This window comes from Centroberyx affinis, unplaced genomic scaffold (genome assembly GCF_046629955.1).
Source record: "Centroberyx affinis isolate AG114_WGS23_722 - 3 ecotype Tasmania unplaced genomic scaffold, CSIRO-AGI_Caff_v1 ptg002955l_1, whole genome shotgun sequence".
NCBI lineage: Eukaryota > Metazoa > Chordata > Actinopteri > Beryciformes > Berycidae > Centroberyx > Centroberyx affinis.
Genome location: NW_027281070.1, coordinates 277,920 through 344,467, shown reverse-complemented (window position 1 = coordinate 344,467; position 66,548 = coordinate 277,920). Strand labels below are relative to the sequence as shown.

The 66,548-nt window shown below is 43.9% G+C and overlaps 4 protein-coding genes across 6 annotated transcripts; all 4 read right to left on the bottom strand.

Moving 5' to 3' along the window:
* Positions 1–10,692: 10,692 nt before the first annotated feature.
* On the bottom strand, positions 10,693–16,296 carry neff1 (neuronal intermediate filament family member 1). The gene is made up of 4 exons (XM_071536882.1): positions 15,553–16,296; positions 12,376–12,693; positions 11,926–12,050; positions 10,693–11,065 (listed from the first exon to the last, which is right to left on the bottom strand). The coding sequence occupies exons 1-4, from the start codon at positions 16,294–16,296 to the stop codon at positions 10,693–10,695; spliced, it is 1,560 nt and encodes a 519-aa protein (XP_071392983.1).
* An 11,629-nt stretch (positions 16,297–27,925) lies between these two features.
* mxd1 (MAX dimerization protein 1) lies at positions 27,926–40,769 on the bottom strand. 3 transcript variants are annotated; one of them, XM_071536896.1, is made up of 6 exons: positions 39,917–40,769; positions 39,113–39,212; positions 33,918–33,947; positions 29,870–29,984; positions 29,499–29,658; positions 27,926–28,446 (listed from the first exon to the last, which is right to left on the bottom strand). In XM_071536896.1, exons 1-6 carry the CDS (start codon positions 39,981–39,983, stop codon positions 28,250–28,252), a joined length of 669 nt encoding a protein of 222 aa, XP_071392997.1. In that variant the 5' UTR covers positions 39,984–40,769; the 3' UTR covers positions 27,926–28,249. The 3 variants fall into 3 exon arrangements, with proteins under 3 accessions (XP_071392997.1, XP_071392998.1, XP_071392999.1); XM_071536897.1 differs by having other exon boundaries at positions 27,926–28,443; XM_071536898.1 differs by lacking the exon at positions 33,918–33,947.
* Positions 40,770–41,661: 892 nt separating this feature from the next.
* On the bottom strand, positions 41,662–47,069 carry snrnp27 (small nuclear ribonucleoprotein 27 (U4/U6.U5)). Its single transcript, XM_071536905.1, has 6 exons — positions 46,904–47,069; positions 45,002–45,134; positions 43,447–43,550; positions 42,946–43,025; positions 42,412–42,476; positions 41,662–42,001 (listed from the first exon to the last, which is right to left on the bottom strand). The coding sequence occupies exons 1-6, from the start codon at positions 46,938–46,940 to the stop codon at positions 41,947–41,949; spliced, it is 474 nt and encodes a 157-aa protein (XP_071393006.1). The 5' UTR covers positions 46,941–47,069; the 3' UTR covers positions 41,662–41,946.
* An 805-nt stretch (positions 47,070–47,874) lies between these two features.
* add2 (adducin 2 (beta)) lies at positions 47,875–64,166 on the bottom strand. Its single transcript, XM_071536887.1, has 15 exons — positions 64,060–64,166; positions 63,011–63,208; positions 62,379–62,520; positions 59,561–59,712; positions 58,733–58,813; positions 58,176–58,325; positions 55,540–55,683; positions 55,025–55,123; positions 54,111–54,287; positions 53,685–53,933; positions 51,864–51,980; positions 51,624–51,710; positions 51,364–51,490; positions 50,310–50,393; positions 47,875–49,326 (listed from the first exon to the last, which is right to left on the bottom strand). Exons 2-15 carry the CDS (start codon positions 63,155–63,157, stop codon positions 49,058–49,060), a joined length of 2,025 nt encoding a protein of 674 aa, XP_071392988.1. The 5' UTR covers positions 63,158–63,208; positions 64,060–64,166; the 3' UTR covers positions 47,875–49,057.
* Positions 64,167–66,548: the final 2,382 nt, after the last annotated feature.

The window sequence follows — 66,548 nt, the reverse complement described above, 5'->3', positions numbered from 1 at the left end:
GAAAGTAAAGACCCAGTGAAAGTAAGTTGGCTGTCTTACATCGCTGTTTAGCTGATGTTCATGGTTAAATGTCTCAGAACTTTCTGCAGTTTAACTCTGACCAAACTCAAATTCTGGTTATTGGCTTTGAATCCATTTCAAGGCAAATTCAGCAGTCTCAGTAATGCTCAGCCATGTTTTCTCCAATTAAGGAAAATTGACAAAATTAGATGGATCCTGCCCATGATCCTGCCTCTCAGTGACACAGTGAGAATCATGCATGAATGTATATCTTCTTGATTACTGCAACGCCTTATTTGCCTGCTTTATCCAACAAGCTATATGGTTCGACAACACATTGTGCAGAATGCTGCAGCAAGGCTTTTGATCAGGATTTAGATAAACTGATCATATTACTCCCAGTTTGGTATTCTTACATTGGTTGCCTGTCAATTTTAGAATTGATTTCAAGATTTTAATTCAATTTAATCAAGGGCTTGCTCCAAGCTACATCTCTGACCTTTTAACCCCTTATGAGCCCTAGTGCAGCCCTAGACTCTCAGGCAGGCTCTGCTGGCAGTTCCTATAGGCTAAGTGACAAAAGATGACCAGTTCCCTGCCGGAGGAGCTTAGGCTGGCTACATCAGTGTCACCTCTCTTTTACAAAAAGGCCTTTTCCAAGTAACTTGCGTGTTTCATCCTTCATTTTCTTCTTTCTCACTATTGCTGTTTTTTCTGTTGGGTTTCTTTATATTTCTTGTGCTATATAAATAAAGTTTATTATATAGTCATAGCCATATGAGTTTGTCAAAAGTGGCAAAATGTAGGCTTTTATTTTCAAGGCAACATCACCTAACTTCCGGTATTATTCTGGCTAAATCTGGCGAGCTTGATGCAGCTGGCAGGATCCTCTGACGTAACGGTCGTAGCAGCCTAGGGAGCTGTGGGATACATTCAAGATCAATTCTGTTTAATGTTGGTGATGTGTTCAACAATTCTAGATAATCATTTAGTATCTTCATAAAACAATGCATCTTTAACAGTTACTAAACGTGTATGCTCTGGCAGGGACTTAATAATGACATAGTTAATCTATTACAGTGGTTCCCAAAGAGTCCTAAGACACCCTGAGCAAAATGAAAGATTTTGAAAGTTTAATTTCACTATAGCCTACTCTTGTTTCATTCACTAAAAGGTAGTATATTGAGAGAATGTATAGCAGTGAAAACTTACATTAGCTATCCCTGTCTCCACTTACCTCGCCAATACTATGCATCTATGCAGTTCTTATCTAAATACAATCAAAGTTATGCAGTTATTTTCTAAATACTATCAAAGTTATGCAGTTATTTTCTAAATACTATCAAAGTTATGCAGTTCTTTTCTAAATACTATCAAAGTTATGCAGTTCTTTTCTAAATCTTAACAACGAAAATCTTCCTTCTTCATCGTACATGGAGCAGATGTGGCGTAATACACATCTGCTTGGGTGTCCTTGTCATAAAAAATTTTAGGAACTTTCATATTTAGGAAGAACATTTCTTGGATAAGTCTTCATCATGGCACTATTGGTTTTACATAGGCTTATGATAGCCAGATGAGTTTTACATAAAGGCCCTGTGGTGTTTATAGTGGGCTGGAGAACTGATGCTCTCTCGCTTTAAAATCCATCTGCAATTTTCACCTTTAACACCAAGCGGCAGCAAAAGCTCACAAAAACTCTGTGTGCGTGTGTGCGTGTGTGTGTGTGTGTGTGTGTGTGTGTGTGTGTGTGTGTGTGTGTGTGCCCTATGTCGTGACAGGAGCCTGTAGTATAAATACTTAATGGCCTCCCTCTGTTGTAGAAGTGAAAGGAGGGGAGCATTGCAGTCCAAACACAACAGTTCAATAGTGTTAGCATCACATTGTAGAGTGTTAAGTCGCTATAACAGCAAATCAGTGTTGAATAAACAGGTAAAGAGAACAAGCACCAACAAAGCAGAATAGTCTTAAGAATAGTGTTCATTTAGGTTTATTTCTGTGAAAAGACAATCCACACTATCTCTGTTATAACTGTACCAGGCAATAATCTATAAAACCAGAGAACATTCAGAGTTTACATGAAACAATCTGCAGCAAGTTGTTTCATTAGAATGCACCACTTCACCTCTCCCATAGTGATTTGTTTGACTGCTTTTGATTTCTGTGTAAATTTAGCTAAAATAATGTTGCCGGTAGAGAACATTGGCTGGTGCACAGTGAGTTATGACTCACTGGAGTCTCACAGTATCATGCAGGAGAGATTAAATCAAGCCGTGTAGGTGACTTTCAAAACGCAATTACAGATTACCTGCATGAAGGTAACTGAATGGAATATTCAACCTCAGTTACATAATCTGCTTCTTAGATTTTTGCCAGTTTTTTGTAATTTTTGTAAGACTACAGTAATTTATAGTAGTTTAATTCATTGCTCCCCAGTCCTGGTGTTAATGTCTGCAGGCTTCCATGAATTTCTCCTTCTACCCATGCTGTAATATCCTCTAAATTATTGAATTTCTTGCTCCTGCTTTAATTTTTGATTTGTCTGAAAAGGAAAAAAACAGGAGGTGGGAGATCTGGTATGCTGCCATCCTGCACCTAAATATATGTATAGTGATGCTCCCCAGTAAAAACCTATTCACAATACATTGCTTTTGCAGTATTGTTTTTTATATATATATACAATAATTCATGCTAATACATATGTTTTGGGGGAGGAGATGATTCACTATCCATGTCTCAGATTTAAAAAAACCCCCAAAAAAAACAAAAACAAACAAACACTGCACTGTTGTTGTTTTTTTAATTTGAAAAAAGCATGAAAGAAGAGAGGAAGGGGGGGAGTGTTTCAGAAAAATTAGCATGACAACAAGAATGCCCCCCCCTCCTCACCCACCACCCACACACACACTGCAGTGGTTATGACTGTATTCTGTGGGGGGCACTTCATCCTTGCTGCAGTATGATGCCTTGGACTTTGCTCAGTCATGCTACACGGCAGCTTGCGCGTGTGTGTGTGTGTGTGTGTGTACGGCAGCATTGAGTCCAGTCATGCTGTGCCGGCCCGTCCTGTGGTGTCGGCTAGCAGGAGTGTGTTGTTTCCGCCGGCTGGGCTCTATGTGTGTGTGTGTGTGTGTGTGTGTGTGTGTGTGTCAGGCAGTCGAAATTTTTTTGGCCGGGACTCCTCAGCAGCTCCTCCAGAACTGCAGGGCTCTGGGACATCTGCAATGCAGAAGTCTATATATAGCAATGGAGTAACAGGGAGAGAGAGAGAGAGAGAGAGAGAGAGAGAGGGAGTCAGACAGACAGAGAGACAGAAGGATGGAGAGATGGAGGGAGAGAGAGGGACAGAAACAATGAATGAAAACAATCATCTTTGTGCTTGAAAAGGAGTTGGAGACAGAAAGCAGAAAGAGCTTTGTTCACAAGTGCTGAAGAGTGACAGTCATCCTATCCTGACCCAACTGTCTTTAAAAGCTTATAAGAGTTCTCCTATGTGTATAATGACAACTATTACTAACATGTGGTGAAAAGTAAACCCCTAAACAGTGAGTACAACCTGAGCATTGCTTGTAGTGTCCGAAACTGTCGCTCCAATCCATTTGAGAAGGTCTCAGAAAGCCAACGAACCAGCCGGCCAAACCCTCCAACATGCAATAGCAAGGTCAAAGAGGAGTGTGCGTTTAACTCGGTTTATAAAGAGGAGATTTAATTACTCGCGTCCGCCCATCAACGGGGATAGGGAAGGGTGGTTGTTGTTGATTGCTGAGGTTCGGGATTTATTGCTTTATCTCTACGGGTCTCGGGAGGGCAGTGGAGGAGGAGAGCGGTTCAATTATGTATGCACCTCCACCACAGCAGAATGTGCTGACGGCACAGCTCACCACGCACGCAGCGGCCCGGCCCAATCGAGGACGCCTGCCCACACACACACACACACACACACACACTCTCTCCGGGCCTGCGGAGCGGTGCGATTGATCAGATTCTTGAATTTTCAATAAATCTGCCCTCTGACACTCTCTCTCTCCCTCTCTCTCTCTCTCTCTCTCTCTCTCCCATCGCAGGCCCCAGTGGCCCATGCCAAGTCATAACTCTCCTCGTGTCAACGGAGGAAAAGACTCAGCATCACTCACACTGTGTCCAGCATACAGAGAGACAGACTCGGGCTGTAGCAGCATGTAATGGGTTTTTACACGACAACAGTTAAAAGATTGTTAACTGTAATCATGTACAGTTATAGACAAACGCTGAAAATCAAATTGCAGGAAAAAAACATTGGTGATTCAGGCATTTGGCTAGTAAAGACTGTAGATGATGATAATGAGGATGATTTGAGTGGTGGATTGTGTTTTATAGGTAAAGTCACCCAAAAGGAAGCAACCCATGATTTAGTGGATGCGGCTCCTGACTACAGCTTTAAGCAGGTACTGAGTCATGTAATGGATTACATTTGGAAAGTAACCTAACCCTCTCTGCAGAGAGAGAGAGGGAGGGGTGAGTGGGCGTGTGGGACAACACACACACAAACACACACACACACACACACACACACAGACTGTCGCTGCCAACGCCAACAGCTGCAAATGTTGCGGTTACACCCCAATAGAAAGACAACGGGAAACAGAAACAGTTTCATCTTTATCCTTATCTCTTTTCCAGTATTGACAGTGATGAAAAGCACCACTCTTTAACTTCTTGATATAAGATCTCCCTGTGTGTATGTGTGTGTGTGTGCAGAGAGGAATGTGTGTTTTCTGTCCTTTACTTTGCTGTATCACGTTGCATTTTCCTTCCCTGAAACCCACGTGTGCTTCTTTTCATCTAATACCTTAGTTGAAAACATTTGCCCTTGCTGCCTCCCCCCCCCCCCCCCCCCCCCCCCCCTCCCCTCCTGGTTTCTCTGTGGTTTTCTATCGATCGCCTGTTGGTGCTGATAATGTTTTTGCCACTGTGCTGATGCTTCCACCCCCACACACGCACACATACACACACACACACACACACACACATAGAGGACTACAGAGTGTGAGCAGGGAGACAAATAGACTCGGGCTGTGATGAAGTCCTTGCTGTTGACGGCCGCGCCGGTGGGCCACTGTTGGCAGCTGCCATCCATCTTAGCCGGCCCCATCTTTCACCTCTGGGTGCAGGCTGAGAGAAGCTGAGATGAGCAGATAATAAGCAGCTATGCAGCTCCGCCTATTAACTAAAGAGGGGAGCGGCTGCAGCCTAAAGGTGAAAGAAGACGGCGTTGGTTTGTACGCTGGCGGTGAAAGTCTGTGTTGGGAAGTGAAGTGAAGGAGTCACTCTCTTGTTTTCCAATAACAAACCGCTGTCAAGGTGCCTTCAAGCAAAGCACTTAACACTAAATAGCTCTAAATACTCAAGTGAAGCTATAGAGGCCAACAGTAAGAAGGTATGAATATGTGTAAGTGAATGAATGTGAATGTGCGTTTTTTTTCTGTGGGCTTAATACTCTCCTCAGTCAATGTCAGCTTCATTCTGCAGTGATGTGTGAGTGGATCAGACTTTGAGATACCAGAGACGGTCACCCTCATCTGACCGTGTCCCGCCTCTGGACAGCTCGCATTTGTCAGTCATGCTGGAATCATCTGAAAGCGTCGGGGATCTCGAACAGTTCACAGATTTTTTTTTATCAGAGAGCATGTGAGACCTTGGCAGATGAGATGATGAAGAACACTGTCAAATCTAACAAAGAATCTAAGACTCAAATGCAAAAAATAACCGATTATGCCAAGCCTTCCCCAGGCAATATTCAGAATCATTTCAATTGTTAATCACATTGAGGCACCTTCTACTATCTGACTATATCACAACAGAAAGACAAATAGCATTAAAAAACAAAATAGACTCAAATAGACTAATTTCACATATGCTGGACCCCATTTATCAATATTACTTGTCTACGCATGTAACACAAACCAATATACATACATACACACACGGACACATCCTCACCCAGATAACAACCTCCCCCTACTGCCGGTGACACCAGTGCCCCCCCACCTATACATACTTGAACTGTGGATTAGATTTTTCTTTTCTCTACTCTCCCATACACACACAATCATACACATAAACACATGTTCTAACATAGATCTTCCCTAAAACACTAATTTTAAACTGCAGTAACTGCATGATGTCACTATCATCATAATTGATATGTCTATTTCATCTCTGTTTGTTTTGTTTCATTTTGTTTTGTTTTGTTTTATATGTGTACCATGTCAAGTGTTGTATGTCACGCTGTTATCCCTGTTTCAATCATTGTTGTATCTGTAAAGTCACTACTGTTTTGTTTTATAATAAAAAAAAAATAAAAAAAATCACATTGAGGTGATTTACATTCAGATACAACTATCTTATCAGCCTCCTATTCTAATTGGGTGTATAGGCCTGCTAGATCCAATAGATTCTATTGATGATTGAACAACAGAGGATAATATAAGATATGTTTTTACCTGGTGATTTTAATATTAATATTAAGGATACAACTGTCTTCAAGGAATGGCCAATGCATAGATGCATATGCTGCATCTCAGATTGTCTGTCCTCTTACATATCTGTGTAACTGGTCTCTCACAGGACAGTCTTCAAAAGTGTGGAGGTAAGCAAAACTATATCCAATAAGGACAGTAAAAAGTCCTTTAGTCTGGACAACAGTAGACTGAGTCTTTTACCAGAGTATAGTGAGCAACCAGAAATGGGACAGTTTGTCTTGGACTTCTCATATTTCTCTGCAAGAAAATAGTTCTGTAAGAAGAAGGTATCTGCCATGCAAGGTACTGGGTCAAGTAAGCCAATTTCTGATTTCACTTTTCACTTTATGCTTAGCCCAGGGCAAAGAGCAGGTTTAGAGTCTTCGCAGCCCCAGGCCAAGATGGCCGTTAGCCCGGGACTACGAGGGCTTTCACACTGGCAATTCAAACAGTTCAAAGTGGGTCAACCCCGACTTCAGCCCGGGGCTAGCTGGTCCTGGTCAAGAGCAGGGTCAGCAGGGTTATCCCCAGAAACACAGGGTTACAGTATGCTAGTGTGAAACGGGGCCAAAATCAATTATTAGAATGTGTAATGTGAAAATTGCGACATCATATAAAATAAATAATTAATAATAATAATAAATTCTTGTGCCAGTGTTTGATGCATTGCTACAACTGAGGCTGCAGATTGCACAAAATAAAGCAGCAAGGATAATTTTAAGATTGACATTCCAATTTTACAAATGTATAATGCGCTGCAGTGGACATCTGTTAAAGATATAATTGACAATCTGTTTTATAGTGCACAAAAGAATAAAATGCCCAGATTCATTTCTAACAGATTGAAATTTGTTGAGTAGGCACTCCGTCACTTCCAGAGCAGTTATGACTTCAAACTGTGTTTTCCCAAGATTCAAACAGAATGTGGTTGCAGCAGTATCTTTGTGGAATACGCTTCCTGATGCTACTCAGAGCTTATTCAAAGGACAATTTAAAAACCACATAAACAATATGGTCAGAGGTCACTGGGTCTAGATTGTATATTATAGTTGTTTTGTACGTTTAATCTATCCATGAATCCTGTGAAATTATATATGTATTCATGAGTGTGTATATTTGTATGTTTTATTTGTTTTTATCTGTATGTTTTATTGGTGCGTTTTATTTTGTATTGATTATAGTGTGTTTTTAATGTAGGAATGTAATCAAAATAGCGTTGTCCTCATTAAGTTCCACCTCATCCCTTTCAACAAGTTTTCAAACAGCATCATTGGTTATTATGGTGAATATTATTGCTATAATACTGTGAATAGTAATATACAGATTCCACTCTCTTACAATAGATTTATTGCATATATTGCTTTTGCTCTCTTTGTTGTGTTTGCTAGTTTTTAGATATGAATTTATGGATAGCATCATTTGCTGTTAAGGCTGAACTTTTGAATGTGTTTAGCTGTAAATAGAACTGAATAGATATCGCTCAATTCTACAGTAGATTTAATGCAATCATCAAAAATTCAAAATTTCCAGATAAAAACCTATTCATATGACACAGTTAACAGCTATGGAATGAAATTGCATTCACTTCTAAATATCATTTTCACTTACTGTCATGTCACTTCTTGCTATGTCAAGTCTACTGTATATACTACATGCATGTATTATTACTGAAATTGAAGACACAGGGAGAAAGTGTCTTGTTAATAAATGTTTTGTTTGTTGATAGAGGTTGAAGTCTTAAGCAATGGGGTTTTATTTACATAATTTCCCCCTTATTGTCATTTCAAGCCTGTCTATGCATACAGTCACTTTTCTCATGTTTATTTCTGGGTTTTATGAAATTGAAGACACTGGGAAACAGTGAACATTTGGTTAATAAATGTCTTTATTTGGCTTTGAGAGGAATATCACTGCATGAGATAGCAGCACATACAGTCACAGTTGTATAGCAGAACGGTCTGTAAAGTGTCAGCACTCCTCCACCACCCCAGAAACAAGTGAGATGCAGGTGAAAATATGTTTTTTTACTTTCAGTCATGGTTAAGGCAATTTTTTTTATTATTATTTCTAACACTCAACAAGCAAAAATCTATCCCATCCCCAGATATTCAAGCTCCAAGACTCAGGCCATGCATTCATGCCCGTTGGTTGATTCATTTGTCAACAAGGAAAAGTAATAAAAAAAGCCAAGGGGGTGAAATGAGGAAAAATAGAAAAACACCCTCCATCAAGTATTTGACATCTTTGTTTTACGTTGCAATCTATGCCTTTCTTTTCACTTCGGTTCTCTGGAAACTTACAAAAAAAATCGCTTGAGAACAACAGGCCATTTTACAGTAGGGTCCTGGAGTTCATTGGCCATATGCTCAGGAAAAATGTCCCGTTTTCACAGCTCAGATTTGTAAGCCTCTCATCCCATCTTACCCTCCTCTCACACGGCCATGTGACACCCACCCCTCCCTCCCTCCCTCCCTCCTCCTCTTTCATTTTTAACCTGACCTAGAGCCTGCTATCCGATTCCTCCTCACACAGCTTGTCTCCCCCGTCAGACTGCAGGTTGCAGTGGGTGCTGGTAGGGGTTCGGGGCTATAGGTGGTGGAAGGGGTTATGGTTGATATTAGCCCTTGTGTGCGGCGCCGTACCATGTGACCATGACCCCGGCGGCATCTGCCCCGCCTGCCACATGCAGTCTGAGTGGAGGGCCGTCGATGTCACCGTCAGCTGCCCGAACGCTCACAGCCACCCTCGCCCTCTTTCACCTTCTGTCCTATCTCCAGCTAAAGAAAAAAACAGCAACTCTAGATGTTTGCCTGAGGGGAAAAAAAATCAGAAAAGCAAGGCTGGTTTTCTCTAATGTGGGAAGGGAAGGAGTTTGGAGTCTGGCAGGTTAGGTGACGGATTTATACTACTCATTGACAAATGAATCAATCAAAGGGGGGGTAATTCATACTTCAAAAAAATATTAATATATGTGATATATAGCAGCAATTTAAACTCTACTTTTTTCATTCCCAAAGGTTTCCCCCATAGAGGAGCTGCAGCATAACCCAGTCCTCCCTTCTGAAAATACCACCCTCCCTCCCAGCACATTTGAACTTGGTATATACAGTTTTCCAGAGCTCCGGGTTGCCATTCTTGCCGTGTAGTGACACTGCAATGACAAAAAGAGGAGGGGGGGGGGGGGTTGAATGGTTAACGCTAAATGCTTACATTTCCTTTTGTCGTGGTGGGAAGAGATGCAAAACTAGGGGGGGGGGGGGGGGGTGGCAAAATGGACAGAATATTCTTTCTTTCCAGAGTGAACGAAAGAGAGGCGCGGAAAAGCATTCACCTGCTGCTGTGCGAAGCTGTGCGGTTGCACTTGTCCTTCGGTAAGAAGCCGTTTTGCACTTATGAAAAGGAGGCGGGGGTTTTTCTCCCTCTGGATTTCGAGCTAACGTTCGGCTGGAAGAGCACCTCCTACGATAAAACCCCATGCTTACAGTACTCTCCAACTTTTATATGTAGAAATCAAATAGCACCGTAAAAGTTGGACGGTTGAGTTGTTTTCCTATGCTCCAGACCTGTGCGCTGATCTAAACGTCGGTGTGCTACCAGAATTGTGACTTTTCAGGAGTTTTGGATTGCTCTTAAACCCCCCATAGTGATCATTAATGGCACATTAACTGCGGCTCACATAGGGCAAAATCATCCCCCGCTTCAAGCTTATCACATTTCCTGGCATCATGCTCGCTTTTCTGTCCTTCACTCTGCATTTCTACGATGTAAAATCACAAAAGAGGCTCCAAAACACTCTATCCAGGATATATGAGTGGATGAAGCTCTCCTGCCCTGTCAGTATATTTGCAGGACATCACTCTTGTCTATTCCCTCTCCATCTCCAGCTAGTCCAAGCCTCTTCTCCATCTAATAAAGTTTAGTTTGAACACTAATCACTTGTGAATTGCAGAGCAAACAGAGACAAACAGAGTGGAGTGTGCAGAAGTGTGTGTGTTTCTGTGTGTGTGTGTGTGTGTGTGTGTGTGTGTGTGTGTGTGTGTGTGTCTGATGAAGCAGAGATAATGTGAACAGGGGACGGGACCAGATCCGTATGAGTGAGTGAGTGAGACAGAGAGTGGATTGGTGGGATGCGGTAGGTATTGATGGTGATGATGATGATGGTATCGATGTTGAAGATGACAACTCAAGCAGTTTAGCTCTTGCTGTTCTTGCCGGTGGCGCCTCCCTTCTTCTTATCCTTCTCCTCCTCCTTCCCCTTCGGCTTCTCCTCCTCCTCCTCCTCCTCTTCCTCCTCCTCCTCGCCCTCGGCCTCGCCCTCCTCCTGCTCGTCTCCCTCCTCTCCCTCCTCGGCCTCCTCTCCCTCCTCCTCGGCCTCCTCTCCCTCCTCCTCCTCCTTCTCCTCCTCTTCCTCCTCCTCCTCCTCCTCCTCGGGCTTGGCTCCGGGCCTCCTGTACGCTCCCAGGGTGTAGGTGCGGGCCGACGAATAGGAGAAGCCCGGGTAGCTGGACTGGAGCATGGCCCCGCCCACCGTGCTGAGGCGGCACTCCTCGCCCTCCAGCAGCTTCCTGCATAGACGGACAGACAGAGGGAGGGAGGGAGGGAGAGAGGGAGATAACGTCATCGTCTACTCCGGATTGTTACTATTATTATCCCAGTGTGTTTCTCCTGGGGGGGATATCATATCATTGGGATATCAGTGCCAACACCTCTGCTGTCTGTTTTGGCATATTTCCCCAGAACATCATCACTGTTGCTGTTGCTGAATTGATCCCTCCATGTGAAAGAGGGATATCAACTTGCATAAGACAGTAATCTATACCTGAGTTTTCACCGAAAAGAAAAGAGCTTTATTCTAAAATGAAACTCCCACCATTTGAAAAAAAAATGCTTCTATAAACAGATTGTTGGTGTTGGTTACTGGTTACAATTAAAGCCATCTTAAGACCTTTCATTACAAAATGATATGTTTCTCTGGATAGAATAGATTTTTTTCCAAAATGCATATATAGCATCAGGTGAAAGCCTTGCATCTCCAAAATGTCAAGATGTTTTCTGGATTTAAAAAACAAAACTGTCCTGTTTTCTGTTTATACTTTTTTAGTTTATCTAATATATGTTTTGGAAGGGTTTCACAAGGTAATAGAATTATCCCAACCCATAGAGGAGCATGTAATCTTCCCATTGAAGTTAACTTGGGAATGAAAACCACCAAATCATATGACAACAGCGACATGTAAAACGCAATAATCACCATTACTGTTGCTCATGTTGATGTTAAAAACAAAATGTGTCATAGAATCTCATGTGGGACGGGGCCGCGTACGGCACAACATAAAAATAACACTCAAATTTAGGTCAATTCACTCTCCCAAAAAAACGGATTAACGCTGTATTGTCAGAATATGTCTGTGTGAACATGGCGGACCTGTAGGCAGCGATCTCGATGTCCAGAGCCATCTTGACGTTCAGCAGGTCCTGGTACTCACGCAGGTGGCGGGACATCTCTCCCTTGGTGCTGCGCAGGGCAGACTCCAGCTGCTGGATGGTGTCCTACACATACACACACACACACACACACACACACACCATGAAATATTAGCACTTGTGTCATGCTCTTGTGAATAGGGATGGTTTCCTCACATACACACACAGACACTGAAATATTAGCATTTGCATTGCATTTGTATTGTGAATTTGTTGATAAGTTGTCAACATTTATTAACAATAAGAATGAGTGTTACAAATATTATCTGAGATATATGCTTTTGGCTTATTATTGCATTTAAGATTAAAGTGATGGGGGCATGCAAAAACACAAATATTCAGGACAAGTATCTAAAATAAATACAAATTCTCCCCTCTGTCGTTTATGTACCTGCATCTCTCCGATTTCGTTGCCGTGGCGATCCTCCATCTCGGCGATCTGCCTCTCCAGGGCCTCGTTGTGGCCCCTGAGGGCCTCGATCTCCAGGGTGCGGGCCTGCACCTGCCTGCGGTACTCGCTCAGCTCCTCCTTGGAGTGCTTGATGGCGTCCTGGTTGCGGGCGGCCGCCTCGGTCACGTTGGCGAACTTGGAGCGGTACCACTCCTCGGCCTGGACCTGGTTCTTGGCGGACAGGTTCTCGTACTGGGCCCGGATGTCCTTCAGGGCGGCGGCCAGGTCCGGCTTGCTCATGTCCATCTCCACTGACACCTGGATAGAACAGAGGGGGGAGGAGGGGAGTGGGGTCAGTGGGGTTTGGAAGCATTAGCGCTTATTATTATGATGTTTATACATACTAGTAACATCTGTAAGTAAATGCAGTGACACTTGTAACTTAATCCATACATATCATATTTCCAACTAATACAGTCTACATAATGTGTGCCAGCATACATTTAGAGAACTGCATAATTGTTTGCATTCTATTTTATTGCTGCATTGTTTGTATTTGTTTTATTGCTTATTTGTATATTCTATTTGCCTTTCCCCCTGCTGAATCATATTACTTTTGCTGCTGAAAAAACCTAATTTCCCCACAGGGATCATAAAAGTTTTCATCTTATCCTGAGTAATGGGCAGCAGTCGCCAGTTCAAATCCCCGGACCAGCTGGGAAAATGTGGGTGAGGACAGTGAATGAGAAACACTCTCCCCTCCATCAACAACTAGTGTCAGGGCGCTCTTGAGCAAGGCACCGAACCCCCAGCTCTGTGGCCACCAGTAGAAGACTGTGGGCCGCTCCCAGTGTGAATGTGTGGAACTGTATGAACGTGGAAAAGAGCGAGCATGCTCAGTCGCCTTCCGCTGCGTAAATAAAGGTTAAAAACGACTCCTAACTCAACTGTAAGAGCTGTTTGCTGTGTGTTTGATGTGCTGCCGTTAGCAGACTGTATTTCCTTCGGGACAGTAAATGTATATTATGTATAAGGTGAGCTCTCTGTGTTGCGGCCGCTGAGGTGGACTGCTGCAGGGCTGATGAATCGACTGCTGACTCAGGCTTCTCTCTGCTGGAGGGAGCTGTGCTGTCAGTAGCTTACATAGCAATAACATTCCCTGGAGGCTGGAGGAGAAACCCTGGAGGAAACTCCCCAGCAACCATCACTCTGCTGAATGACTCACTCAATACTGGACACTGTATTGATTTCTGCACAAAGTTGCACTAAAGTTGCAGGCTGCAATATTTCATTCTTTCTCTCCAAAGTATAAATGTATTTTGTCTTTTTAGTTCACTTGCACTGCAGCTTGATCAGTGGTAATACTGCTATATAAGTAATAGCTCCATAACTCATAACAACTCTGAGTAACCTTGAGGAGCTTCTATATTTGAGCATGAATCAATAATATTGACTGCTTTGTAAATGAGAACAAGTCCGTCTGGTACGTCCGTCCTGTGTGTGTGTGTGTGTGTGTGTGTGTGTGTGTGTGTGTGTGTGTGTGTGTGTGTGTGTGTCGAGAGCTACACAACTTGTTTTTTTGTTGTTTTGTTTTTTTTCCAGACTAAGCTGTGCAGTATTGAATGATGAAAGATGTTCTGTTGTAAAAACATGAAGAGGATAGTTAAGTTGAGTTAGTCTGGATCAAACCATCTGCTGGTGCGCTGCTCAGAGTTGATCCTGCCCTGCCTCCTGGGACGACCACACCCCTGGATTATGCGCTATTTCTCCGCATTTCTCTCCCTCCCTCCCCCACTCCCCCCCTCTCTACCTCCCCTAAGGACAAATCGCTATAATATTCGCATAATATCCCTACAGGGACTTATAGTGTGTCTGTGGTACTCCATAGGAAGTTTATAGTGACCTTATCGCACTTTGGGACATTTTTTTTAATCCCCCATGGCGTCACTGTAACATTCCTATAATACTCTTATAATATTCCTTTAAGGACTTACAGTTTTGCTGTGATGCTTGTATAGTACCTAAAATGCTAAAATGTATTATAGGATAACTATATTTATACTATATATCTTACAAGGCTCTCTCTCTATCTTCCTCCCACACACACACTCAGCACTGTGCACAGGCACGCACGGCACTAATGCACCGATTACCTGCTTGCGCAAAAAAAACAAAAAACCGCATCAACAGACGAGTCCCGCACACAAACTTGTAATCATGTAACGAACATGTAACGATTTCGATTAACTTCACTTTAAACTTGGCATGAGTGCGTGACGGGCCCCGGGACGCTGCAGAGACGATCGTTTGCCCGTTTTATGACGGGCGGGAGGGGGAGGGGGAGGGGGAGGAGGGGGGGCGTAGGGAGGGAGGGATGGGGAGGGACAGCGCCGAGGTGCTGAAACGGAACTGCAGTGCCATCAATTTTCCAGTGCGCAGTGTTCAGTTGGCACGAGGCGCAGCATGCTGTGCATACAGACACACACACACACACACACGGTACATATGGCAGCTATTAGAGATTTACTTTATGACCCAACTGTGACACTAAGCTGTTCAATTCCTCATGTGAGGAGGGAATAGTGAAGAAATGTTTTCACTGTTAGGACCCTGCAGGGAACTTGCCAAATATGTAAACAACAAGTAGGCAATTTAGCCTACATGTTAGAATTCTATAATGAATATTATACAATATTATGAGGCTATTATAGCGATACTATAGGAGGTACAAAAGTACAATAAGGTCATTATAACACACTATTGAGTAGCACAGACTCAGTATAAGTCCCTATAGGAATATCATAAGAATATTATAGTGATGTGGAGATGTGACAGTGAAAATTGATAACTGATCACAATGGTGAGTCTGTTTGGATATTATGATTTTTGGCTAGGGTAAAGCATGTAGTCTATGTTGCGGGGATATGACATTGAAAACTGTTGATCATGGAATATTAAGGTGATGTTTAGTTTGGGTAAAGTTTATGCGGTCTGTGTGGTGGGGATGTGACAGGGTGAAGGAATATTCTAGTGGTTTTGAGGATGGGACATTGAAACCGGTGCTTGGTAATAAATGTGACTCCTATATGGACTATGAGGTGTTGTGTGTGTGTGTGTGTGTGTGTGTGTGTGTGTGTGTGTGTGTGTGTGTGTGTGTGTGACCGTGCAGGCTGGTACCTGTGAGGCCTGCAGCGACGTCTGCAGCTCCTGCAGCTCCTCCTCATGGACTTTCCTGAGGAAGGCGATCTCGTCCAGCAGCGACTCAACTTTCTTCTCCAGCTCCAGGCGCGCCAGGGTGGCGTCGTCCACGTCCTTCCGGTAGCCCCTCAGGGTGTTCTCCGCCTCCTCGCGCAGCCTCGTCTCCTCCTCCAGCTTCTCCCTCACGCGCTCCAGCGTCTCGTTCATCTGCACGCAGTCCAGGTGCATCTGGCTCTTCTCGTGCGTCAGCTCCTCCACGCGCGCCCGCAGCTCGCGGATCTCCTGCTCGTACAGGTCGTGCAGACGCGAGGGCTCGTTGTGGCGCTGACGCAGTAGCGTGACTTCGGCCTCCAGCACCTTATTCTGCTGCTCCAGGTTGTGCACCTTCTCGATGAAGGACACGAAGCGGTCGTTGAGGCCCTGCAGCTGCTCCTTCTCGTTAGTGCGGATGATCTTCAGCTCGTTGGTGACCGCCGTGGACTGGGTCAGGTCCATCGCGGGGTCCGTCACGGAGGAGAAGACGCGGCCGGCTCCCACAGACCTGCGGTAGGAGGAGGAGAGCACGGTCGGGGCGCCATAAGTGCGGTGGCTGCTGCGGTATCCCGAGGAGAGCAGGCGGGACGGGCTGCTGCTGCTGCCCAGAGCCACGCGGCCGGACCGGGGGGCATCTCCGAAGATCTTCCGATAGGAGCTGCTGCTGTACATGTCGCTGGAATAACTCATGGTTCGGCGGTGTCCGGTCCCACTGCTCTGTGCGGGAGAGAGTGCGTGTGTGTGAGAGTGTGTGGAGTTTCGGAGTGTGTGAGTGTGAGTGTGGGAGAGAGAGAAAGTGAGATGCGAGTGAAGTCTGGCCAGGACAGGTGCTTTTATAGTGAAGGAGCCGGCGCATCATTTGACGCAGGGACAACAGGAGATGAGGGGAAACCTGCAAGCTTTTGCAGAAAGCCTCCATCCTCTGGGGAAACACGAATTCACTCATGCAGCTCCTCTTTTCAGCCTTGTACCTCTGACAAGCTCATCACCAGCCGACTGGAACATCCACGGCAACAACTTTGAATTAAGATCTTTGTTAAATGGCTTTATAGTAGGCCTGTTTGGCTGTGACAACTTATAGATCTATTAAACTGCACTCTCATAGAGTTATTATTGCAAATTAGGCTGTCATTGACAGTTAATAACGACTTATTGACATGCAAATAAACACCACATCATAATAAAGAAAGGGGATAAATCATATCTTTGTTGATAGGCTACTTGTCTTAGACACATTTTTCCCTCTATAGATATATGTAAAGTCCCAAAGGGTGAACACTGTCCCATGTTACCTTAGACAGCTAAACACTGTCATTGCAGTTTTTCTTTGCTGTCCCAGCAGAACGGCAAATGGGATCGATGTGTGTATAGAGCTGTGCGCCAGAATGTGTTTTGGTGCTGCAGTCTGCATCCAGCCGCCCTCACTCCCCGACCTCCGCAATATCGGAATACGGGATGAGGCTCACCACGGTGGCCTGATTGTGGCAGTCCTACACCAGCAGCCTCATCTACACAGCCCCGCTATGTGTAAACACCAGTGATTTAGTGGTAAATACAAACATGGGTAAACTCTGATCTCCTATGATCATAATAAGACATCACAGCCACCAATATTAACAAAAATACTATTATAAATTATATTTTCTTTATTTTTGTTTTTTTATATATTTTCTTTATTTTTGTTTTTTTATATAGCCTACACCCCATGTTTACATAACTGACATCACTTTGATCCTACTCACTATTAAGTATACTATGAATTATTATTATGTCAATCTAAAAATGTGTATAAGCTGTAATATAAACTGTCTTTAGGTGGGTTTGCCCTCGTTACACCCCTCATCAGCATGTGTCAATAAGGTGCATATGATCTCCTGAGTCAGAGTGAGCTGTTACCAAACAGCATTCAGTCTGTAATGGGAAACAGTTGTAGCTTTTCAAAGTATTGTTTGGTGCGGGAGAAGTTAAAGTGCTGCGGAGAACCGTCGCTGGCCTTGGTGCTGATCCAGGCAGGACGGGGACCACGCCCCTGCCTGCCGAGGAGAAAACACCCATGGGACTGCAGCCTTTCCACCTCCAAACACCACACAAGGCGTCTCCCACAGCCCCATTCACACTGGCTGCCTGGAAAACGGCCCAGAGTGTCAAAATGTAGCATCACATCCCATGCCAAGTCATCTTAAATCAAAGTATCCGCGTGGAGGCTACTTTTACACTGCAAAGGATCAATCTTAATCTTATTTTCAGCGGGTTGAGATGAGTTCATTTGTTTCCACCGCAAATCGCCTTTTTTTCTTGTTACCAGTCATGATCTGCTTTATTCTGCCTTAATGCAAAAATGCTGACACATGATTCAGTAAGGAGGTGTTTGCACTGCAACAATAAATCCATCTTAACAAGTCGATTGATCCACTAGGCCTATTATAGTCCTAAATTCGTATTTTTCTTAAAAACAATAAAATCTGCCAGTGGAGTGAGATCATTCCAGTTGCTTTTAATGCAAATCAACTTGTTTCTTGATTTCAGACTTTTCTTGAATAAAGCGCCGTTGTTTTGATACTGATTGGACGATCTGCCTTTAAACAGTTGTTTCAGAAAATTCCTGAAACAAGTGAAACTGCACTGGAAACACGTATAATTCCCAATGGCGACATTTTTAACTTTAGAAGATTTTAAGGCTGAATATGAGACTAAATAATGCGTTAGTGCTGACCCAGTGGTAGATCCTTCATCATGTCTGCTAAATTATATCTAAAGCAGGAGCTTACTTTGGTTATGAATATCTTTTGAACTTTAAACAACATTTAGTAAACCTCGTTGCCATAGATAGATAGATAGATAGATAGATAGATAGATAGATAGATAGATAGATAGATAGATAGACACTGCTTCGTTGGAAAACAAGGCGAGGACTCTGGATTTTTGCTTACTCACTTCAGCCACTAGGGGGCGTTACAGCATCAGCAGTGCTTTGTATCTCCACCAGGCTTGAGCTACTGTTGTTTCCCTGTGCTCTGCTGTAACTCTGCAGCTTCCACATGATAACTTCTTCATGGTAAGATCAACACCTTCACTTTAGTATCTGACTGTGTTCGGTAAATAAAGTTTTACAAACACACCAAATATTGACAGCCATCTTTACAGTAACATGATGTTCAGTGAAGCCATCTGTCTTTCAAGCTAAATGACCTGAACCCCCTGCAAAGTAAGGGACTGATGCACACACACACACACACACACACACACACACAGAAAGAGATTGGGAGGTGGGGGGCAGAGAGAGAGAGAGTTGCCATGACAAAGGATAAGATGAATGGAAACAAATCTTGAGCAGAAAAGGGCCTGAGACTGATTTAGGCAAGAGGGAGAGAGAGACAGAGAGAGAGGGAGAGAGAGAGAGAGAGAGAAAGAGAGAGAGAGAGAGAGAGAGAGAGAGAGAGAGAGAGAGAGAGAGAGACTGTAGCACTTCACCTTGGCCGCCCAGCCATTTTGTCTGTCTGTGGTCACAAAAAGGCCTATTGAAGTGAAAGATGCCAGTGACGCAGCAGGAAATGACAGGTAGCCAGACATGTCTGATTTCTATCATTATGTGGCTTTCTTAATTCCTCCCTCCCTTCACAAGTAACAAACAACACAAGAAGGGGACGGAGGCCATCTTTATTCAATTTATTAAATTCAAAGTTAATCATATCACTCAGTAAACTGACCCCAAATCAAATCGCCAGTCATTCAGTTAACTGATATATACTATCAATTGTAATAAAGCTGAAGCGTTGTAGGCTTTGAATGGGCTCAGTTCAGTTTTATGAATTGGCTTTCAGCTCAATTTAAAGGTGCAACATGCAGCAATAAATCATTACTACATTCATTTTGAGACATTAGTATAATTACTGTAATTACTGTAATTAATGAGACCATCACTGAGAAGACTGCCAGCATCTAAAGTGCATTTTACATTGTGTGCAACCAGGTCAGATTTCTTGGGAAATCTGCTGTATCGCTTTATGGCACAAAACAGGAAGAGGCCACTGCTCTTCCGCTGCAAATGGAGCAGTAGCTTTCAGAGTTTTTCACAATGGTAGATGGTGAAACGAGTGGAACTCTGATTGAAAAATCTATTCCAACATGTTTATCCTCTTCAGTAAAAAAGCAAAAGAGAAAAAAAAAACACACATGGACCGATGCCAGGGAAGGGGGAGGAGGGACAAGTAGCAACATCTTTGTTACAGGAAGCAAGAGGGCTTATGGGAAATGTGGTCTTAATTTTGAGAAACACTAGCAGTAACAATACCACTGATGTGAGCTAGAGGCAGTCGTTTCAACCATGGTCTTGTTTGTTTACAGTCATTATACCAAGGTATCATAATTAATTTGACAGTGATATATTGATGTTTAAAAATGCTACACGTAGTACTGAGTGAATGGTGGTAATTTGATTTAATAATGATTCACTAAGCTGTGGAGAGGGGAAGCCAGTGATGTGACTTAAGCACATAGACATCAATCCACATGGGGACTTTCTCAGCCAGTCGGTGGGATTCAAACCAGCGACCTCCCCTTCATAAGCCGTTATCCTCCTGCTGTCCCAACCGCTGCTGCTACCAGTGCAGCCACACTATCCTCACTGTGGCTTCATTAAGAGACTTCATGTAAACACTGTAAACACTGTTCCGTAGTGCTGCTAATACACCACAGTTGTCCAGCTGCTGACCATTACTAATCTGAAGTAGGCTTAGAACAATATATCAGGGCAATATTGGCCTGATATTTAAAGTGTCATCAACCTCTGATATGATGGATATGATGCAGTTTGATTACATATTGTATAATAGATCAATACTACACTGGTTGTCTATAGGAAGTTCTTAACTGAATTGATTTCAGTGTGACATATTGACCAGAGTCACAAGTATGCATCAATATGTTATATCAGTGTTATTGTTATTGTTAGTGTTAGTATGAGTGTTAGTATTAGTGTTAGTGTTAGTGTTAGTATTAATATTAGTATTAGTGTTAGTGCTAGAGTTAGTAGTGTTGATTCTGTGGGAAACACTGAATACTTGCCATTTTTGGGTATTATTAGGCGTGAAAATGGTCAAATTTAAAGATATTGAATATCAGCACAAAATGTCAACTACCGGCAGCTTCAATCCAAATCTGGCCTTCACAAGCCCATATTGGTCAAACCCTAATCTGAATGGGTAAACCCTGCAACTGATGGAATTAGGATGTTACTTAACCAAATACAGATTTTATATATGATACACCGTCTAATTATTGAATGGCATGATGCACTACACACATAATGGCATCTAATTACTCAGAAATACCCGACACAAAAGGCTCTCCACCAGCAGTGCTCCTTTGAAACTCATTTCCCCTTCGGTGCTTTGATGCGCCAGGTGTTATTCACAAGCACTGAGCAAAGGTTTCTGGGAAGAGATTTACTGTGTGTCACGTCTTGGATGCACTGATCTCGTCTGATGTGCACTCTTCACTCCAGTCCCCAGAGATCCCCCTTTCCGCATGCAAGACGATCTCCTCCATCTGTTCACGCACACATACACACATGCAAACGCACACACGTATACACACTCGAAGCTCTATCCCTCGATCTTGGTTGTCAGCTGGGATGGAGAATGATTGGGCACGTCTCTTGTCACTCAACCAGATCCTGGATTGCCATTATGATCACCCATGGGACTCTTCAGGTGATGAAATAGGAGGAGCTGATACTGGCCTTTTATGAAAATCAAATATCAGCCAGCCAGTGTGGTTCACCTCTGATATGATGGACATGATGCAGTTTGATTGATTAAATATTTATTGTAGAATTGATCAATGCTACACTGGTTGTCTATGGAACATCTGTATTACTGTTATTATTATTAGTAGTAGTAGTAGTAGCGGTAGTAGTATTAGTAGTATTAGTATTAGTGTTCATATTAGCATTAGCATTAGTATTAGTATTAGTATTAGTATTAGCATTCGTATTTCGTATTAGCATTAGTATTATTATTAGTATTAGTATTAGCGTTCGTATTAGCATTAGCATTAGTGTTAGTATTAGTATTAGTATTGTGGGACTATAGACACAATAACAGCCAATCCCATGATCCAAAGCCACAAGAGCCATATAGACAGTGATGTAGAGGTAAATTGGGTGGGCAAACTATGAACTGGCCATAAGGCCAACACTAGAAACCAATATAAACCAAACAACAAACAGCTTTTTTGGAAAGCTGGAAAACACCTTATATTCATGTACCTTACATCATTCTGATCCGATTTAATCTACATGATTTTAAATCATAAAGATTAATATCAACTTTAAAAAAAAGTAGTCAACAGACATGCAACCATTACCCTTATGTAAAGCAGCTGTACCTTCCCACTTCCTGCTATACTGTGACTGTTTATGAACTTTTGCTCCATCATCATCATCATACAACCATCATCATGCATGACTCTGCGCAAGGGGAGGGGGGGTCAAGAACCATGCTCTTCAGTGGTGAGTTGATGCCCGTGCGTGATTGAATCACTGTGTTTTCCCAGGAGGCATTGTGTTGTTGTGCGTTGCCACGACACATTTGTGTTTCCCTGTTAGATTGTGCTGCTTGGGTGTGTGTCATGTGGGTGTGTTGCCTGCATGTGACTGTCTGCGTGCCTGGGTGTGAGCGTGCATCCACGCACGTGCGTTCATGTGTGTGTATGTGTGTGTGTGTGTCTTTGTGCATGCGTGTGTGATTGGTCGGTGCAGTCCTGAGAGGCGAAGGTCATAGTAAACTGGGTTTGCCGGGCCTGGATAAGCTGCTGGATTTGACTAATCTAACAGCTGAGGACGAGGAGAGGTGGGTCAGTGGGACTGCGGCCCTGTCATACACCTACAGTGTAAACACACAAACTGACACACACACACACACACAACTTGCACAACTCAGTCAATACCTCCTCTTTTGTATACACATGCACCAGCAGGTAGGTTATGTCAATACAGTGGAACGGACCTTCTGCTTGGCTCAGGCTGAGCTGCATTGCAGTATCTATCTCCTGTTTCATACACCGGTCAACATACAGTGTGTCATCCAAACTGCTTTACAGTTGGGTTTGACCGACAAGGGTTTTTGAAGGCTTATACCAATACTGATACTTCTGGAATGAAGTCCATTCAATATCTATAAATTTAATGTTCATGCCAAAAAAATTCCTTTGCAAAAATAGAAGAATTCAGTGTTTCATCTACAAGTTTACTCTCTGGGTGGAAAAGCCTCTGGAACAGGATTCAGATCATGGGACACTACAACTCCCCATTCATAATAAGGATAAGGATTGTATAATAATATAATACAATAAAAATAGCAACAATGCTACTACTACTACTACCACTGATAATAACAATAACAACATATTTGGTCTAACTCTACCATGTGCAGACTCAAATTCTGCTATTTTGGGGTAATAACCCTTTTATTATTCAACTACACTGAAAGGCACAATATAAAAATTAAGTAAATTAAGGGTTGTTTCAGTTAACTTCAACTAGGACTAAAATTACAACATTTTATCAACAACATTTTTTTTAGTTATAAAAAAAGTACTTGTGATTTTGTGGTGTAGGGTGATCTGCAGTGGCTCCAAGGCTGTGGGAAAGGACATCAGGTCAGCTCCACAATGGAAAGCATGCAGGTCCATAGTGGGCATCCTGCTACAGTCAGGCACTCAGAGGCCGTCCCGTCCTGTCTATTGTGCTGAGCCTCTGTCAAGCTTTTCCTTGACAGCCCTGACCCTGTTGCGCCTCCCCCACCGCAAAGAGGACTCATTCCCATGACCTCCACACTGTACAGGCTGCATGCATACACCCATGGGCACAAGTCTTCACTTTCAAGGCTGCCTGGAGCATAGAAAAGGCTTTGACTGACATGGGGCTTTGAAGGGCGATACCTGTACTGAAATTTGTTTGGAATGAAGCTGTCAGCGGCTGAAATTTTGCACCAATAATCAGCATTAATGTGACGCTGAATATTGAAGAACATTTTTTTTTTTTTTAGTATTCATTGATTTTTTCCCAATCCCAATTCAAATACACATATTTATACATACTTGTGTGGAATCTGACCAAAATGTTGCATTAGAATCAGGTTAAGTCCTTCCCATAGACAACCAGTGTAATATTGATTCTACAATCCTACTATATAACTGTAATTAAACAAACATCATATCCATCGTAGGTGGGCGACACTGATTGGTGGATGTATGATTTTTAATAAAAGGCAATATCAGCCTGATTGGATTAACCCTTCTATAGATCATTCTAGTCATTGTGGTGCAGGTGGCTTTGGGTGGGAAGGGCAGGGAGAGGCATGTCCTTCATTCAAAATGGGACTGGATCTATGTTGACAGCTCTTCCTCTCACAAATTAGAGCTCAGTCCTCAGGCAAGAGGGCCAAGGCTTTACATTGTGGTGAAACGGTACCGGAGGTGAGGAGGAGTCGCACAGCTCTCCACGCCACAAAATCCACCATCTCTGCTCCGGCTCCCTTCCCCCTCAGCAGGCATGACAGCTCCAGAAGGGATGCGGGGAAGCTTTTCAAGATGCCCATCCCCCTCTTTCTTCTCCTTCTCCTTCCCTGGCTTTGTGTGTGTTGCTTATTGAGCGGCGAGTCAGATGGCTGTGATCATACAAACCTGGGATTTGGCCAGCAGATTACTCTGAAAACACACTAGATGGCTGGCTAGGATCAAGCCCCCACGCAGGCTTTCTTTTATCCGCCTGGCAAAATCCTCCTCATTACTGCCTATTCAAGCTTCTATATAAAGCTTATTCATTATGGAAAAGCAGGGGGTTGGTTTTCCTGGGTAAAAGCCTTCACTTGTTCTTCGCATCAAATTATTATGGCGGTTCTTTGCGGTGTTGTTGCGTGACTGCATGGGCATGACAGTATCAAACCACAAATAAACACAATGACAAAGTGGTAGGTAGGTAAACAAGGGTTTCAAATGTTTTATTCCTTTCATATCACTGGCAAATAGAAATTGCTGCTCCACGTTTCATGTTCAAAGGGTTTTGCACATTTCAAGTGACGCCTTTAGAAGTCAGTTTCCAAATTCTCCAATTCTAAAAAGTAAGTGCACAAAACGTCCACCTTTAGTTATTGTTCCACACACAGACATCGACCTTTCTGAGGCGAAAGGCAGTATAGGCGACGATGTGTATGGGTGGGCCGTGACGCGGTGTGTTTGTGTCGGTGTGTGTGTGTGTGTACTGTGTAACGCAGGAGAGCACCACGCCTGAGACCGTCACAATGAACAGGAATGACCTTTGTGATGCATGTCAATATACATAACGCACACACTCGTACATATCACACACCTCCGTTGACGTCTTACATGTGTGTGTCCGTTTTAAGGCATCAGCCACTTTGTACGAAGGAACAAATGTGAAAAAACCAAATATACACATGAACATGAGGACTTTTCCCCCTCTGCTGAAATCTGTAGCTTAAACAACTGGGCCGACTGCAGGCTTGTTCTTTGAGAGATTCCACACCTGCTTTTTTCTTAAAAAGGCAGATGCTGAAAGCACCAGGGTCTTTGTAGAGAGGGGTGGGGGTGGGGGGGGGGGGTTGGGGGGGGGCAGAGCAATAGTTGCATGTGATCATTGACACACACACACTCTCGGCTGAGCCTGCCCGCCCCTGCACCATGGTTGCCAACACAGCATGTGGAGGAGGGAGTCACGCTCGCTCACACACACACACACACACACACACACACACACACACACACACACACACACGCAGATTGGCGGAAGACACAGACAACAGGCCATGGATGGAGAGAGGAAGCTGTGAACTCCCACAGACACACGCTAATGCTCAGGATAACACACCAGGTCTTTGTGAAGTGGACTTTTTTTGCACCTTTTTTTTTTTTACTAGTAAACAAACGAAACATAAAACAAGAACAAAAACATCGCCGTACAAATTGTTTTTTCGTTTGTGTTTTAAAACCACCCACCCTCTACCCCACCCCAAAAAAATGTCTCTCTGAAGACAGTGACGCAATAAACGCACGCATACACACACACACACACACACACGTTCACATTTACACACGCGCGCGCGCATTGACAGATGGCGTTCCGGTGCACACACACCTGCCCACTCGCACCTCATTTTCGGTACATTTCCCATCAGTCCCCCCCCCCCCCCCTTTCTAACGTGGCTACAGAGTTCCTCTCCATTGGAAAAGGTTTGAATTTGACAGAGAAAGGCAGCATTCCACACGGAAACACTAAACAATCCTATACCTATTTTTCAGAGGTTTTTTTTTTTTTTTTTTTTTTTGGTGTACCATCTTCATGCTTTAACAAAGATCGGACCGCGACGTAGAAGCGAGAGGTTGCTTTGGCACTGTGCTGCTACGACGCAGGGCCGAGGACATCTACATTCAAAACACTGCGGTCCTCTGCCCTGCTTGGGTGGTGGTGCCCGCGATTTCCTACAAAACAACGGGCTAAATAAAATCTCACGGGGCGGAGCAGCCATTTTGTTTGAAGTTCCTAGGCACAAGAGATGGGCGGGCGAGCAACGCAGCGGCACACACACTGCCAGAGAAACCGAGCCCAAAGCCCCACGCCGGCCAGCCAGCCAGCCCCCTTTCACCTTTCTACTTTTTAATTCACATTTTGTTTAGAAATTATATTCTTTTTTTTTTTCTGTGTTATTATTCTCCCGTGAACGGGGGAGGATGGCTTTTTCGAAAAAACAGCTAAAACTTCAGAATCAACCACAAAGAAAAACGGGTCTTTTTTTTTCTAGGAGCACCGTGCCAAATTCAGAACAGACACAAAAGCCTCGAGGCACAAGAGACGGTTCTAAAAAGCTATGGATGGACTAGGTTGTGCAAACAAACTACACATAGGAAACTCTCAAGAAACCTCACAACAAGAACATAAGCTATGACTAATTAAATATATATATATATATATTCATCTATATATTCAGTATATTAGATCTAATAAATACCTTTTTTTTGATATACATAGAGATCTTTCTATAAACTATTTACATAAAAACGCATACATTTTTGCTGAAACAATAAATAGCTATGAAGGCAAGGCAAAGGAGAGAGAATTTGTAGTCTAACATTCGGATGATTTTCAGGTGTGGAACAGGCGGAGGAAGACTTCGCGCGTTCCCACCCAAAAGTCAAAGCCTTCCAGCGTTCTGCCTCGGGGCGACACTGCACATACCGAGCTGTGTTCTCCCTTCATAAATAATGGGCAGGAACCTCCGCTCCCAAAAAATAATGCCCTCTGTCTCAACCTGCCTCTCCTCTCTACATAGTGGAATGTGCTCCGGTCTCTCGACCGCTCTCGGTAGATAAGCTTCTTCCCTTTTTCGCGAAAAAAAAACACCTAGCGAGCGGGGCGGGGGAAACGCGTCTACAAAACGCACCAGCCCCCCCTCGCCAAGATTTACCAGCATTTGGCCCCCGGCGGCTGGCGTCGCGTTTCCCCCTGACCCGACTCCTGACGTCCAACGACATACACACATATGATAAAAAGATGTTGTAAAAAACGCCACCGTCATCAGAGAGAGGCAGAAAAACATCCAACCCACCAAACCCCCCCCCCCCAACCCAAAACCCCTTTCACAATCTCATGCTGCACAAAAAATTTTTCTTTTTCAGTATTTTTTTTTTTTAGGATGGCAGGTGTGGACATAAAAGTACAGCCTTTAACTTGAACGTTTCCACCCGCCAAGCCTGGGTACTAAGAGACGTATTGCTGCCGGCCCCGACAGTCAAAACCGCAGTAGAGTTTAGTGTCCTCGAACAGGCAGACCTCCGACTTCCTTTTTCCTTAACTAGTCGAATGACGATTTCATCTGATGACGTACTGCAAAATAGCTGTAGTCGGGGCCTTTAGGTTTTACGAGACAGTGTTTGAAAAAAGGATGACACAGTTTCGTTTACAAAGATAATTTAAGTGCCGAGTGGTGAGCAGGGCAAGAAAACAACAAAAACGCCCTATGTCTGTGTCACCGCCTTGGGAAGGTTCTGTCTCGCTGGACAATTTAGGAGAAATGGAGGGGTGTGTGCGTGTGTGTGTGTGCGTGTGTGTGTGTATAATGTGTGTATGAAATCTCATAAGTGCTTCCCATGGCTCTTGAGGCATAGAAAAAGAGGCAGTGGGGTATAGTGTGGTAACATTCTCTGGCTGAAAGTCGTGTTACGGATGGACGGAGAGTGGGGGAGGAGGGGCCGGGGGGGGGGCTGGTGGACACGTAAAAAGGGGGGCGGGGGGGCAGAGTGTCTCCTAAATCCCGCTCGTTTGATTGGTGCGGAGCAGAGCGGGCGACGCCTAGAGACTGACCGCTGACGGTGGGGCCGGATACGGGTGTGTGTCTCGGGAGGTGCTGCGGTTTGAATGGGAGTCAAGGTGGGGACAGGAAATCAACGGAGGCCCGGCTGGAGGGAAGGCCTCAGACTTGGTCAGTCCTGGTGGGGGGGGGGGGGGGTTGAGGTCTGATTCAGACTGGGTGTGGAATCAGGAAGTAGTGATACAATCTCGGGACGGGACTTGGGCAGGTCGGACGGGGCGGGAGGAGGCGGGAGACGGGGTCGGAGACAGTGCTGTTTATAGGCTGCAGCCCAGCTGCTTGGCCATCTCCTGAGTGTCCTGCAGGCGGCGCAGGCTGGCGCTGGAGTAGCCCTCGTCGCTACAGCTGCTGCGCAGGCTGCCCCGCTCGTCCCCTGAGTCGCTCACGCTGCTGGTGCTCCACTCCAGGTCGCCCAGCAGGTAGTCCGTCCCCTCCACGTCCACGTCCAGGTCTTCTGTTGGCACACAGGGGACACGGCATTCAGACGGACAAATTACAACTCTCCCGGCTCTGAATCTACTATGAGGAACTAGCGCTAGGAGAGAGGAAAAACTGATACTGCAGGTTCTGTCTTTGGCTTCTACAGTCTCTGCTACTCAAGGTTCACACTAGTGATTATTTCACTGCAACTTCAAGGCCCCGCTTAGTAATGGCAGGCACCGCTATGCCGACGCCGGCAAATCTCAGCAAATGTTTACTTTGATGAGGTTATTTCAGTGCACCGCAGCACACAGAAGTCTGCTTTGTTTACGCTGAATTTGCCTGATAAAGAGGGATGGAATTATTAAAATCGGTTTTTGCCTCATTTTGTCCCCAGTCCATATCAATAATGCACATAATTATGTACCACAAAACTAAGATACTAAAAAAATGCTGCATGCTTTGCATCATTTCATTGCAAATTTCACTGACATGCTTTTGAGTTAACTTAGGGGTATTTCAGGTCAAATAAAAAAAAGAATGTAAAAATCTTGTATCTTGTAACCTCTGTATCTTTGACGATGCAAAATCAAATGACATGCAAATTAATGCACATATCCAGCTATCCTTGCTCTACAAATTTGCCTCCAGGACACCATATTGGATTTTCCACCTTTCTGAGTTTCCTGAAAAACAGTTACCCCCCCCCCCACTAAGGCTTTTTCGTTATTATTTTGCACATTCTGATTTATGGGAAGACGGCTATGAACCACATGACAAGAGGCTCTGGATTTCCTTGAGCTTCCCTGCGCACCGTCAAAGCTTCTTTTATATTTTCTTGAAATCTGTGAATAATTCAATAAATACATTTCAAAAAGGGCCGGTCCACTGAGAGACTTATTCCTGTCCCGCACAATAAACAACCACAAAGAGACGTACTATTTGTTACTGATGGGCCCAGAGAGGAATTTGCATCATTCGTGGGGGATGAAATATTCACTGTTGCCTTGTTTTTCATCTGGATTCGCCTGCTCAGTCCACTATCTAATATGTTTTTTTTCTCCCCTGGGTGTGTGCGAGGCTCACCCTGGTCGGAGTCGGACTTGTCGGAGGACAGGGTGGAGCCGGTGCTGTCCATGCGGGTCCTCTCCACCCCCAGCTGCTCCAGACGCCTCCTCAGGTGTCTCTGCTCCCGCTGTAGCTGCTCCAGAGTGTGCTGCGATCTCCTGTCGCTCTCCTCCAACTTCTGCAAGGGGGGGGTGGGTGGGGTGGAAAAAAACACAAAAACATATGGAGGTTTGGTTGTGTATGTGTGTTCCAGTGGCGGCTTATCTAGGACATTTAGGTCAGTCGCTCGGACACACGATACGAACGTATGCACTTATCCACTTAAGCGGTCAACAAATTGCCCTCTTCACACTGATTACGCCGAGTACCACACACACACACACACAAACCTTGATGTGATCTTTGGCCTTCATCAGCAGGCTGAGGGTGGTGTGCCTGTTGGCGTCTGGTCCCAAGGGAACGAGGGATTTCAAGCGCTCTAAACACAGCCGTAAATGTGCCCGTCTGTAGAGAGAAGGGGAGAAACGCAGAAAGAGAGAGAGAGAGAATATGTCATACATCATCAGCCCTTTTCCTCTTCACAGACAGAAAAAAACAAGCATGTAATTTGTGATGTGCTGTGACCTATTAGGCTCAATGAAATGAAATACAAAAGCCTAATACGGCTAACTGGTTACTTAAAACAGTGCATCCTATTAAATGTTTTCATACAGTGAGGATACATTTATCAGTGAAGTCCTGCATACTGAGTTCATCAGAGTTATCATTAATGCCACTGGGATCAATAGGTATAGACAATGAAAAACAGCCAATCAAGACAGGGGGAGGTGCTTAAATGACATAACCAACCAATAGGAAACTCTCTCCCGAGTTCAACAAGGCATCACTCCTGTCAACGCAAATTCGGGATCAATAGATATCGATGATGAAAACCAGCACAAATTGTTTTGAAATTTCTGGGACGAACCGACAAACCTATACTAGTTGTATACTATATTATTGACATCATCTGCCCAATGAAAATCTTTTGCTCCCTCTTCATATTTACATTTCTCTTTCACTAGCCTCAGCTCCACTCCATTTCCTCCTGTGCAGCTATCACTCTGCCGCTCTAAGCTGGCCGCCTTGGCAGCTGCTGGGGTGTGGTGGGTGTTGGTGACCACATGAACCCTCTGTTACACAACACACACCTCCAGCCCCAGCCTCAAGTGAGTGTGTACGTGCCCGTGTGTGTGTGTGTGTGTTTTGGTGAGCGGGGCGTGTATACGTCAGACTCTTCCTCAGCGTAAAAACTGGTCGCGGCGGCTCAAGGCTAGACGAGCTGTTCATTTATTGAATGCTGCGAAGCAAATCCTGATCTCGAGTGTCACTGTGGAAAAGAGCAGCCGCGTTTGAGTTAAAAGTTTATTCAAATCAGACACCGGGGGAAGAGGAGAGGGACTGATTTGGCTGCGGGGCAGAGGACGCACACGAATATAATCTCACCCCTTGCCCTTTCGGAAACACACACAAACACACACGCATGCACGCACGCGCACACGTCCAAAGTGCAGCCCACACACGCACATACAAAGCAGCGCTGAGACCAGGTGCCTATTCCTCAGCTGACTCAGTCCAAAAGGGCAAGCAGACTGCCATTACGTAACATGGAAATGCCCTCGTCCGTGTTGTTCTGACATAATCGGCGGGGCCAGCTAATGTTTGTTAAACAATGTTGACGAGCAGCAGACTCAACAGATACTACGGGCGTGGCAGAAACACGCGGCGCTATTTCAGCAACAGGTTATTCTGGTTCAGTGTGGCTTCGGTGGAGTGTGTCAATAGGTGAGTATGTATATAGGCTTATGGGCTCGCCTGTCTCTCAGCCCCGGGCCGGCACCTACATTTCTGTGTCCCAATTCTATACCTCTTTTTCCCCCCTCGGGCACTGTGTGGATTTAAATGCACGGGAGCGGCCCGTGTGCACCTGCTCAGACCGGCGCCTCGCTGCCACGCGGCTAACCGAGGTGAGCGTGTGAGTCAAACGCGCCGTAAATGTGTTACATCACGCGCCGGCACCCCGGGTCGCTCCTCGCAGCCACAATGGTGTTTTTCACACCGGCGTCCCAGCTGCTAAAAACTACAACTAGGTCAGCGTGGTGCACCGTGGCCGACCGGCAGTATATGACCCCGCTCTCCTCACTCTTGCCCTTTGACCCCCAACAGTAATTGGCCAAGACCGGCTGGGAGGAACTCGCACGCAAAAAAGGTGTGGTGGTGGCTGGAGTCGTGTTACGTGGACACAAACACACAAACACACACACACAGCCTTGGCCATAGGAACAGGATGTTACTGAACAAACGTGTGTATGGAGATCACACTGAGCCAGTATTGCTGGAGTCTCTCTTTCTCACATGATGGGAGGGGGATGGGTCTCACTGCTCCTCTGGCTTGCTAGCAGTGGGTCGCCATGAGTAATTTACTATGTGACTATGATGGCTTTCTATCATTAAGCTACTGGTGGGAGAAACTGGCTGTGGGCTAAGAATGTACCCAAGTGTAATACGAAGGGATACGCTCGTAAGTTTGACTTACTGCTAGTGTGTCGGGTTTATTAGGCGTGAGGCTCCACACATGCACACACGCACACATGCACCGCACAGTCCTAAATCCCAGGCAGAGGCCTCAGTGCCATATATTATTCAGGCTGTCCACTGAGCCGCTGGTTTGGATCAATTAGCACAGGCAGCATGGAGGCACTGAGAGGGACAGGGGCCCAGACAGCAGAGAGGACAATACTAAAGTCTGCCTAGGAAAAGACAGCACCAGCATCATTTTGGTTTTGGCTCATTGCCAACAAGGCATAGCCTGGAATCAAAATTGCTGGTGCTAAAGCAAAATCACTTCGCTCCATGTTTTGGGTTACAAAACCACTTTTTATTCAACATAGACCATTTAATGTTCTATTCAAATGTTTCCACATTTGTACATTGAGTGCTGAACTGACCCACTTGAGTGACGCCCCGTCCCTTGCTATCACCCATGAGCCGGCTCCTCTGGCCTTGCCGAGTGTGAGTCTGTGACACGTGTTTATCATATGGGTGAGGCCTATAGCGGTTAGAGAAGAAGTCACCGGTTTGATTGCCACATTGTCCTTGAGCAAGACACTGAACTCTTTCCAGGTCACTCATTGTGAGTAAAAAAAAAAAGTATGAAATCTGTACTCACGGTAGTTGTGGAAACAGAAATTACAGTGTGGTAGCAGCTGTGGCTTTTTGTGATTTTTTAAGTTAGTGAAACCGGAATAGCGCCCCAACCCTGTGGAGGCTTTGTATTTCCATCACAAATCTCCAGACAGTAACAACTGGACTAGGAAAGGAGAGATATCTGCAAAACATACGAGTCATAAGGATGGATCCATACAGCAATATTATAGCAGAAAATGAAAGGTCTGATTAAAGTACATTTGTTTCCAAATTTAGGTTACTGAGACACAAAAACTATCCAAACCCTCCTCCACAACACTTGGAGTTGTAGCTTGAACAGAGTCAGCCCAGTTACGCAATGTGTAGCTGGTAGTGACCAGTGCTTCTCCATTAGCGCCAACTGACATTAACAATGAACCAAAAGCAAAATTACATCAATTATATGTTTCAACAGTGATGCCACACTCAGCTTAGGCCTTTTGATGTCCCTTTTTGGACTGGTTTAGCTATGTTACACTCCAAAGCGCTCTGTTCTTTCCAATGTTCAATGTAGTACACTGCCTTAATATTCGGGATACTCAAGCATTTTGTTTATGGCCCATGTAAACGCTATATCCCTGGAAACCTTGATATGGTACCTGGGATATTCTAATATTATCCGGGATAATGACGATGTTAACATGTTCTCACGCTCACTGCTGGTTTTCCTCGTCCGCAAAAAGCACATTGTAGTGGCTTACATTGCCATCTAATTTACTGGCAGGACAGACAGACAGAATTTCTGTTTATTGATGGGTACATGGATACTGGGATATTTGAGAATGGGTTATTAAAGGTCCATGTGAACAGCCTATCCTTAACCAGGATATGAGCCACTATCTCTAATACTGTGTGCATGCACATTAATAGGCCATGTATTAATGTCCCTTTCAACACAGTAAATGTATTGTTTATGTAAAAAATGAATATCATATATGGTGCTTTTAATGTCCAAGAAATAATCTAGACCTGACTCACTCTGTTGTGTAATATAATATTTCGTCAGCTCTTCCCAATCTGATCTAAGCCTATACTTTCCATCGACATTCACTGATTCATAGAGACTTTTCCATGGTGATAGTGGGGGAGGGATTTGGGTGGCGTGAGCTGGTATTCTTAGGAATTGAAGAACAGCACCGACCCACGCACACACACACACACACACACACACAAACACACACACAAACACACAAGATGAGAAATTCCACATACCTGTTTTTTTCCATTTCATTGTGCGTAGACCTGCGGAGATAAAAAAAGAGACACGTATGAGAACCCATCAGCACACATAATAACCAGCCAGGAGCCGGCATTACAGCGAGATTGAACAGTGTAAGGTTTCCCCTCTCTGTGTGCCATCGCTGCAGTCCAAGGCCATATTGCAGAGAGAGAGCGAGAGAGAGAAGGGGCTGTGTGGGAGTTTATGAGCAGTCAGAACGCCTAACAAAATGAGATTCTAGGAGAAAGGAAAGAAAAAAAAAAAGGCTGGGTATTCTGATGCCCAAGGCTTGTTTTATGGAGGAAACTTGTGCTTTTTCAGTATGACACACACACATACACACACACACACACACACACACACACACACACAGAAACATGGTGAGGAGCCCAGGGGTAAACTTAGTAACAGTAACCAGAAACATCAGACAGGGGCAGGAGTGCTTTAAGTTGACAGTGGAGGTGAATCAGGGCTAGTGTGTGCGTGTGTGAGTGAGAGTCCTGTGGGGAGGGGGGGGTGATGACAGCAATGGGCCCCGGCAGAGCTGAAGGTGCAGGGGCTATTCTGGGAGCTGGGTGGGGGGGGTCATCCCTGGTGGGGGGTGGGGAGGTCAGGTGGAGGTGGAGGAGGGTTTAGGATAGCGAGAGAGAGAGCTTCTTCTCTGCCCTCTGCCCTCCGTTTCCACCCCCCACGCCCCATACACCGCGCTCAGCCCGGGCGCGTTCCTTCCAAAAACTGGACTTGACCCGCTTTCTGGATCCCTCCTGGCTGTGTGTGTCCTCGAGTCTGTCCCTGCGTGTGTGTGTATGTCTGTGAGTGTCTGGATGATGCAGCTCTAACACTGCAATGCAGGAGTCAGAGTGGCCACTAGCACACCTCCATCTCTCAGTTACCTTCAGCACTGTGTCTATCTCTATCTATCTCTCTCTCTCTCTCTCTCTCTCTCTCTCTCTCTCACCAGGGCCACATTCCTCTGCTGGGGCAGACGGCCGCTGGTGACATAACAGTGCTAGCAGGGAAATGATCCCAGTTATTAAGTAAGGCTAGTGGTTAGGCTCCGGGACCCCTCCCACCCCCGCCCGGCCCAAACACCCTATACGTACCCCTCTACATGGTGACTCTACCCACTGCACCCATGACGCGCGGTTACTGTACAGCAGACATGGGCTGAAATGGAACACCCGGTCTAGCACATATAGGGCAAGGTAACCCTACTCTGACAGAGTAATACTGATTACAACAGCAATATTGAGTAATACTGGATAATGAGTATTTACATGTTGAGTAATATTGGATAATGAGTATTTACATTTTGAGTAATACTGGATAATAAGTATTTCCATGTTAAGTAATACTGAGTAATATTGGATAATGATTATTTCCATATAAAGTAATATTGGATGAGTATTTCTAATGCCTATACTGAGTAATGTTGGATGATGAGAATTTCCATTGCTTTAGTACATGAATGCAGAGATTAGACTGGAGCTGTTGTCATTAAATCACATTGGACTCCTGTACTGTTTATGTACACTATACTGACTACTGAGCATTTCCTCAGGCTTGGTCTATCGCTTGGACACTGGGACTAGGTGGGAAGTCTTGTTCTAAGCTGTAAGCCAGTGTTTCCCAACCCAGTCCTCAAGGACCCCTTTTCCTGCAAGTAGTGGTTCCAGCTCTACTCTTGTGCACCTGATCCAGTTAAGGTCTTAATGCTGATTGGTAGAGACAGATCTACCTGAACAGAGCAGCATGAAAGTGTGTAGGCCCCATTGGGATCAGGTGTGCAAGAGTAAAGATGGAATAAAAACTTGCAGGACAGGGGGTCCTTGAGGACTGGGTTGGGAACCACTGCTGTAAGCCACCATCTTGACTACACTGCACTGGATCACTGCACTGTACCACTGTAACGTTATGTATGACTATTTCCTCAGGCTCTGTCTAATACGTTGCAGGGAAGGAAATCAACTTCCTCATCTACCGGTCAAGGTAAAAATTCAGCAGCCACTTTCGTTATTTTACCAGACAGATTGCTTCTTTTTTTAAACAGAAAAAGAGATTGGCTGGTTACTTGCCAAAGTGGCTGGTAGAATAGAGAAAAACAACCAGCCACTGCCAAAATTTTGCAGCATTTTGGCTGGTGGTTGGTGGTATTTTCCCACCCTGATATAATTGCTCTGAGATTAGATGGGGTGTTTTCTCAAAAGCCACCATGTAGGCTAGATCAGTGACAAAATCTGATCAGATGGGGATCTGTGGGCTAATGTGTGCCTGTCTGGGGGTCCTTAACATGAAAACGCTTGAGGACCCTTGGGTTAGATTATACTGGACCGCTGCTTTCAATGCATGGTATCACTGAGATTCAGCAGTGTTCCTATCATTCGGCTCGGTCTACAACTTGGGAGTCTGAGACTAGTTTAATCTACCATTAGACTGTATACCACCATATCACTGCCATGTTGATCTGAAGCCAAGACAGCCACATTAGACTGAACAACAACACAGGGTGGTGAGCATGGGAAGGCTGCAGTTGTCCACACAGTAAGCATGGCAAGATCACTGTATGGTTTCCATAGTGCACCATAGTTGCACATGCTGTGTGCGTGTGTGTGTGTGTGTGTGTGTGTGTGTGGGGAGTGGGGGAGGACTCTCTCCATCTATGTAATGAAGGAGCTGGTGCTCTCCATTGCCTGCCAAGAGCGAGAACAGAACAGGAAAGACAGAGAGGGAGGAGGAGGTGAAGAGTGAGAGAGAGAGAGAGAGAGAGAGAGAGAGAGAGAGAGAGAGAGAGAGAGAGAGAGAGAGAGAGAGGAGGGGGATGGGGAAGTCACTACTACTGACACACACACACACACCAGCACGGTGACTCCCTTCCCCCACTACTCACACATCCACGCCACGGGGAAACAACAGGAACTGGAGGGCTGGCTCTAGTGCTGGATGTACAGACTAGGTCGAGTGACTTCAAATGGGGGCTGCCTGCCCTACATTTCACAAAGGTTCAGCAGCAACAAAAAACCCCATCATCCTATCATGCCTTTTCATTAATGATCAGCTCTTCCAGGACAAATTCCACCCTTCCCCATAGGGGCCAAATCACTCAGTCATTGTGCTGGTCTGCTTGTTAATGATCAAGGGCCAACATTATACAGTACCAAATCCAATCAACTAGGCTGCACGGAGACCCCTATTAACAGCAAGTGTGTCTGTCTTGCCCTTAAACAATAATGTATAATAGGCTAGCTGATCAAGAGGTTCTAGCTGACAGAGGTTGTTGTGGCACTTGGAAAAAAAAAAAGAGCATCAAGCTATTAAACTATAGTAATGCTGCAGATCACAAACAGAAGTATCAACACTGGACAGCTAAGGACGAACCTGCTGCGGTTAGTAGTCTACTTGATACCATACCAGACTAGGCCCATATTGTCCTCACTTCCCATGTGTAAACACACTGTCCCAGCTAAACATGTAAAGGCATGCCCCGAGTTGAAAGCAGGACTTGCAACATACAGCACCCACTGTCATCTAATGCATGGAATATTAGGTGAAGCAGTGGAAGAGGCAGCCAATCTTTCCATCTCGGACACTATGCTTTTCTCACTGTACATCATCAATGCTGCCGAGGCTGAAAGACCTAATCCTGGCTGAACGGGCTAAACCAAATATTTCAATAACATCAAGTTCCTTTTACCAGGCAGTTTTGGGTGCATATAAATATGTATATACAGACTGAATGTAGAAAATATTAGGGACACATACTCTTACACAGATGAGGTGAATCCAGGTAAAAGCCATTATCCCTCGCTACCATTCACAAAGGAGATGTAGATAAAAAAAAGAAGCAGATGAGTTAGAGAAGGATTTTAACCTTTGAGACAATTGAGATGTGGAATGTGAGGGGCTACAAATCAATACCAGGAGGTTGTTCCTAATATTTGCTACACTCAGTGTAAATACATGCACCCAAGTCTATGGGTGTGGCAGTGTCCTGACTTTACATCTGTGGTTATTAAAGCTGGATGTACACAAGGTTAAGGTGGATCATGGGCCTATATATAAAAGCACATGTCCCCGCTTTACCCCATGCGCATCCACCCTTTGATATCCGCAGATCTAAAGTTACTGTCCTGCACACACACCGAACCTGACACTGTTTAATTGGCTAGGTAACTGTTCCCAGCCAGGCATCCTAGTAATCTGCATAACAATACCATCGTTCGCTGATGTGTGTATGTCTGAATGTGTGTGTGTGTGTGTGTGTGTGTGTGTGTGTGTGTGTGTCTGGTTGTGTCCGTCCAGGTGACTGGAGCTGTCAGGACTTGTCCCTCACTGAACTGTCTTCTGCAGCAACCTTGACTGACCCAGGCTGTCTTGATAAGTGGCCATTCGCCTCAAGCCAGACTGATGTTTGCTGCTGTCAGTCACACGCTGCAGAGAACTCTACAGGAAGTCAAAACATGGCCCTAGCCCAACAACCAAACAAACACACACTCTCACACACCCTTTTCAGCCATAGCTTTGTACAGGGAGGCGAAGCAGGAAAAACAAACCAGTAGGACACACACTCAGCCAGCACTCATAGACAGAGATAGGTCTCAAATGATGTTTTTTTTTGATCGGTGAGACGAAACTAAATGTATTGTAAGAACTGATAACTTTGTAATGCATTAGGCATAAAGACAGAATAGCCAGTTAGTTAACAAATACCCAGATTTGTGTGTATCTACAGTATGTCAGTGTCTTTGGATCATTTACAGCCCCTTGAGTTGGGTGGGGCACATCTAAGGGTGGACTTTAAGGTTTGGGCACTAACCTGGTGCACCAGTTTGGCTGTCATCTCCAAACTCTTTCCATTTGTTTCAATTTCAGTTTTGGCTGGTGAGGTCAATGTTATACTACCCTGCTTTGACAGCTGCTAGTCACAAGTAAAAACATCCCTGAGCGCAGCATTCAAAAATGCAGAACAAAACACATTATAATGATGGCAAACATCAGATTTGTCACTACTGGCAGCAAATTATCATGTTTGACCTGTATAACAAACTGCCACCTTGGGGACAACGCATTAATCTGGCACTCAGTGAGAAAACACTTCAAATAGGGGTATGATGTATGATGACTGCCATGCTGAGCTGCAGAACTGCAAAGCCATAGATTCTGGGCAGAAAGAATCAGGTGAAGTCTTTACCTGCTACTTGTGTTTTTCTTGCTTTTGCTTTTCCGTTTCAAGCTGTCCCTCTCTTTACTGCTGGTGAAGGGTAGCATGGAGGCATAGCCGTGCTCAGCTTCTGCAAGCACATAAACAGCATATTGGTCACATGTACAGCAATTCGCCAATCTGGTAATGCAAAACAATATGGCCACAGTGAAAATTAAGACCGGGAAGAGGAGAGGACTGCAAAATTTACCATACTTAACATTTCTTTTCTTTTTTTTTTACCTTCAATAGCAATGTTTATGTTAAAGTGCAAGCATGCAATAGATAGATTTCATACAATATGTTTATACAGTGTTTTTTTCCTCCCAGCCTGGACAATGATGTCATCTTGAACTGGAGTAAACCCCACTAGCCAACCACAACAGAAGAAAAGGAGGGGGGCTCGCTTAGCCCTGCATGATCAAGCCTCCATGAAAACAATGTCTCCCTGCACATCTGATTGCATCTGGCAAATATGCATTAGCTCTTTCATCACATGTTCATTATCACATCAAGTGCATACACATGTATATATATATATCACACAAGTGTTTGAATACAGATTAACGTTTACTTTAGGGAGCCAGTGCGTTCTGCTCTATTGTTGTGCAAAATCCATACTTGCTTTAATGCATGGCCCAGTTATTTAATGTAAAAAATTAAAGGGCAGGACTGGACTCAAAATAGCTTATTTTCAAATGACAGGTGCATGAACTACCCTGGTTAGGAGAAGGCTGCCATGGTGGTATTTCATGAATAAAATGGACAGTAGCTAACGGTGCAATCATACTTTACCTCTTTCTCTGCGATCAAGGTACTCGGCTGCTTCGATCAACATCTGCACCATTCCGATCGCCGCCATTTTCAACAATAACACTGATATTATAACAATCCGAGGTGGGATTCCGTGGCTGTACACAACCTGCTTCCCTTGCTAAAGCTGACTCGCCTTGTATTCAGGTGGCTTGTTTTTCTGTGTCAGTTAATGGTTGAAATGCGAGAGTACCATTAAAGGGATTAGCCAACTTGCAGTGTATCAAATTAGGTTTTTTGAGCTGAAGTTTGTGACACAGCACCAATCAGTTCGACAAGCTGAACTAGTTTATTGACTAACGTTGGTTAAAATGGTTCCAGGGTTTAGCTGTCTGGTCAAGGCTGACGCTAACACTTCTTCAATACATAAGGTTGCGTTACCCCTTTAGCAGCACGCTATGTTAACCAACTAGCGTTAATGTTTTCTTGGCAAGTCTCCGGAAAAAAAAACAGCTTGTTGACAAAACAAAAAAGGAAGGCTGTTGGATGTTTAAAAAGAAGAATTCGGCTATTGTTCTGCTTGGCAAAAAATGACAGCGCTGGCTAGTGAGAAGTTGCCAAATTAACGATGAGGGTTCTTGCTAGCTCGATCATATGTCGTAAAGAATCAGCCAATCAAAGTAAGTTAAACGTCGGCCAGTTCAACTGTCATAGACTTGCCTGAAGTAAAATGATTAGAAAAATGAGCTAGCTATCTTAAACTTCCACCGACGATGTCATCCAACCTTATCGGTTCAGAGCTATCTGGCTGGCTAGTTTTGTGCTGGTTTAGCGTTGATCACGCGTGATACGTCTCGTTGGACAAGCAGATAGCGACTGACATCAACAGAGGAACAGTGAGTGTTTATCAAACTGCTTCCAAAATAGTGGCTTGTTGATCTGGACGACAGCTAGCTACTGTACTTTGCCACAAAGCTTATGTGTGCTGAGATATGATTGGGTACTGGAGATAACAAACGGAACTCCTATTGGACATTGAAACAATCGGTCAACGATCAAACCGAAAGGGTCCGTGCTGATAGAAACTGGGTGCCTGGTTCGGCCATTTTGGTTCCAATCGACATTCGTTATAGCGTACTATACGGAGCCAAAATGGGCCTTGTTTCTGCACAACATACTGGCTCGCCATGATTGGATGTTTTCCGATGAACGTGGTAGCCATTGGGCGATAAGCACCACGTGACAACGGTGACTACAGTGACAACACCCCTGTTTTTGACAGAAGGCACACCCCTTTGCCATGCTGTTTCGCGGTGTATGGCAACGATTGGTTTTCGGTGTGTTGTTTGTCTTATTTCGAGACCAGTGATTGGAGAGATTCACATGCTGTCGTACTATTGGTGTGTCTTGCTTCTCCAATGAGAAAGAATATCCGTTCAGGCCTACGCCCATTGCTTTTAGAAGCATGATTGACATTACAAAAAATATTAAATGTTGGTTAAATTATAAGGTTAACTCACAAGATTGAGAAGATTGAATACGATCAAGAGTGGGTGATTTTCCATGGAAAAAAAAAAAAAAAAAAAAATATATATATATATATATATATATTTTTTTTTTTTTCTAAAGGATACTAGCATGCACCCAGACATACTGCTTTTGATTAAATACAACAATTTACTCATAAACTGCCAGTTGTATGTTATAATTACATTGAAATATGCATGTAAGAAGAAGTGCTGGTGGTATCTGTGTATAATCATGAAAGGATTGAAGCTACACAATTTTAAAACATTTTTATTTCAATGGAAACACCTTACACCTCAATAACAAGTAGTTCCATGCATTGTGTCCACATGGGTTCTCTTATCGATACTCAGCTGTGGCTTACGGCATAAGCTAATATTTACACTTTTGTGTTCGGTTATTAAAGGTATATACAGAATTTTTGCATCACACAAAACTGGTAAGAAAAACAACCAAGCAAAAACTACTGGCACAAAACCATCCACTGCTGTGAGGGGAGAACTATCAAAGGTTTACTTCTTGGGTATCTGGAGCTGTTGCTACCTTCAAGCGATAAAGTCCAGTGGTCGGTTGAATCCACCTTTTCTGTTCATGTACTGCCTAGGAAAATAAATATATAAAAAAAAAAGAAAAACATTACATCACTGTTACCCTTGCAACACTTGCACATTACGTCATCGAGCACCAATGGGAGAGCCAAGATCTCTGCATAGAAACACCTGCAGAGGTGATTGGCTGCCATAACACTGGTTGATGCTGAGAGCGCTCACTGTGAAGAGGACTGAAAAAGTTGCTGTTTTTTTAACCCAACAACCTGGTCAACGATTAGCTTTTTAACAAACAACTTGAAACAGATCACAGACAGTGTACTAAAACTAGGTGTTAAGAAACATGTCCAAAAGTGTCTATGTGGTCTGTGCTCAGTATTTTATAAAGCAGCTCCAGCCATCTGACAACTTTCTTTCTTTTTTTTTTATTTCTTTTTTTTTTTAAATGAGGTCTTTACGTACCTGTATTTTCTCTTCTGGGACACATTGATAGCATGTGCATTGACCGATCCGTCAGTCTTCTTCCCCTGTTTGAAAACACAATTATTGCCTCTCAAATACCGTACAAAACCTATTTTGTTGGAGTGGGTTGAGCAGAGCTGATTCATTAATGGTTGAAACATGATTTACCTTCAAATATATTTATGTACCAGAGGTTTAAATATATATTCCAGTTGACATGATTCAGTTAGACAAAATATTAATTAAAGCTAGAGTATTACTAGTCCTTATATATAATACTTAGCCAAATTTGAGATCATTCAGAAGTAGTCTCAAAGTGCAGGCCCTTTGCAACCCATCTGAGACTAGCTTAATTGACTTTGACTATACTGATTTAAAAAAAAAAAGTGTTATACAGTATATATACTTTTGACCCACATGAAAAATCAATGAAATGTATTCTCTTGTTCATTTTGAGTGTAGAAGGCAACAGCCTGAATAAAGTGCGCCCTCTTGTGGCTGGTTAAACAATGTAAGGCAGCCTTGTGTTCTCACCTTTGTGGTGTCAAAGGAACCAAATCCCATCGTTTTCATCATCTCAATCTCCTCTTCTGTTTTGCCTTGCATGTCTTCCGCTGCAAAACAATGCAGAGTTTCAGATCCAATCAGGCCGTGAAACAAGCCCTCACAATTTCACTAGATTTGTTCCATCTGGAAGCTTCCTTAGAAAAAGTTGCAGAAAGTTGATTGAATCCTTTAAGAGCTAAGCAGATACAAAGTGTCAAAGCAGGCATGCACCAGTGTCGATAATGGAATCAGATATTGGGCCACTATCAGGCTAAAACAGGGTGTTAGAATTTCTCTGATACTAAAATCTGACACAAAGATCCATTGTATCTAAATTTATATTGTAAAAATTATGGATTGATATTTGATACTGGCCGAGACTTAGTGTTGCGTTCGCAATTGGAACTGTCATTGAAAGAGATTAATCATTTGGTCAAACATATCTTAACTTGCACTGCTGCCATATAATGCAATATATTCATCTGCTACCTGAGATCTGAATGGCCTTCACTGCCTTATCCTTGCCGTCTTTTCGGTCATCTTTCTGCCTCCCAGGAGAGAGGGAGGAGGAGCGGTGACGTCTAGGAGGAGACCTGCAGGCAAGACACAGAGGTGGCTGGAGGACGTGTTACCAAGACTAGTGAGGCCAGTCCTGCACCAAATTATATTCACAAACACTTCTGATGGTTTGTTTTAGTCTACTTAGGGGCCAGAAAAATGAGGTTAGCCACAAAGGACAAAGAGTGGCATGAAGTCACACGAAAGTATTTGAAAGACAATTTAGTAGACTTTTCTGTGACACTATCTGAATTGAGGTTCGACTGATATGGGTTATTGTAGGCTGACACTGAGTGCCAATTTAGTGCCAATATTCAATATCTTTAAATTTGACCATTGATATGCAAACAATAGCATTCAATGTTTCTCCCACAGTTGTATTCTTGGCAGTGTGGAAAAGCCTCTGAAAAGGCATTAAGACCGTGGGACACTAAAACACTATATAAGCTTGCCCGTCTGGTGCAGACTGCCATGAAGGTCATGGGTATTAAAGAACAGCAGTCCCTCCAATCAATATATGAGCAGTCTATCATCACACAGGCACAGAAAATACTGTCTGATCCATCTCATATTACCCCCTGGCAGACGTTACAGACTCCCTCATTGTAAACTCAACCGTTTTAAAAATAATCATTTGTGCCTACGTCAACTAAGTTTCTGAACAGCAGTGAGCAGTGGAGTATGAGGCTATAGGCGTTGTGCAATGTTACATTAAATGTGGCTAGAGAGGTTTATGCAATCATTTCTCATTAGTAGGCTACAGGGGTTGTGCGTTCAGTGCAATAGTTGCACAGTATGATGCAATGGGGTCGTGCAATAGGTTGCTATGCATTCTTTTGTATGTAGGAAGATGTATGTGAAATTGTACATGTTTGATTGTATGATGATGTGTATGATTGTATGTATCATGAGAAGTATGATGTGTATGGCACTGATGTTTTTATTAAGTGATACTGCAAGACAGAGTCCAAGACATATTTCAACAATAAAGTATATCTTATCTTAAATTATCTTACTTTATCAAAACCAAGGGTAATGATAATAACAACAGTAATAATAACAATACTCATGCATACTTGTGTGGAATCTGATCAAAATGTCACATTGAATCCAGGTTAAAAGCATATACAACCAGTGTATTATTGATCAATTTTACAATTCATATATACATAATCAAACAAACGATCAAATTAATCATATTGGAGGTGGACGACACTGACTAGCCAGTAACTGAGTTTTAATAAAGGGCCAATATCGGCGTGCCAATATATCGGTCTGACCATAATCTGAATGGTCCTGATGCGGTCCACTTCACCCATCTGGTACTCCAAGCAAGTTAAAACAATCCCTGAGAATCACTTGCAAATACTATTTAACGCAGGACAGATTACTGCAGTCAGTCATCTGAAAAAACAACCACTCTACTGTCTCTCTCTATTTCTGTCAGTTTACTAAACAGACAGAAAGACTTGAATGGTTGTCTCACCTTGAACGTCTCCTATGAGGAGACCGCGAGCGGCTCCTCCGGCGGTCTCGGTCCCGATCTCGAGAGCGTGAGCGCTCCCTCTCCCTGCGCCTTCGCTCGCGCTCCCTGGAAGTCGAGCGGGAACGCCGCCTCTCTGCAGGACAGGAGTGAATGATAACAGATGTTAGCTGTATACCAGAACTGTGGAATAATTAATGAGGCCTACTGGTATGCACAATAATATTGTTATCTAAATGACTGTGATGATGATTTAAGAGATTGTTTCATTTACTTTTTTGCATTTCTTTATGACATCTTTTGACTAATAGGCCTATGTGATACCTGGTATGCAATACATCCTATAAGAGTCCTTGGCAGCATGCAAGTTTCCTTTATCATTGAATATATTCTGTCACAAGATTTGTTCAAGAATTCAATTACTTACTTAATAACTATATAGAAAGAAAACTGAATTATAGCTAAATGATTGTGATGAGAATTTGGATTGTAAGGAAATGTGCTCTAAAACTGCCAATGCATTTAAATGAGCATTTCATTGTGCAGATATAATTGCCTTAATCTGAAAGTGTTTCACTTTAGGTCCCTGCAATGATGATGATGAAACTTGAATGGCTTTTCTAGGCCTAAAGGGTACGCAAGAGCTCATAACCATAGGTGTTCTACATGAAAGATAGGCTGGCAATGCAAACCTTCAAACCTCTTACTCTTGATGTGTAATTCATTGTAGGCTAATCTTTGCCTCACAAGGTAGAGTTCAGTCAGTATTTATTAAAATAAATTGTTTGAAATTGATTGCGAAAGTTGCCAAAGGGAAGATGCTGTTGATGCTGAGCAGTGAATATTATTTGTTGGCATTAAAATGTCAAATTTAGATATTGAATATTGACCCAAATTAAAGGCAGATTTGATGCAAAAACATCGGCATCCGTCTTCAAAAATGTATATTGGTCGACTGTAGTTTAAGTGACATGAATCAGCAGCCCACCAGTTAAAAGGATTCAACCTGGCCACGGATGTGTGTGTGACGTCATGACAGAATAAGTGAACAAGACGGGGAAATGGAGGAAACAAAGCACTTCAAAACATTCTTAAAGCTACCTTTGCAGCTGTTTCATGAGGCAAGACAACAATTCATCTTGGAGTTTAGTCAACGACAACGTGCACTACAGGTATTTTGGGGTGGAAAATGCAAAAAGTCCATTGCATAGCTTTAGCCTAACTTTATGCATTAATTTTGACCGCATTCGAACTGTGTAACGTTAAGTAAAAACGTTAAGGAATAACAGCGACACCTTGAGATAGGCTAGTCGTTCTGTGTTTTTAAACAGACAAGACATAGCTCGGCCTAGCGTTGTCCCAAACCGAGTGCTGCGAATGTGTTCGTCAAAATTAGCTAAGATGTGCCCGTGGGAGTCACTTTTGATACGATACGTCCTTATTTTCCTTGGTAGCTAATTAACCAACAATGCCACCTCTCTACATCCTCGATACGTTCTGTTCTCTCGAATGGAAAAATAATTTATTCTGGTGAATTCTGCATTCAAGTTATCCACCAAGAAGCACTTTATTTCAATAAAATCTCAGGACTAGAATTGGTTCACACTCCTCGCTCATTGACTGCCAGCCGCCGCGGTGTTATGGTGGAAGAAGATGGAAACAATTGGCGAACCGATTAAGTTCACATTTTATTGAACCAAGTGCTGCTTGGGGAATCACGTGTACGCCGAATCCTGAAAGGGTCTTGAATCAGATTTTAGGGGTGATTACTTTTGCCAATAAACAAAGCAACAGTAAATTGCCAGAATTTTGATTTGGTCTAACCCTAACCCACAGTGAAGGAAGCACGTCCGGGCTAACAGTCAGCTAACGATAAACAGTAAGTTAGCTCATAGTCTTTCTTACCTCGTCTTGGGGGAGTTCGACTCCGACTCCTGCCCATTTTCGTGCCCAATCAAATGTTAACGTGACCTGGTAGAACAACACAATTTACGACGAGAAACCTTGAGAAATTGGAGGTGTCTGCTCTGTAACGTATCGTCAATGCTAACACCAACGGAGCAGGCTTTTCTCAATCTGCCTTTAGAAGAAAACATCTATACTTCCGGTGTTCCTCCGCGACACAGCACCACCTACCGACCAGGAGGAGATTCATCCGCAACTCGTTGATATTGGAGTAGGTTACTTTTATTATTTCATTGCGTAGACTACTTAAAATGATCAAACTAATGCTGAATTTGTGCTCGAATAAATGCTGTTAATTAAACCAATACTGTCAGTATAAATAAACGGATCCTTGTTATTAGTACTTAAGCCACTGCTACAACTAGGCCTACTTAGAAGAACATTACTTAGTTACTAATTAGAAGAAAATTGTACTAATTGTTAGTACTTTAATAATGATAGTTAGTATTTAAATAAACTAATATCATAGGACTTAAATAAAGCTTCTATGGGTGTAAAAGCTCACACAATCTCTTATCTCTGACCCTGCTGAGTCAGTCTCCAATTCATTGTTGATGGAGCAGCTCTGGGTTTTGTGTCTTGCTGAAATTAATGACCAAAAGTCTTAACTCTGTTTTTGTTCACATGCACAACATGGAGCAAACCATCCAACATCCAAGAAAGCCACTCTAAAACACAATTCACAAAAATTAGTGAATTGTGTTTTAGGGTGGCTTTACCCTTCAATGATCTGGGACCCTGGTATTATGGAGCCCTTTCACACTGCAATGCTATATTAACATACCATCAAAGTGGCATGTGGAAAATAAAGGAGGGTAAGCCATGAGATAATGCAACAGGGAGACACAGACAGGAGACACAAACTGGATGCCCAGTTGGTTTGAAATCAACTTGATCTTTAATGACTGGTACATGTTAACCTTGCAACACTCACTTATACATTCTAATATGAAATAAATTAAAACCATGAACAAACATCACACATCAGCATTTTGATAACAGCTACCGGTTAAAAAAAAAAATAATTACAGCTGTCGAGAGGTATTTTGCACACATAGATTTAAAAGAAATCAGAAAAGTGGAATGTTTAGTGCCTTCCATTATTGGACTTCAAACTGCATCGACAAGCAACAGATTCTTTTCGCTTCATGTCCTTGTTTGGTATTAGTGGCATTCATAGCGGCCAGTGTTTTGTTGGGAGCCAGTATCATTTTTTTTCCTTTCGTTTCTTTTCTTTATTTGTCCCTGCTGTAATAACTTGAATAGGCTGATAGGTTTACACAAAACCAGCATTCAGTCAGAGGAGCACGATCAGCATCTATCAGCATATTTCTACATGTACTGCACCTGTGCTCACGTAATATACCTGCAACATTTATCTGATAGTTATTACCAAATCATGACCAGGGGATGTCTATGATGATGAATAAATACAACATACTGGAATGTTTATATACATATGTGGAGTGCATTATGCCTATACATGAATGAGGGGTGCATAAATCATGGGGGCTGTTAGTGATTCCACTGTGTCTTGCAAAGTCGTGGAGAACATAAAGATCGGTACGAAACAAGTTCTGAGCTGCGAGTGCATCGGAGCAGACTACTTCCAATCCCAGCGAAATGAGAGGAACTTAAAACGCCCATACAGTGAACTTCAGTAATGGTTTGATAAGCACAGAAGCGGGTGAAAAAGAAGATGTGGGTATGAGTAATACAGGAATTGTGTGAGTGTTTGTCTGTGCCAGCGTGATAAGAAGTAGTGTGTCAAAAAAATGTTTTTTTTTTCTGTATCAGACCGGGGTCAAATAGTATTTGAATATAATTACCAGTGGGTTTTTTTTTTAAAACCTGCTTAAGGTACCACATGGGTTCCTGCATAGAACAATACAATGAGTACCAGAAAGTTTAGGCTACCACAGGAAAGTATTTGAAATTCAATATAGCTTTTCTGTGACTGACATCTCACCTGACACTATTTGAATTGCCCTGATGCAGTAAACCCCGCCCATCTGCTGCTAAACCCAGTTAAAACACACACGAATAAACATTTTCAAATGTTATTTCACCAAGGTCTGGGTCTATATGCACCCCTCAGGTCTCAGCTTTCTCTTTCTGCTTCTTGCTCTTCTTCAGGAACGAGGGCGCCTTGAATTTCTTCTTCTTCTTGGAGGGGGACTTGGAGGGCGAGCCCTCCGGGGTGCCACCTTGTGGCTTGGCAGGCAGAGCGGCGGGGGTGGTGGCGGGCGGGGTGGACGTGTCGTTGGTGGACAGTGCCTTCATCCCTTTCTCCAGCTCCTCCGTCGTCTGCTTCTCCTCCTCCCCTCCGTTCTGTATGGCCGGGGAGTCCGTCTTTGCCTCTTCTGATGGGCCGGGGGATTGTTAGAGGATCACAAAGAAAGAAAGACAGAAGCGTCAGCAATCAGACAGAACGTGCCGATTGGGGTGGAGCTACAAAGCTACACGCCAGACAAGTCAATGCAGTTGTGGCGAACATGCTTGCTTAATGAGAAGTGGGTCGTCTTACTGTTTCTCTGTACTTACTAGGGAGACAAGACCTTAGCACCAGAGGAGTGCCCTATGAATCAGTGTGGAGGAACACGGAAAAAAGGACAGACACAGAGACAGAGGGAGAGAGGTACAGACAGTGGGTGTGGAGACAGATGGATTTCCCTGCAAAGGGATGAAATGTGGCAAGTGCACATCAAACAGCAACTACTACAACAACCACAAACACCACTGAAACCTGACGTCCCATGTTACTCCATATCGTATCTTACCTTTAAAAGTCACGATTCAAATTTAAAGATACTGAATATCGGCACAGAATACTGACTATCGATAGCTTAAATCCAAAAATATCAGTATTGCTATTGGCCTTCAAAAACCCATATCAGTCAAACCATAGGTGAAATTTAAAAAAAATTGTTGAATTCACTTTTGTTGCCTTCAAATTGGTTGCCTGTTTTATTGACACAATGACTGACAGTAATATGACAGCTAAATATGATTTTTAAATGCCATTTGGAGATTGCTTTTATTTGTATCATTAGTAAACAATGAAGCAAAACAAACCTGCATTTTAATAAAGTCTACTTTCAAGAATCTATGTGAATATACAGCAAATTTATATTGCCAAATCGTTTCAACTGCTGAGATGTCAACTGCTGTGTATGGTGAGAGGAGTAACAGGTTGTCAGTGAGCATCTGAAGCATGAGAAGGCAGAAGCAGCGCCGAGTCACACGTGTGTGTCCATGTAAGACTTAAAGCAGGCTGCTGGTGGGACGGCCGCTGTGCAAGGCAAGCAGGGCAAACTGTCAGAGCGCTAGCACCGCCAAGCCTCACCTGAGAGAGGGGGGGTGCTGGGGGGAGGGCCCTTTGTGGGGGAGGTAGCAGGGGGAGACTCCTTGTCATTTGCCACCTCCTCCCCTACTCACACACATACCCACACACACACACACACACACACACAAACAAACACAAAACAGACGCACAGTGAGGGACAGTGTGGGCTAAAAAAAAAGCCGTTTAGCTATGCAGGAAGTAAGATTTGTGAGGTAAAGAGAGAAGTGAGCCAAGAATACACAACAGTCACAAATGAAGTAGGGTTAAGTGGAGGCCATAGTGCTTAAAGGTGCTATGTGCAGCATTTTAACAAATCATTACCACATTCATTTTGAAACATTAGTATTATTACCATAAACAAACGAGACCACTGACAAGAAGATTATCAGCCTCTACTGGCCTCTACATTGCATTTACATTGTGTTGCACAAGGTCAGATTCCACAGGGAGCCCGCTGGATTACTTTGCACTGTTCTTCCAGAGAGAAAACAAAGGAGTGGGAAGCCAGGGAGGGTGAGGGAGGTAGTAAGGGAAGTAAGAACATACTCTCTGCGACGGGAAGCGACAGGGTTTACGAAAAAGTCGTCTCCACCATGGTCTCGTTTGTTTACGGTCATTATACCAAGGTATCACAATTCATTTGACAGCGATATATTGATGCTTAAAATGTTACACATAATACTTTTAAGAGGGGTACCAGAAAGTGTGAGACACATTAATATTGAAAGTGAGGGGTAGTGTGTTAAGCCGCCTTTACAGCTAGGATGATCCTCTAAAGATTACTGTGGCTATAAAAAGATTAAAATCATTACAAGTAAACAGAATGACTGTGTTCTCTCCCATATTAGATAAATATATTCTCATATCGTTCTCAAGGCGAATTTTTAAATGCAACAATGAATTTTTAGCCAATCAAAACTTAAGAATAAACAGACATGGAAGAATATCAGTATGTATGGTTGAGAAATTAGACATCTTTATAGATATAGTTAACATTTATAGTAGCTTTATTGCTTAGTTTAGCAGGAGCGGAGGTGAGCTGAATTAGCCGTACCGTTGGTCCCTCCATCCTGTTTCCTCTGCACCTCCTTGCGGTACTCCTCCAGCTCCTGGTCTGTCAGCTCGTTAAAGGGGTTGGGAGGTTCTGGCTCTGGTGGCAGTTCGGGCGGGCTGACTGGAGACTGAAGCACAAGCGGGGAAAAAAAATGAAATTCATCTCTTAGTTATATGTGGGTTTTTCCGATGTTTCTCAGACACAGAAGGAACTGGACACAAACAGAGAGACATTGGGGAGGCCGAGTGGCTGCAGTTTACCGGAGGACTGTCATCTGTTATGACGCTGGCTAGGACTTGAGACTGCGGTCCTGCCGTCTTCATGTCCTGACGATTCTGCTGCCGGATCTGAAAACAAAGTGAATGTATATTTAAAAGATCTTTCAAATCGCCTGTTTAACATTTCTGATTCATTAGATTGTATGCAAGAGGAGAATGAAAGGATTTGTGGGGGAGAGAAAGAAGATGACAAGGCCAGGAGCCAGGAAGGAGAAGGCCTACCTTGTTTCGTGTCTCAAGCACCTCTTGAGGATTGGTGAAAAGAGGAACAAACTGGTTTGGGTTCTCGATCTTGATGGACGTGCTGCCAGCCTGCGTCATCTCCTCTGTCTTCAGCCACTGAGGGACAGAGAACCAACATTGGAACTCATTTCCAAAACAATATCTATCCCTTTTTGAAAAAAACAAAAAACATGAGCAGAATTTTATCACTGAATATGTCCAAAATACAGAGGATCTGGTCAGTGAAAGTGTTATCAATTAGCCAGCCAATGACTTATAAGTTGAAGTCACTTGTATCCTTTAAAAATCATGTGTTTCCTATCAATTTTGTACATGATGGTGTCACATTTTTCACTCAATAGATATCTAATTTTTGAAAAAAACTCTTTAAAAAAATACATTATGGGACATCTGAGGATTGGCCATTTTTGCAGCATTGAGTGCAGTTTTATATTTCAGAAATGATGTCTATTTTCAGTATGGGTATCACCAATTGACCAAGTGCAGTGAAGATGAAGGAGCTTTCATAACATGCAGCATCGTGTGCCACCAGAGGGCAGACTCTGCACTGCAGTGATCATCACTGAGCACTAGGCTTTCCCCTGCAATGCAGAGAACAGGACAGAGAGGAGGGTGGGAGGTACAGGGGAGGAGACAAACCGAGAGGGAGAGCTAGTCTCCTCCCACTGATGTAAGGACTGGGGTCTTTCGTATTGTTTTCGTCTCAAAAGGACTCCCATCACTGCAGCTCTGCTGGATCCTTTCCCTGAGGTACTGGCACATAACAAACGCGCCATTAGCATTACCAAGCTTCACAGAGACAAAAGAGCTTACATCAGCCTTCACGGATCAGATGAGAAAGCACTGATTTTGGTTCTGAATTAAACCAAGGGCCCTTGGTTTCATAATGCAATATGAATGATCTTGACAAAAGGGTTAAATTCTTGAATGCGTAGAAAATTTAACACCAATTTTACAAGTTAAGTGTGAATTCTAAGCAATTTCAGAGTGATATTTCAGAGACAGAAAATTGGACAGTTTGACGCTGCTCTAGTCTCCTCCCTGCCTGCTGTGGTCCCTCCCTCAGCCCTAACTCAGCCCCAAGCCTTGGCAAGCTTCAAGCCTTTTCTTCCCTCTCTCCTCAGCTCCAGCTCCCTTAAATTTCACCCCTACTCCTGGTCCTCATCCCTCCCTTCTCTAGCCCCTTACTCATGATTTATCTCTCTGCATCCCTCCCAACACTGTCCCATCCATCCCTCCTTCCTTAGGCTGGGGACACACTACATGTCTTTTAGGCCGATTAGAGCCACCATTTGGCCATCATGACTAATTTTCGATCTGACCCAGTCTGTGTTGGTTGGGGTGGTTGCAATGTATGGGTGGCATATGTGTGAGGATTCAGGACCCGATCCAGTCAGGACCATAACAATTATTTCAAACATGTTCGATTTTTGTGACTTGAATTTGGACAAGTCTTGATGTCCTCCTGTAGTGGGAGCTGGTCGATCAAATCTACCACCAATAGCCAATGAGAGTTGAGCAAAAGAGAAGGAAGAAACTCCAGAAAGTGTGGAAAGAAAAGTGCTTGACCCCCATGTTTGTTTTGGTTCTCTGTTGTAGCAGCATTTGTGTTTTTGCCAGATTGGAGGGTTGCTAGCATGAGAACTTGGGTAGCATGTGTTCCCCAAATCTGACTTGTCGTCAAGTGTGTGCGCCTCTACAATGCATGATGAATAAAATCTTTTCTCAGTCTATTAAGTCTTGTAGTGTGCCCCCAGCCTTATCCACCCCCCTCCCCCTCCTCCCCCTCCCCAGCCTCACGGTGGTGCGCTGGTGTCCAGGACTGGCCTGGTCCTGGTTGACTTTCTGGTAGGTGTTGGGGGTGTTGAGCCAGCGGGTCCTCTCCTGCTGCTGGCGCTGAGCGAAAGGGTGCTGCCTTAGAGCCGGGTGGCCTCCATCCTCCTCGAACTGGTGGAAGCCTGTGACGGTGGCAGGGACCTCCACCTCCCTCCGCATCCGCGAACGCTCCAGCAGCACGGGGAAACGGTAGGCGTAGCCGGTGCGGTAGCCCTGGGAAAACAACAGAGAGAGGAGTTGAAGGGCATGTGACTCAGCTGCAAAGTGTCTATTCACTTTTAATTCAACCAACTCTAAAAAGGATTTTCTTGTCAACAACTGAATAAAGGTCTGAAAAAGGTTCATGTCATCTTCAAACAGAGATCATTGTATGTTTCTCTTGTTGCCTACCAAGTTGTCCAGGGTCCTCATGAGGGCTTCAAACTCATGCTCCCCCAGGCGGCTCTTGTGCAGGGGCCCAAAGGTGGAGCCGGCCCAGCCCACGGTGCCGGCTGGGTTGGGTTTCTGGGTGGTCCTGTCTAGCAGAATCAGGTTCTGTTCGCCACCGGCACAGCACAACGCTGACACCTGGCAGAACAAAACAGGTTTACAACAGGCAGCAGTCTTTCTTTGGCTCTTTATTTATTCAAGCAAGGCTGACTGAGACCACTTGTCTTCTCCAGCAACAGCCTGCTTCACACTGTCGGGGGGTTATTCATCAACTTCTGTATTTTACAAGGACGTCTGGGGATTCACACAGAGACCTTCCAGTCACAAGCGTTTTTTCCCTACAAGCTGGCCCCATAGGATTACAGCAGGCTGCAGTTTCTCTTTGGCACTCTACAGTACTGTAGTGCAGTAAGCTGCAGTGCAGATCTGCTTGCTAAATTAAAGTGAAAGGGTATCAAAGGAAGGTCAATCGGCCAGGAGTAAAATTGGTGCATCTCTATTATCTACACATGCTAGCTCGCCTGCCCACTCACCAACACCTACACATGCTATAGCAGCACTCTGTCTCTGCTTCCCCCCTACACACAGACTAACAAAATATCTCACTGTGAAGTGAGAAGTGAGTTTAATACTGGGTCTTGCCTCTAGCAAGTAAGTAAACACAAAGGTAAAAACAACATGGAACACACACTGTAGATAAAAACTGAACACTTAAAAAACATATAAGCAACACAATCCCTAAAATAAGACCATTTATCATTCATAAAACAGTCCAGTACAAAAATGCAAAAGAGCAAGATTTTATCGCCTTATGAGCCGGTTAAGCTGGGTAATAGAATAATGTTTGTGTGTGTGTGTTTGTGTGTGTGTACTACCTGGATCTGGCAGGCAGCCTGGATGTGGTAGATGGTGTAGAAGGCCTCCTCCATAGACTCCCCAAGGGCCACAATGCCGTGGTTCCTCAGCACCAATACCTGGGATACACATCATGTACTTCAGATTCACTCTGGGACAGTGAATTTCCACTCTCAACCCCGCCCCCCCCCCCAAAACAATAAACCGTAGTTTATGTTCACTTTTTCCAACTTTCCCACAATTTTACAGTAGCTGTGGGTTGTTGAGAAATATTGTGACTGTAGAATGGCCTCTTAACCAATGAGAAGGCATGGTCGGACCAAATCTTGAGTCTGCAGCACAGAAAAACTGACTACTTACCTTTATCTTGGTATCATCTTAAAATGCACCCATTACCAGCTTCAACAATTAATCCTTTGTAAGGCCACATTGCTTAAAGTCGTCATGCTTATGGCCCTGGAGCAGTAGCTATGCTGAATCATGCGATCATATGAGAGTCACATATTAGTCCTCTTGTTTCCCATGGTCTGCTTACCTTGCATGTGGGCCCCAGGCTCTTCTGCAGCTCCACCCTTTCCTCCTCCTCCTCCATGACTCCGTTGTAGTCGTAGTAGGCCACGTCGCCCACCAGCAGAGCCTCATGGGACAGGGGCAGGAGGCCGCACTTCATGGCTGAAACCTGGACAGACAGTTAGGCGTCAGTCCTGGGCAGTGGCGGGGTGACGCAATATTTAGAGTCTGTCCCATAACAGACATGTCACAGGTTCGATCCATGCAAGGGCCAATGTGTCCATCAACAGCTGCGTGCCATGTCGACATATCTTTTAGCAACACTAACACATATTTACTAAAGTTTTGCAGTGGTGCTAATGCAATTGCGTGCATGTCTGTCTGAAAAACTGATTTCACCCCAGCCTGTGCATGGTATTTAATGCCTAATGAAAGCGCGTCTTATTTTTTGCGCTAATATGGCTGCTGCCTTGTTCAAAGGGAGAGACAGATGGAGAGGTCAAACACGATGAGAGAATGTTTCATCCACGCATTACTCCATTTGGGATGTCAGAGGATGAGGTGAAAAATGGGTCTAGGTGGCCAAGTCATGCATTTCTATCTCTCCTGGAAGAAATAAGGCTGGACTTTTCAGCGAACGGTGGCATATACAGCAGGTCACAATTATCCGTTACTCTTGCATTGTCTGGGGTACTTAAGACCATGGTACAGCAGCAGGGACAGTATATCTGTTTCCCACAAGCAGCAGACAAAATCAACACCACCAAAGCTGAGCAGGAATCCCAAATGTCATCGGAGCAATAGATGGAACAGATGGGCCCATAATGCCACCGACTGAAGATCACCACATTTACCGAAATAGAAAACACACCTACTCCATGAGCATCATCACAAACGTAGTGGCTATATTCCCCGGTTCAACCTATGATTCATTCATAACTAGCAGGCTGCATGAGGTGATGTCAAACAGACCGAGGCTGTGGGTGGTTGTTACGTGAGTGTAAAGACATATAATACCTACATTCTCCCGGCTTCATAGATGGGACAGATAGGTGCAGACAGTGGTGCTGTCCGTTAAGCACCACAGCCATGGTGTGCTGCTGGTTTATTAGCTGAAATCACACACACACACGTGCACTCGTGCACACACACAAACACACACACTTTTCAATCTACTTTTTTGCTTCATCCACAAGCACTTATAATTCAGTTTGGGAGAACATGTATTTTCTCTTCCTCACAGGTGATGCCATTTTCTGAAAGAGGCTAGGCGCAATCCCTAGACTTGAATAGCACCTCCGGTAGTCTAATTGCCGAACTGCGGATGAATTGCAGTTGACCTCATTTGGATGACATCTGCTAGTAAATCACTCGCTAAACTGGAAAGTTGTGCCAGTTAATTTTTTTCCGTGCCCTACTGATTTGCGTGTGTCTTAGTAAATATGGGTGTAAAGCCCTACCTGCTCACTCATTGGAAGTTGCTCCTGATAACAGTATCTGCTAAATGCTTAAAATGTAAATAATAAAGGATATGACTCCTCTGCACACTGAACAATCTTCGCTGATTTGCAGCGAAGGTCATGAGCCAGATTCACTTCCAAAATGTTGGAAGTACATGGCGCAGTACAAGGTGTACAACTTGGCACATCCAAGTTGTACAGCTGTATACTGTGATCAGGCTCAAGTGGTACAGCAGAACACTGGCATCGCAACAGCTATGGAAATAATATCCACCTTACTGCTAAAATGGTGTAAATAATACACACTTTACTCAGAGCTGGACAAGAGAGTCTGGAGAGAAAAAACTGACAATAAAATTACTCCAAACAGCATAATCCAAATGTTCTGAAGCCAAATGATTGCACTGTGGGTCCACCAATCGCATTTTGTATAGTTACATCAGAACACTAACATCAGGCTAGGAACATCGCAAGAGCTGAGCTGAGACGAGACGAGACAGGAGGGGGCGTCTGACATCCGCTTTCTGCTTCTCGCGTTTTCCGCTCCAAAATAAAGATTTCAACCAATAGCTAACGTTCTTTGTGGTTATGTTAGGACCCACCTTATGTCAAACGCAACCCAGTCAAGCCAACAGACAAACCAAAACAACACGCTTCCGCCAGCTTAATAGTCCGTAGAATTAAAAAAAAATCAAGCTTGATTTTACACAATTACATCTTAAAATTGGCACCCTCTTCTTTACTGGGAGTAATTCGGAATGTTTAGACACCGTTTATCTCAAAATGCTTTGAAAAACAACTAAGACGGGGAAAATAGCAAATATCTCATAATATGATAAAAGCACTGGAAAACCATCTATAGTGATGTAAAACACCAAGGGAATGCCGGAAAATGAGCAAAAACTCCAGTCACGCTGGAATTGTCCTTTAAATTCCGTCCTTTTTCTTAACATAGACAATCACCTGCCATAGATACACACGTCCCATTCAGGTGTATGCTGCTGCCAGTGTCAGTATTAATGGTTCACCAATGGAGTCGGATCAGAAAACTGTTTACCCCACTAGCTCCCACTCAGCCCTGCCTCTCTGTGTGTATCTGGAGATGGCTAACAGCAGGGTAACGGTGTTTCCTCGGGACAATACGGGACAAGTACTGGGCCGATGCCAACCTCTCCCCTGGGACAGCCCCAGGCAGACTCACCGCGGCTGTAGCTGGCGTGTGGAGGTGAAGCAGGCAGCGCACGTCCGGCCGGGCCGAGTAGATGGCCGAGTGCAGGCTGAACTTCTCCATGTCCACGCCCAGGCTGGTGCTGCCCTTCTCCACCACCTCCCCCAGGATGTTCACCTTCACCTGGGGACCGCACAACGCCATCAGCATCCGCTTCTCACAAATGTCAGTTTCAATAGTTTTGTTCCCAAATGAGTTATACACAAGTTGAAAAAAGTGATACTGACTTTTAAAAAAATAATTGACCGCACAAAATTCAAACAAATTATGGTGCTTGTTGAAGCCTTAGGCTACAAACAATACATACTTGTGTGGAATCCAATCTAAATATCACATTAGAATCAATTCAGCGCTTCCCATAGAAAACCAGTGTAGTATTGAGTATTGATCAGTTGAACAATAAAAATGTAATCAAACAAACTGCATCATATCCATCATATTGGAGGCCTACGACACTGAATCCAATTTTCAATAAAAGGCCAATATTGGCAAAGCAATATATCTTTCTAACCCAAAGTGTGATTACTCACCAGGCTGGATGCAGTCACCTCACTATAGGCCAGGCCGTCTGGAAGCACCAGGAAGTGTTCCTGTTCCTTACTGACACGCAGCTGTCAGGGAGGCAGAGACACACACAGAGACAGACAATAAAAATATAGAAAAAGAAATATGCTGCTGCGTGACAACCCCATCTTTCAAGTCTGAATTGAAGTTTTACATGGTCCTTTATGTGATGAGCAACTTTCGTAACCTGGGGCATTTTGAAAATTAGGTTGTTTTTTCTTAATTTCTAAAATGTGACTTTTTGGATATTTGACGTTTTCACCTGAATGAGTAGAGAATGGATGAATAGAGAACAGTGAGGTGAAATTGATAGCTGAATAGCCAGGAAAAGTGGGGCACAGAGGCAGAGAGAGAAAGGCATGAAGAGAGGTAGCGAAAAGAAGAAGTCATCCATAAGGAGATACAGTGGACACTAGGGGTTGATTCACTTTCATTCAATTCAAGAGGTGATTTTCCTTGACATGAAAAACTGGATATCTTCTGCTATTAAAAGCTTCTCATATCCAATCTATGAAGAAATCATTAAGAATGAAAGCTCTATCATTATTATGCAAATTGACTTTTCCACCTGAAACTGAGAATGTAATTAACTTTATTGCTCTGCAGCGGTTCTTGAGGGAGGGGAGAGCGTTACTCATTCACTTTCCCAAACTACTTTTTCCCAGGCTGTCTGGGGATTCTAACCAGCAACCTTAGCCACACACTCATATCTCTGACACAAATTATGTACCATGGTGGAGGGACATAAAGATGCCTGAGTTGAGAATGCAATGTACAGGTATGATGGTACTGACAGTGAGGCAGGTGCGACTGATCTGGGCCCAGCCGTACAGGTCGGCCAGGCGGTGGACACTGGCCAGCTTGCAGCGCATCAGCCTCTCTCCCTTCACCATGCTGCCAGGCTCCCAGCCGTGCAGGTCGTTGATGGGCGTCACCATCATCATGTCTGTATGGTGGGAGGGAGAGAGAAAGAGGGAGACAGTGATATATACATATGGAGAGAGAGAGAGAGAGAGAGAAAGGTCTGCAGGGAACAGGGTGTTTGATTGGTTTTAATTGTCCAAATTTTGAGGAAAAAAATGGCAGTGATGGATAATGTCTTTGTTTTTGTCAGTTTTTGTAGGCGTTTCTGTGTGTATAATGTGCTGGCCTTTTATGCAATGAAAATTTGTCTTTTTGAAAAAGTATTTTAGGTTTGTGAGTATGTCCTTCAGTGTTTATGTGCGTATGTGTGTGTGCATGTGAATTTATGTTCCTGTGTACATCCTAGCAGTGAGGGACAATATTGCTACAGTACAACATTGTGATATTTTCCCCCTGCAATGTTTTATCAACACTCTGACACCTAGCATCAAGATATTTTATTAGCATTTCATGGCTTTTACTAAGAGATCTCATTATGATATTTTTAGTGATGCTATTGAAAAGGTTAAAAAAAAAAGTGTAATTATACAATAATTCAGCCAAGCGATGTGATCAGTCAAAGATGCATTCAAATGGTGTTGATAATTCCCTTAAAGAACACTTTATGAGACGCTATGCCAACTCTTGTGGTAAACAGGGTGCTAGTTAACAGTCTCGCTTGTTTTCTCCTGTTTTCTATTCTTATTCTTACTTTTGAAAAAATAATTCAGACAGTACTCATATGTTGGTGATTGTTTCATGAAAGCTATAATACCCTAGAGGATGTTTTTTTTTTTACTGTGATTAGGGATACTGGTGTTGCTAGCAGCTACTGCATCACTGTCACACCCATAATCACAGTGAAAACCGCCCTCTCGTCTGGGGCGGGGGGCCAATGCCCCTGCAACACAAGCCTGAACCCCCCTTTGGCCCCCCTAATGGAGGAGTGAAAGATATAGATTGTTCTATCGCTGTGGCCATTTTTTGGAAGGCGAAAAAAAGCCAAACAATGAATGGGAATGAAAATCAGCAGCCTATCTTGATGCAAGCAGGCAGCATGATTGACCCCTCCCTCTGCTAAGAGCAGAGACTGTAGCAAATATACTGATATGCAAATGAGCGTATCATATCATCTGGCAACTTCTAGTGACTTTTTTAGCAGCCAATAGCAACTTTCCTTGGAAAAGAGTTGGAAGCACTGGGGCCAACAATGAAATGAAAGGTTTGTCCAAACAATGGAACACCTGGGCTAACAGTGGAACACCTGGGCTAACAATGGATGTCAAAAAATCGTCATGGTAACAGCTTTCGCGTTGAGAAACCAGTGCATTACAACTTCCTGTTGCCAGCTATGGCCTTCACTAAATCGCTCCACAACCTGCCCAAAATTAACATTGGTGAAGTACAAAGACTTGCTGACCTGTTTTCATTGACTCCTGAATTTAAACTAGAGAAAAGCTACAAGTTCTTCACCTAAAGTTACCTCTTTGATTATGAAGGTGAGTTTTAACTTCAGTTTACTTTGTCCTCGTCTGCTGTCATCTCTTGGCAGTCATCACCTCATTTGCATAACATTATTACATTATGTATCTAGTACTAGTAACCATTACAATTTTATTGTTTTTGTTGTCTTTGTTGGATTGGATTGTCAATAAGTCTCAAAAAGAAAGTTGCCACAGGAAGTTGTGATGCACCAGTTTCTCAACATGGAAGCTGTTACCATGACAATGTGAACAGGGCCTATACCTGAGCTAACAAAGGAACACCTGAGCTAACAATGGAATACCGAGGGCAACAGGGGAACACCTGAGTAAACATGGAACCCCTGCGCTAACAATGGAATGCCTGGGCTAACAATGGAACACCTGGGCTAACAATGGAACACCTGAGCTAACAATGGAACACCTGGGCTAACAATGGAACACCTGGGCTAACAATGGAACACTTGGGCTAACAGTGGAACACCTGGGCTAACAATGGAACACCTGAGCTAACAATGGAACACCTGGGCTAACAATGGAATACTCAGAGTAACAGTGGAACACCTGGGTAAACATGGAACCCCTGCGCTAACAATGGAACACCTGAGCTAACAATGGAACACCTGGGCTAATAATGGAACACCTGAGCAAACAATGGAATACCCAGGGTAACAATGGAACACCTGGGCTAACAATGGAACACCTAAGCAAACAATGGAATACCCAGGGTAACAGTGGAACACCTGGGTAAACATGGAACCCCTGTGCTAACAATCGAATGCCTGGGCTATCAATGGAACACCTGGGCTAACACTGGAACACCTGAGCTAACAATGGAGCATCTGGGCTAACAATGGAACACCTGGGCTAACACTGGATTACCCAGGGTAACAGCGGAACACCTGAGCTAACGATGGAACACCTGGGCTAACAATGGAACACCTGAGCTAACAATGGAATACCCAGGGTAACAGTGGAACACCTGGGTAAACATGGAACCCCTGCTAACAATGGAATATCCTGTGTTAACAATGGAATAACTGGGCTAATGATGGAACACCCATGCTAACAATGGAGTAACCGGACTAACAATGGAAAATCTGGGCTAACGATGGAACACTCAAGCTATTAATAAAACACCTAGGCTAACAATGCTTTTAAAGGTATTTTTAAGGTATATACAGTATATTAGTGACTTTTTATGGTATTCATGGCCTTTTGCACCTACTGGAAGGAGAGACTGGCAGGGCGGCCGGCGAGCCATGCGAGGCCATGAAGTCAGCCAACTGTCTCAGAGCCCACAGGTTGGATGAGCTGCCTCCCTTCTTCATCTGCTCCTGGATCAGCACATCCAGCTCCTCCCTGAACGACTACACACACAGACACACACAGAAGATTTATCACATACACATGTAGCATGACATGCACATTAAAAAAATAATGTGAGTTTCATAATACACAGCACTGATTAACACTACTACACTACAGAGGCGAGGGCAAGTAAACATATTAAATGAGTCAGCCTCTCTTCATCAATCCATTCACTTCTTCACGGTCACCCTCTTCACCCTCGTGCACGACTTCATCAGCGTCACCACTCTGTGGCCCTCCCACATGCAGAAACACACACTCATACACTCTGAATGGGGTCTAGCTCCGTGTGCAGCCCTTGCTGTCAAGTGGCGATTTAATCTGATCTGAGGAGATAATCATATCTATGGGAATTTAATGAGGGGGAAAGGAAGAAAGAGAGAGGGAGAGAGAGAGAGAGGAGAGAGAAAGGGAGTGACAGAGAGAGGGAGAGGAGGAAGAGAGAGAGAGAAGGCAAAACACACACACACAGTGGAACAGCTGTCTCACCGGGCTCTGCAGGAGGCTGGAGATGCGTTTCTTATGCTGGGGTCCGGAGCCGGGCGTGGAGTGCTGAGGGGACTGGAGCCCCTCAGGGAGCTCATCGCTGGGGCTGCGCTGCACCGGGGTGCCCTTGGGGGTCGGGGACTTACTCATCTTCTACCGCTTTGCAGTGGGTGCCTCACGACCAGGGGTTGGTGGGGAGAGCTGCGGAGAGAGGGAGGGAAAATAATAATAATGATTACTGTTATTTATGTAGCACTTTTTTGAACCCGGTGTTTACAAAGTGGGAATTTAAAAACAGCAAACAGCATGCTCAAGATCAAAATCGCTTTATACCAAAGGACACCAAACTCATCTAACATGAGTCCAGCTTTCTCTGGACTCATAAGTTTCGATGTGTCACTTCTTGTGGGTGGAGAAGTGACCATACCAGACATCAGAATTTCATTTGGGCAAACAGGGAGAATCTACGGCATCTCAATTAGTGGGGATGGGATGCTCTTCTCTAGTGCACTCTAGACGGGTGTGTTTCTACATAAAAAAGCTGCCTAGTACAGCCTTAAAATAAGAAGGCACCACAAGATAAATACAGGGGGAAAACAATATCATGGTAAAACTAATCGGATAAAAGACATCAAATGAAAGCCAGTCTAAGGGTTTAAGAAGCGATTTTAAAAAAACAATACTGATTCTGCCAGCCTAAACTCCTAAGGCAGGTCATTCCAGAGCCAAAAGCCTGGTCATCTTTAGCCTTGAGCCTATATGCTCTGGAGCGGCCAAAAGAGCCGTGCCTGAGGATCTGAGGCTGGGAAAGATAATGAACCAATTGTCGATTCCAATCAGTATGCTAATCCATATGAAATGGATTCTGCCACTAAAGCATATAGAATACCACACAGCCAACCCCTCAGAATCTACAAACTACAGCATTAACCTGGAATCCAAAAAGTAAGCTTGTTAATTTCAGCCAATAAAAGCACAGATTATTGCATCCAGAGCATCCATCCTCAACTCCTCTGGAACTCCAAATTGCAGCATTGACATGAAAAACCTACCCTCACATTAGGGATGCTGTATTCCTCAGAGGATTGGCCGGTGGAAGTGCGGGGCAGCAGAAAATGCAGCATTAGCAGTAAGAGCTCAGAGGCTGACGGCAGTTATCAAAACCACCGACAGGAAGCTAGCGAGTGATACGGCCCGGTAATTGGAGAAAGAGTAAAGAGTTACCGTAAGGATCTTCAGAGAGCAGCTGGCCACTCCCCCACTGAAACGCGGACACACACACACACAGTACTGCACAGAGCAGATAAGGTCCCAAACACACCACACCCTCTCCCCTGTGCTACTTCTCACTAACTGCCACAATTATTTACTTAGTTATATTATGATTGGAATATACATCTATCTGTGTAACCCCAATGACATACGCACTCTCACCCCCATCCCCCATGCTTTTAACATCTAGGATAGGTTTCTCTTCATTCATCCATGATAGCACAACGGATAGTTACATCAGATCCATGTGCATTGCTAAATCTCATTGCATTGCACTTATGTGAAAATCAGCAGACAGATGACAGCCTCTGAAGGGGCTTTAGTGATGCTAAACCTTTAATGGACTTTCTGGATACACTGCACTTTGACCTGATAATGTCAGGCCTCCAAGGCTCACAATGATGTTGAACCACAAGTAGTGAAACACTATCTAGCTCAGCAATTCCCCAACCCTGATGCATTTACTCAACTCCCCAAAGAACACAGTCATACACTGGACAAAGTCATACATTCTTGACTATATATATTTTTTTACTTTTATTTATCCAGGTTTGCTAAGTTTGTATGTTCTTTTTCACCACTAGCCTGCTTTCACATTCATACAGTTACACACACATGCACGAGCTGTCCAGTACATCCACAGTCTCCCACTCCCCCTTTTTGGCTCTGATCAACTTACCATTGAGCAATAAGAAGATTGGTTGAGCTTTCACCTCTGTGTGTCCAGTATTTATTTGCCAAGAAGTGCATGTATTCCTTTAAATATGAACGACAATGGTGTTTTTTGAATAATCACACATGCAAACACAGGTATCCATACTTGTGTTTCAGGTTCCCCGCTGTAATCCACATTCAAATGTATTCACATGGATTTTTAACCAGGTCAATTATAAAGCAGACCCGGTCTAAAGCCAACCCAGTCTTCACCATATCAGCAGCAGTCTGTTCCGTCTCTCTCTCATGGGGCCTTGGCCCATCCCAATCTGATCCACTCTACTTTAGCTGTATCAGACTCTGACAATAGAGGTTGGTTCACTGTGTGTGTGTGTCTCTGGGAGGAGAGGGGTCCCAGCTGCTCAGAGGCAGCAGACAGAGAGCCTCTCTCTCCAGGGAGGGTCCTAATGACAGAGGGGAGAGACAGAGGCCTGGCTGCTGGCCCACCATGGCCTCCTCCTCCTCTCCTCCTTATCCTGAGCCCCACTGTGACGGCTGGCCGGGCTGCATCGTCACCTGACCTGCGTCTCCAAGGAGACCAGGAAGAAGGGGAGCTGATTTCCTGCCATTCCCCCCTCTCCCACAGCTGGGTTTTTTACTTTGTAGCTGAGCTGCAAAAACAGAACTCGTCATAAGTTTTAGCCTAAAAAGATAAACCTAACCCAAATCTCATGATGTACAGAGTGACTTACAATGAGTGACCAGGTAGAGGTTCAGTGTCTTGCTGAACATTTCACCAGAACACATGGCGATTAATTGACAAATTAGATGTTGCGGTGGTCAAACTTGTGATCTATCTATCCACTTGCCACCACTCTGAGACCTCATGTCTAAACCCAACCTCAAAAGCTGAACAATAAAACAAATGTGATCAATTTTCAAAGAAATAACACTTTTTTTTCTTTGTAATGTTCCCATAAAGTGAAAACCTTACCGCTGCTGCTGATAGCTGTTCAATGTGTGTTACTTGGTGTGCATGCTTGTGTGTGTGCCAGGCATATGCACGTGCACGTGAGCATGCGTGGAGTATTTGAGAGCACATTATCTTCGCATATACATGTGTGTATTGATCGCTGTAAATGCACCCACTTTCAGCAGATGGTTTCAGCAGGCCTCTCTGTGTCTGAGACTGGAAATCCAGTCAGAGAGGTGGATAGGAGTATAATTACATAAGTAGCTCCAGATTGATTTTCTGTGGCTCCACTTTCATTAAGTTAATGCCAGAATGGTTAGTCAGTGGATACTAACCAATTATATAACTACTTTCTAACAAGTCAGTATTGATTACTTCCAGTTTTCCATAATTAGCTGAAGCTGAATAGCTGTGATATTATCTTAAAGCCCCGATCCCAAAGGTAAACATTAAATATAAACATTAGGTATATTCACATTGATTCTTAAACAATTTACAAAATAAGCTGAACCCATTGTAACTCAACATATTGGTGTTTTACTTATAATTGTAAACAAATGTTTACTGGCAACAAATGCATGTAAAACTCATGTTTAGATGTCACATACTGGTTGGTGCTAGAATAATTACTAAGTTGATACT

Excerpts from the sequence above, each read along its gene's own strand:
- neff1 (XM_071536882.1), bottom strand. The coding sequence starts at position 16,296 with ATGAGTTATTCCAGCGACATGTACAGCAGCAGCTCCTATCGGAAGATC. Across the intron at positions 12,051-12,375 it reads ACGAAATCGGAGAGATGCAG|GACACCATCCAGCAGCTGGA; the intron begins GTACATAAACGA and ends GTGTATGTGTAG. Across the intron at positions 11,066-11,925 it reads ATCGAGATCGCTGCCTACAG|GAAGCTGCTGGAGGGCGAGG; the intron begins GTCCGCCATGTT and ends CCGTCTATGCAG.
- add2 (XM_071536887.1), bottom strand. The coding sequence starts at position 63,157 with ATGAGTAAGTCCCCGACCCCCAAGGGCACCCCGGTGCAGCGCAGCCCC. Across the intron at positions 59,713-62,378 it reads CCTGCCAGTCTCTCCTTCCA|ACATGATGATGGTGACGCCC; the intron begins GTAGGTGCAAAA and ends CCCACCATACAG. Across the intron at positions 55,684-58,175 it reads ACACGCCAGCTACAGCCGCG|GTTTCAGCCATGAAGTGCGG; the intron begins GTGAGTCTGCCT and ends CTGTCTGTCCAG.
- mxd1 (XM_071536896.1), bottom strand. The coding sequence starts at position 39,983 with ATGGCGGCGATCGGAATGGTGCAGATGTTGATCGAAGCAGCCGAGTAC. Across the intron at positions 39,213-39,916 it reads CCTTGATCGCAGAGAAAGAG|AAGCTGAGCACGGCTATGCC; the intron begins GTAAAGTATGAT and ends ATGTGCTTGCAG. Across the intron at positions 28,447-29,498 it reads CAAGTCCGACTCCGACCAGG|AAGACCTGGACGTGGACGTG; the intron begins GTGAGCCTCGCA and ends GTGTGCCAACAG.
- snrnp27 (XM_071536905.1), bottom strand. The coding sequence starts at position 46,940 with ATGGGCAGGAGTCGGAGTCGAACTCCCCCAAGACGAG. Across the intron at positions 45,135-46,903 it reads TCGAACTCCCCCAAGACGAG|AGAGGCGGCGTTCCCGCTCG; the intron begins GTAAGAAAGACT and ends CCTGTCCTGCAG. Across the intron at positions 42,477-42,945 it reads GTTCCTTTGACACCACAAAG|GGGAAGAAGACTGACGGATC; the intron begins GTGAGAACACAA and ends GTTTTCAAACAG.